This window comes from Carassius auratus, chromosome 27 (assembly GCF_003368295.1).
Source record: "Carassius auratus strain Wakin chromosome 27, ASM336829v1, whole genome shotgun sequence".
NCBI classification, from domain to species: Eukaryota; Metazoa; Chordata; class Actinopteri; order Cypriniformes; family Cyprinidae; genus Carassius; species Carassius auratus.
In genome coordinates, this window is record NC_039269.1 from 16,454,717 (window position 1) to 16,526,805 (window position 72,089).

The window sequence follows — 72,089 nt, forward strand, 5'->3', positions numbered from 1 at the left end:
CAGTAAACTAAAACAAAAATAATAATAATAAAAAAAGAGGAAAACTGAATACAGCTCGTTATCAGACTGTAAAAAAATACGATGAAGAAGTCATGACAACACATTTTTAAGGTTGGCTACTTTAACTTATAGAAATAATTTAAGCAATTGAATGCGTTTTTATACTAGTTTAAATCGGAATTTTTAATACTATTAAACTTTTTTTAAATTAACAAATCATGTATAAAATGGGACAGCAACCTTGATATCAAACACTTTTACGTCATCCACAATTGAGCAACACAAGAGGAAGGTATTGTGCAAGAGCGCACAAGTGAATTTGAAGAGAATATTTAGGGGGTAGGAGGATTTTATTATTCTTAAATTTTCATATGCAATGAAAAAAATGGGATAAACACGAAATAAGAAAATAAAATACATTGATATACAGTATATCCACTTAGCTTACTTGTTGGGTTTACCTCTCTTATTCTGGACACATCCAAATGTTTCCATATTCGTGATGTTGCGTATTTGCAGCTAAACTATTATTTATTAGGTAAAATAGGCTTTGTGGTTCACGTGTGTTTCAGTATCAAAATATTATAATGAGCAAAAATATGCCACAGTAGACCGCTGCTCATGCTGAACTGCGCTGTTTACAATGAATATGTGCGCGTGAGGTACCATATATATATATATATATATATATATATATATATATATATGAACACACACACTGATTAGAACATTTTATATTTTTATTCTGGTTTATATATATATTAGTAATGACTGCTTAATGACAATAGCATGCAGTAAGACTTTGTGCAAAGGTCTTTTTTTTTTAATTTTTACTGTAGCCTAAGACTATGCCACGTTTTTAAATTAACTCTTACTTTAAATTTTATAATAGTTTTTAAGGATGTTAAAATTTTATAATATAATGCTATTGATGTTTTACTTGTCCTTTCATCTTAGTTTATAAACCATCATTTTATTATTACAGTCAGTTCAAAAAACGTCCCTTTGCGCCACCTGGAGGTAGTTAAGTGAATTATTTTAACACGCGACTGAATTCAGTTAATGCCGCGGCGGTATGCGCGGCGGTAAAGCCCATTTAGCTTGTCCTCCTACTGTACATATACATAAGACTTATATTTACTGTTTAATAAAAATAGCATGCATATGATCCTTTGTGCGAAGGTCTTCTTTTAATTTTTGTTGAGTAGACTGTAGCCTAAGACTATCCTACATTTTGAAATTAACTAATTGTACATTTTTTATGTTTTTTTTTTAAATGTTACAATGTTATATCAATGTTATTGTTGTTTTACTTCTTTTATCTCATTTTACATTTACATTCATTTAGCAATCCGTACCTTTGCGCCACCTGGTGGTACTTTCGCGATTTTAACACACGACTGAATTACAGTTACCGCTGTGGCAGTAATGCCCATTTAGGTTGTACACCTACTGTAAAATATGGTTTATTACCTCTATTACCAAAATACAACAAACCCAGAGATACAGCATTACCACAAATAGTGTGGGTTTTATTTTATTAATCTCACTCAAATTTTGCGATTATGTTCAAAAGACTCCTTTAGATTCATTCAGTTCGGATAAATAAACTAGCTTACATACAGTATTTAAAATGACTGGACGATTGATTTATAACTGATAAATTGAATTCCTCCTGCATGGCATTAAGGTACACTGCTTGTTAGCTGTTGAAACAAAAACAGAACTCTTATTTGACAAATGACATGTATTCAATCTGCGGAGATGCTCAAATTCTCCGGCATAAACGTTGCATACACTGCTCTTGAAGGTGCCATTTTACACATCTGTCAATTGATGTTGTCTTCTATCCCGCAATTTTTAGTAAACCTCGACGGCTGCCATACAGACTTGCTGGGATTGACTATAACAACTTGTCTGCGCCCACACAAAAAGAGCTTCCTCTGGACACTGAGTCCCCGTGCCTGTTGAAATCAGCATTTTTTTTTAATGCTTGCTCTGTCAACAACAAAACAGTGTCTTTATCAGACATCATCGTGGAAAAAAAACTTGACATTTTATGTCTGGTTGAAACATGGCATAAGCAGTCGGATGGTCTTCTTTTTAATGAACTTACTCCTGCTGGCTACAGGTTATTTGATCTTCCGTGATCCTCTGGTAGAGGTGGGGGTATCAATGTGTTGTATAATCAACAATACAGTTTAAGTCCCGTAGTTGCTCCTTTATTTAATTCATTCGAATGTCTTGTTCTGACTACTTCTGAGTCCCTCTCTACTGCTATAGTTACAGTATACCGGCCTCCTAAGGCAAATAAAGACTTTTTACCAGAATTTGCAAAGCTGTTGCCATACCTGTGCCTCAAATTTAAGATAACTCTTATTTTGGGAGATTTTAACATCCACGTGGACAAATATTATACTGCGTTAACAAAATACTTTTTGTCTTTACTGGAGTGCTTTGACTTGAATCAGTTTGTTGACCGTTCTACACATAACAAAGGACATATTTTAGACCTGGTGATTTCAAGTGGATCCCTTGTGTCTCAGTTGTTGACTATTAACTCGGGATTGTTGATCACCCAGCACTCACTAATAAACTGTCAAATGAACTCCAACTCCAGGAACCACACTCGTGTCTGTGCAACAGCAACCACTAGAGCACAGAAGGTCAGAAATCTGCTATAGCCAGAGAGCTAGACAAGAAGAATGTAACATAGGAGACAAAGGTTTGCAACCCAGCTTGCAACAGCCATGCCAAACTGCCTCTGACTGTCTGCTAAATAACTTCCTGCCTTGCTGGACTGACCCCAATTAGACCATAGACATGCCCTCATCCAAGCCAAGGATTAAGGTGACCACCTGTTAATAAGCCCAAGGGGGGACAAGGGGTATGTTTCTGAGAGACAATGTGTGACACCCCATGTGCAGACTCACTGATAGTGGTTTACCCATTTCTAGCACATACCACCTTACATGGTATGTTAATAATGCCCTAAAATTATAGGATTAAAATGAATTGTAGTTGCTCAACACCACAGGAACAGTTAAAAAAAAGTCTAACATCACAACTCAAGGGAAGGGAATTCACTCATTCACTAATCCGTATATAGTGTATGGCAGTTGAGTTCACTATATCAGGAAGGACTGAACAAATAAATAAGTGAACGGATTCGGACAGTGACGTATTGTATAGCCTACACTGCGTGTGAGACTTGGAGCTGTTGCAAAAACATTTCCATGTGTACTTTTATATTACATGTACCTAATTTTAGAAAATAATACTAATAGCAATAATACTCAAAACTACTTTATATTGCAGTTATACATACCTCCTGCGTCAGCTTTGTGGTTTCATCGATAGTATATAGTAATAATAAAATATATATATTTTTGTAATGCTTTTATGTTCATAATCATTATTAAAATAACGTACTGAGAACAAAAATAAACACACATAAACGTTCATGATTATGTATTTATTACTTTTAGTATCTTGACACTTGCTCATGCAGCGTTTTGAGCTCAGATAAGATGGTTGTTGATCGTCCTCAGGCGACTGTTAATTTTACATCGGAATACACTACCTGTTATTAACGGAAAAATTTTAAGTATCCACCAAATTATCATCATTTTTGTATGTTAACAACGATTCCACCTCAGTAAATTAGTCAAATAGTAAACTGAGTTATTGCCTACATAACATATTTTAATATAAATAATGTAGGGAAAACGTTAAAACAGAAATAATAAAGATGTAAACTTAATCTCTCACTCAAACTCGCTCGCTCCCGCTCTCGCAGTAGCATGCTGAACTGTCAAGTAATGTTTGGTTGCCTAGGGCTCGAGGATATAGAGTGATCAACTTTTTTTGAGCAATCATTGATTATGCGTGACACAGTCTCAATTTGCGGGACGCATGAATTGGGCTTCAAAAGCTGTGCGCGCACGCACTGCGCGGGACGGGTGGTCACCCTACCAAGGATGCAGAGAGCCAGTCTTCAGTGACATACAAGAAAAGGGGGGAGACAACAGACTGAAACAGATCTAACCACACATACACTACACCATCAACACACACAACATTAACTACACCCAGAGGTGACCACATCTACTGATGACACATTCAACAAACATACTCTTCCCACAGGTAGAATATCCAAATATTAGTGTAACAAAGCTACATATACCCACCATGAAGAAACGTGCAGTCATCCTCACAATAGGGACATCCTAGCTCAACAGTAGTTGTAAGCCATGCTAGGAAAATCCACAGCAGCTCTGTTTTGTTTTGTTCTTCTTTTACCTATCCTTCTACTTCCTCTCTTTCCTGAGTAGGTGAAACACTTCAAACTCTGCAAGGGTTGAAGGTCTGATATTAGGATTGACTCGCCATACCTAATATCAGTGAGCCACTCTTTACTGAAAGGAAGCCAGAGAGCTCCATGCATCATAGGTCAATTTATTTAATTGCAAATGATGTTACTAGAAAACTAACGGTAAACATTTCAATTGCAACAAACTAGAAGAACCTAGCAAAGTTAACCACCAATTTGACTGGCGAATCAAAACAATGATTTCCAAAATGATCTAAACTATCCTCAATGTACTAAACTACATTAACTAATTGATCTTAACCACGTGTACCTAAATAACCTGATGCCTGCACCAGTACAGTAACTGTCATGGAGGTGTTGTGTTGTTGTTTGCTGTGTTTGTCTGTTTTTTTCTGGGGGGATGTAGCGTATCAGACCCGAACCAGACAAATTAAAGAGTCAATCAGTACTGTGATTGAAACACGAGCTGAATTCCTCAGAAAGGCAACAGGATGTTGTAAATCATTCCTAGTGCCACAAGTCAGAAGCAAGATAACTAGAGAGATGACACCTAGCAGAACAAGACTGAAATTCCTAAGGGAACCTTTTGACCTCTGGTCCCCACAGAACATCTTTGTGTCAGAGAATGGCACAAGAACTGTCTCAAAGGGTCTTCTAAATGAATATCAGTCCATTGCTTAACTCTATATTCATTTATATCTAACCCACACATTTGACTATCATGTTTATAATCACCAGTGTTGGGAAGGTTACTTTGTAAATGTAATAGGTTACAGATTACAAGTTGCCATGTTTAAATGTAATAGTAGTGTAACTTTTTCAATTACTTTATTAAAGTAATGTAACTAATTACTTTTGAGTACTTTTTATTACCTTTCTAAATGTGTGAAAATTAAAGAATAATAAGTAAAAGCATATACATCAACTTAAATACAGTTATCTAATAAGCATGTGATGTATTCTTTGTACTAAACTCCTGAAACATTGGTGTTTTTTTTTAAACTGCTGTCTCTATGCATATGATGATAGTTTTCTCAAAATAAGTAAAATGCACATGAAGTGACAGAGCAGTTCTAGAAATTATGTTTATGTGCTCGTGTACTCCTATATTGAGGCGGCAGAGGTTGAAAACACTGCGAGCTTCAGTTGGCCTATGTATAGTAAATACAACCATGTCTTTGCCTTTAATTTACAGGAGTTGCGGACTGGGAAAAAAATTCAGACTCGAAAATTCAAACTCATACAAACAAATTCATGGACAAAACTATTTTTTGTGTGGACCTGACATAAAAAAAGGTTTGAATTTGGGGACATGCAAAATAATTAAAAGTTCTCTCCTGAACTGCACCTTCACTTCCATTTTTCTCTTCAGTCTCTTTATTTTTGCCCTTTTATCCATCTCTCTCATGACTTTAATACTCAAGACTGAACAAAAATATACTTTACAATGCAATACTCTACAATATCTTTATAGAAAAATCCTAATACTGTACACGAGTCATGATTTTCCCTTACAAAAATTAACCATGCTTTTATTAGCCTATTTGTGTTTTTTTTGCAAATGGATTTGTATTTATTTTTAAATAAATACATTTGTAAAATAATTTTACATTTTTTAGTTACCACAGTTAAACAATAGTAACCATTTTCTCTGGATTTATAGTTAAATATTAAAATTTTTATATCGTAAGGGTTGTGTTGTTGTCTGTCGTAGCTACCCCTAAACCTATAAAAAAAAAATCTTAATTTTTTTCAGCTATGTTACTACTGTAACATTACAACAGATAATAATGATGTCCTTTTATATAGTATTTTGAGTGATGACTGATGAGCAACGTGCTGCTGCTTGATTAAATAAATAAAAAAAACAAAGACAAAAAAGCATCTTTACAGATGAAACTGACCTGAAACCCTGAATATGAAGTTCTGCTTCTCTGCTCCAGCTGTGCGCTTCCACAGTCCAATCTATTCTCTCCCTCTCTCTCTCGCATTGATTACTCGGAGTCTGATCCAAACCGTTTGGCGGAGGCGCGGAGACTAACTAACTAATGGACTAACACTTCATGACTTATTAGAAATTTACAATAACAATATTAAAATAGAGGAATTGGGAACTGTCCCGGTTCTCCCGGTGTCCAGTCCGCGCATGATTTCCAACACTCAGTATGTGCAAGTCATATATTGCATTTTTGGGGCTTAATATTCACAGACACTAGTCCATGTCATGTTTTTATTCAAGTGTACTGACCTACTTTTGATTTAGTCATCCAAAATGTGGCATATTCCGTCCGCGTTAGGCATTCCGTTTTTATGACTGGATTCTACGAAACAGACTGTGTTTCCGCGTCCCGGAAATTAGTAGGGCGGTATGTCTCAGAATAGTCAGTGCAATTTGGGAAAGAAATCAGTTAAATCTGTATGTGGATGTGTGTAAATATTCAAATGTAATCCCCTTTGTAATCGTTAAAAATTTCATAAGTAACTGCAATTTAATTACTAATTTTTTCGTAGTAACTGTAACTAATTACAGTTACAATAATTTTGTAATTAAATTGCATAACGCCGTTACATGTAACTAGTTACTCGCCAACACTGATAATCACTTATTGTGTATCTCTTTTAATAACTATTGGATAGCTTAAGGATTCATATTAATGTTTAGTATGTATGTGTTTCAATCTCCTTGCTTGAAATGTTTCTGACCATCAGTTATTTATCAAATGTATCATATTCTTCTTATAGGAATCATGTCCAAAACTATACCCTGGAAGAGTGGGAAAATTTGGACCACCTGCTTGATAAGATAACATGTGATTTATGATACCCCGAGCAAAGACAATATCTAATTGGTCAAGACAACATTTGAGGTGTGGCCAAAAGACCAGTTTAACCCTTGTGGATTGTTCAAATTCACTACCCTTTCGAGTTGTTCGTGGATGAAAACATCCCCTCAATTAAACTGCTGTAAAAAAAATATATATATATTTTTTTTGCATAAATCTGTTAATCAAATTCAAAACTAATCAAAACTACCAAATGTTTTTAAAAAGTCCAAGATTTTAACTCTTTAATTGGCAAGTTCATAAATGATGTCACTGATTTGTGGGGGTGGGGGGGACACACAAAATGACTTATTTTCAATATAAAAGTAATTGTGGCTGGATTTTTTTTTTTTTTTTTTTACTTTTTATAACAGTCTTGAGCATGTCAAAGATTAGTACCAACATTGGCTTTGATGCATTTTTAGTTTTTGTGCAGCATTAGATAAAATTTTTTCTCCCTAATTTGTTGTTGGTGGCTGTTTTTGCCCCTTTCACTTCCATTATAATGACTTTTTTTGATTGCAAAGCCATGACACCATGTAATCATCCATTCTTGATTGTTTGTGGTTTTCCCTTTTGGGAAGAGGTAAAATTTGTTATTTTTACAGTTGATCACTAGGTGGGACCATTAACCCTTTAGATTGGCCTGTGCAAAAAAAGCTTAGTTTCTGACTTGTATATTAAACTATATGGAGTATAACAGCATATTATATTGTGTGTGTATGTGTGTGTGTGTGAGAGAGAAAGAGAGAGACAGAGTGTGTGAGAGAGACCTTTGCGCACTGACCTTGATGTATTTCAGAAAATCAAATGTACACCTCAGCTCTCAGAACTACATGGAGTAAACAAAAGTGTATTTATGCACCTGCTGCCTTTTAATGGTGGTGAAAGTATTCGGTTGTTAAGTGATGACGTAAGAAGCACTGTTTCCAGGTCCAGGCCTCAACTCGCTTCACTTGAGAATATGACCTCAGCAGCCGTTTATGAGAAATGTTTATTCATATTGATAATTTAAGCTAAACGCTTTCAAACTTACGTTATACACTACAGTCTCCATGCTCAAAGCGTCCCAAACACAAATAATTTTTATATATTTTTTTTATATTTGCATTTTCATTGTCTGGCTATCTGGGACTTCGGTATGGAGTTAAAGGTTAAGATTATAACTCTCTCTCTCTCTCTCTCTCTCTCACACACACACACACTATAATTTGCTATTATACTCTATATAACTCCATATACAAGCCAGGAACTAAGCCTTTTTTTGCACAGGCCTATCTAAAGGGTTAATGGTCCCACCTAGTGATAAATTGTAAAAAATAGCAAATGTTACCTCTTCCCAACAGGGAAAACCACCAACAATCAAGAATCTTACACACACACAAACACTATAATTTGCTGTTATACTCCATATAACTCCATGTACAAGCCAGAAACTAAGCCTTTTTTTGCACAGGCCTATCTAAAGGGTTAATGGTCTGACCTAGTGATCAACTGTAAAAATATTTTTTTACCTCTTCCCAAAAGGAAAAAACCACAAACAATCAAGAATGCATGATTATATGGTGTCATGGCTTTGCAATCAAAAAATGTTGTTATAATGGAAGTCAATGGGACAAAAAACAGCCACCAACAACAAATGAGGGAGAAAAAATTTAAATCTAATGCTGCACAAAAACTAACAATGCATCAAAGCCAATCTTGTTACTAATTTTTGACATGCCCAAGACTGTGATAAAAGGTAAAAAAATATCCAGTCCTCAATCACTTTTTATATTGAAAATATGTAATTTTGTGTGTGTTTTTTCCCAAATCAGTAACATCATTTATGAACTTGGTAATTAAAGAGTTAAAATCTTTTTTAAAACATTTGGTAGATTTGATCAGGACTTAGGTTGGTTAATAGAGTTATGCAAAAATAATTGAAAAAAATATTTATCTGTATACATTTTTACAGCAGTTTAATTAAGTGGATGTTTTCATTTCAATTTCAATTTGCCCACAGTGTACCGTTGAGTTTTTGAAAAATTTCATCACCAAAAATCATTTCATTAGCTCAAACACAGAAAAAGTTGTTGCCAAAATAAGACTCAACTTTACCCCCTAGTGGACGAAAACGTCCCCAACAACGCATAATGGTTAAATACTCAGGACACTATCAAGTTCTGCTTTTAGCTTTGTTTCAAAGCTTTTGCTATTAGTCATGCTTTAAGTCATCACTTTTAGCATTCTTTGAGTGCGGTTCCAGCGTGCTTCGGCCTGCACGCCTGCTGCTACTTAGCCACTATGAGAAGAAACACCACCTAGTCTCGTCAAACTTTACTTCTATTGTTTTACTTTAGTTTCTCTACTTTTCCGTTTGAGATTTGTGTGTTCCGAGTTAAGTTTTGTAATGCCGTTTCTCCGAGTCTGACCTCGAGTGCCCGTTCAACTACATCCAGTCCCAGGGGCGTAGCACCAAATTTTGGGCCCTGGGTACAAACAATCTTGCTGGGCCCCCGTACCAAATACCATAGTGATACCAATGGGTGGGATATTTTGAAGAAAGTCGGTAACAAAACGACTGATGGACCCCATTGACTTCCATAGTAGGAAAAAAAAATACTATGGAAGTCAACGGGGACCATCAACTGTTTAATTACCAACCTTTGTTAAATTAATAATTATTTTTCTTTACATTTATATAGCGCTTTTCTAGACACTCAAAGCGCTTACATAGTCAAGGGGTATCTCCTCATCCACCACCAGTGTGCAGCATCCATCTGGATGATGCGACGGCAGCCATAGTGCGCCAGAACGCCCACCACACACCAGCTTACTGGTGGAGAAGAGACAGAGTGATGAAGCCAATCAGCGGATATGGGGATTGTTAGGAGGCCATGATGGTCAGAGGCCAATGGGTGAATTTAGCCAGGATGCCGAGGTCACACCTCTACTCTTTACGAAAGACATCCTGGGATTTTTAATGACCACAGAGAGTCAGGACCTCGGTTTAACGTCTCATCCGAAGGACGGTGCTTGTTGACAGTATAGTGTCCCCATCACTACACTGGGGCGCTAGGACCCACACAGACTACAGGGTGAGCACCCCCTGCTGGCCTCACTAGCACCTCTTCTAAAATATCTTCTTTTGTGTTTAAGACAAGAAAGGAAATCATAGAGGTTTGGAACAACTTGAGGGAGAGTAAATGATGACAATTTTCATTTTTGGGTGAACTATCCCTTTAAAGTTTAAATATGTACAATAACAATGTACCCATTTTGCTTATTTCCTCTTAACACTTAATTACTAATTACTAAGTGAGTCTCACTGTCACATAAACCTCACTGTCACTGCTTTCATCTGTCCATGATGAGGGGCCTGTTGCTGCAGGGTCTGAAACTGAAATATATGGCTTCCAATGGTTGCTAAAATATCATTTATTGTCACAATACCTTTTTTCAAGTGTACGCCAAATACAAGTTAATTGCTGATTATTTGTCTGTTTAAAATAAATGCAGACTATGGAATCACAGGGTACACTAACCACCAAACTAGACATTCAGTCTTTGAATTACGTTTTAAAATAAGTCTTTTTCAATCATTAAGATGTGCATTAAACTGAGAACAATCCTGTACTTAATGTAAGAACGTGCGTGAGCTAATTTGCATAACAATTCGGTAAAATAGGCGCTAACGATCTGTGTTTTCGCAGGTGTTAAATTTTGACAATGGAGGGAAATATACAGTGTTTTCATGTAAACTTCTGACTCTGGGTAGAACTCCTCCAAGAGTAGATATTTATGATAAAACAATGACAGTGCTCGATGAAGCATTTGGAGCTCACCTTTCTTTTAAAAAAACTGAGTGAGCAACTGCTTGCCCCCATTTGCCTTTCTCTCTTTAATCTTCTTTACCTTTTTGAGCCCCTGATTTTCCTTTCTTAAGGATAGACATGACTCTTCCCCTGTCTTCCTAGCTCCTTCCTAACTCCAGCTCCTGTCTCATTAACTGGTCCGCAGCAGAAGCACCTGAACTGCGGGTCGTACCATTTACGTTGATTTGAGAGGGGTGGTGGGGCCCTGCACAGCATGAAAATGACTTTTTTTTAATATAACAAACCAGTGCCTAACTACAAGTTCAGTTTTGCACAGGAACTTTTTTTATTTGTAAATAAATGCTTTACAAATGATAGTGCATGTATATGTATGTATAGAAAACTGACTTCTAAGGGCCCCCCCCCTGGCTCGGGCCCTTTACCCCCCCCCAGTCCGACGCCCCTGTCCAGTCCACAGCTCCACGTCTTCAGCCAATGCCCAACCATGGGCTTCCCAAGATGTCACTTCAAAGGCTACTGAACTTCCAGCCAATCAGCAACCTCGGGAAACCCCCTTTCCAAGGACAACAAATGGAGCCCCTTTACACAGATGACGCAACCTCCAGACTCTGATCTGTACTGGTGTATATTATATTATATATAATAATATAATTTTAACCTCATTGAGGAACTCAATGCGAGGGTTAATTAAATGATTGATGGCTGTTCATGTCTATGCAATTTCATGTATTGCTGTAAACTTGGGATTCCACATTTTCATTCTCTTAAACTCATCCTTTCCTAACTATCTTCCTGCAAATTGTGTGAATGTGTGAGTGCGTACGCTTATGTGTTAGATTAGTTTATATGTCTTAGATTTATCTAATAAAGCCTTATTCATATTGAATAGAGAAATATCTTGTGTTTTGTGCTTACAAGTTAATGTCTTAAACTGCCAATCTTGTTACTGTGCTAATTAATAGTGTTTTCACTATAGTTTGGATATTAATATCCAGTGCAGATTTGATGTTAAGCAGCTCGTTCAGTGAATTCCAGGGCATCTCAGTGATCAGCTGTGAAACAGTGATTCTGTTCAAATTCCCTTTAAAAAATTTAAATGTTTCCCTTTGAGCTAAATCGACCTGTTTCCCTTAAACAAGTTTATACAATTCTTTCTCTCCTATAGTAGAGAATGAGTGAAATTGTTCCTCAGGGGATCTATACCGCACTGAAGTGATACTGTAGCTGACAGATGCATTACAATTTTACCTCTAAAAGTATAGATATTGGAAATAAAGTACGTCATAAGGTTATTAATGCTGTGCTGCTGGGAAATGTCTACACCTGTTGATGTTTTATTTTTCTATAATTTAGGCATTGTATTGAATAAATATCTGGGGTTATTTGTTTTCTTCTGAAAGAGATGAAAGGTAATTAGATTTTACAGTTTTTAATGCTTTTCTGTAGGATAGGGTACTTTCCCGCCAAGCAATAAAATACCTCTAGTTTTGTTTTCATCCAGCTTCGCTCCATTTTCCAGGCTGCTCTCTTTGGAGTGTGAGTGTTCTCATTGTATACCACAATGTCAGACTGTTTTCCTTAATCTTCCTTAAGCTTAAAGGAGCAAGGTCTCTAAAATGCTAGAAAACAGAGAGTCCATAGTTTATGTTACATCATCAAATTGTTCTGAGCTATAGGATATGCTCAGGAATTGAGGTGGCTGAGTAATTGAGATAAATCAGGAAGATTACTTACAAAGCAGTCTTTTGTAGTAGAAGTGATGGTTCTACCATACTTGTAACAATGATTAGAATTGATTAGATAATTGATTAGATTAGGAAGGATTAGTTTGCGCAAAGGGTGAATAGGCAATTGAGAGTTCCAGGGCACCCCATATGCCCGTAGGGCAGACCTAATGCGCAAATACATAAAAAAGGAAGTGCCTGGCAGATGATATTGAGTTTTGAGATTCTGGAAGGATTGTAAACCACTATCATCATAAATATCTCCCAGAGTATTTACTTTGTGATGAGTCCATTGCGGACAATGGAATGGAGTGTTGCCTGACAAAAGATTATTATTGTGAAAAATTGGAGTATGCTTATGCCAAATTTCAACTAATTGTAAACGTCTTTCAACGTCACTCCATGTAGAAAGGAGATGGGTTACAATGGGACCAAACCTAGATTTACACTGCCTAAGCGGAACCCCAGAAAAAACAAGATCCTTCAATTTATATGGATAGACAATAGATTCCTCAATTGCTCTCCAAGAAACAGAAGCATCAGGGTCAAACCAAACTGATAAAGGGCGGAGGGAAAAGGCTTGGGCATACAATCTAAAATTAGGGAAAGAAAGACCTCCATGTAATCTACTTTGTTGTAAAGTAGTCAGTTTAATACGAGGACGTTTCCCATCCCATATATACCGTGAAACACATGCATCAAGTTTGTTCCAGTAACCAACTGGTGGAGCAAGAGGAATCATAGAAGAGAAGAAATTAATACGTGGGAGAACATTCATTTTAATCACCGATATACGAGCCTGAAGAGAAGTAAGAAGACGAGACCAATTTTCTAAATCTAAGGATATTTTGCCTGGAATACTACTATAGTTTTTTTAAATAATTTCTTGCAGAGAAGGAAAAACATCTATCCCCAGGTACTTAAAGTTTTGAACAACTGGAATAGATACAGAAAGGGAAATGGGATCAAATTTAGAATTGAGGGGAAGTAGACATGACTTACTCCAATTAATTTTAAACCCAGAGAGAGATCCAAAGTGGTCAAATAAATTCAATACATGGGGAATAGAATGTGACGGCTTCTCCAGAAACAATAAGATATCATCTGCGAATAAAGAAATATGATGATGAGTATTCCTTATACTTATGGGAGAAATAGTTTCAGATAGTCGGACCACTTGTGCTAAGGGTTCCAAAGATAAGGCGAATAAAAGAGGAGAAAGCAGGCAACCCTGACGAGTACCTCGATGTATAAAGAATGGGTTAGAGCAGACAGAACCTGTGAGAACAGAGGCTGCTGGATTGGCGTACAGAACTTTAATCATGTTTATGAAACTTGATCCTAGACCCAGATGCTGTAGAACCGCCCATAAATAGTTCCATTCTAGCTGATCAAAAGCTTTCATTGCATCTAGAGATAATACTGCACAAGGGGAGGACGAACTATTAGTTGAATTAATAATATGATATAACCTGCGTAAATTATCTGATGCTGAGCGAGATTTAATGAACCCTGTTTGATCATGGTGAACTAGTCTGTTAATATATTTCTCTAAACGACGAGATAGTACCTTAGTATATAATTTAACTTCAGTCCCTATCAAAGAGAGAGGCCGGTAACTAGAACAGGAAGTCGGATCCTTATCTTTTTTTAACAAGAGAGAAATCACAGCTATATTAATAGATGGGTGAAATGAACCTTGAGTAACTGAAAAATGTATCATATCTAACATGAGGGGGCCTAAATCTGACCAAAAAGTAATATACAATTCGACAGGAATACCATCTAAACCTGGGGATTTCCCCTTGTTCATAGATCGAATTGCTGACTCCAGCTCTTGAAGGGTAATCAGTTCAGCCAGGTAATCAGAGTCCGAATCTGACAGCCTAGGTAAATCAAGGTTGGACAGAAAAGATGCAAAAGAGTCAGGGTCACCAACAGCAGAAGAAGTATAGAGGTTAGAGTAAAAAGAATGAAAATAAATATTAATGTCTTTTGGATCTGTCACAATGAGCCCGGATTGGGATTGCACTGCTGAAATATTAGCAAATTTTTCACTGTTACGTATTCTTAAAGCTAAAAGGTGGCTAGGTCTACTTCCTTGAAAATAATAATTCTGCCTGCATCTTTGAATCAGGAATTCTGCCCTGGATCGCAGTAATGAATTAAGCTCGGATCTAACCGCCATGATTTTGCTGAGTGTATTGTCTGAGAAACAACGCTGATTGTCTCTAGTCAGATTCTGGAGCTGTGATTCCAATTCAACTATCTTTTTATGTCTGTTTTTCTGAAGGAAAGAGGCATATGAAATTGAGTTATTCCTTATAAATCCTTTAACTGCATTCCAAAGTGTTCGTGGATCATCCACTGAGCCTTGATTAATTTCAATAAACTCAGCAAAATTATTTCTGAATTGACTACAGAAGTTTTCATCTTGTAACAATTTAGGGTTAAAACGCCATCTAGTCGCACAAGACGGTCGAGGGATCAAAGATAATCTGCACAAATTTCCATCATGATCAGACAAAGATAAGGAACAGATATCGGCATCACAAACAGCTGAAGATAAAGAAGTAGAAATGAAAATTTAGTCAATTCGTGAATAGGATTTATGAGTAGCAGAAAAGAAAGTGAAAGACTTAGCAGAAGGATTTAGTAAACGCCAAGTATCCACCAATGAAGACGAGGTTACACATTACACATTTGTCAGAACACAAGGCTTGAGAGTGTGATTCCTTTGGTCCAGATCTATCTAGGATATGCGACATTACAGAATTGGTGTCTGCACCTAATACAATTTCAAAATCTGAAAATTTTAAAAGATAGGAAGACAAAACAGAGAAAAAAGTAGGTTCAGGAGTACAAGGGGCATAAACTGAAATAAATACAATATTCCTATTCTCCACTATTGTTTTTATGTGTGTTATTCTACCGTCTGGATCACAACCTCTATCTAAAATAATAATATTTAACGTCCTCCGCACCAATATTAGAACACCCTTGGTTTTAGCATCCGAAGATGAATGAGATACTACTTCATAAAACTTATTATTACTCCTGTGTACATCCTCCTCTTTCAAATGGGATTCTTGAACTAACACTATATCAATCTTTCTCCTTCGCAAAAAATCCAGAAAACCTGTACGTTTGTGTGGGCCATTTAGGCCATTAATATTACAACTTAGAATATTAAGGTCAGTCATAGGTATCAAACAGCATTACTACAAAATAAGACAACATACAAATTTGAAAATAAAACCAGTTGAGTCTACCATCAAACCACCCCCCATCCCCACCCTTCCCATCAGTTTTAAAAAATATATTAACATATTTCCATGAACTATGGCAGACCAAACCAAGAACGAACCTTGATCTGCCAGCACCCCTTAATATGATCCGTGGCGTCAACAAAAACCTGCACATTACAGAAGCACCAACATTGGCCCCAAAGTCACATTTTGACTAGATAGTATCTTTAGTGAAAAAAAAAAAATAATAATAATAAAAATATAAGTAAATAAAAATAAATAAATACAATAATAATAATAATAATAATAAATAAAAATAAATAATAAGAAATAAATTAATTAATTGAAACAAGAGAGAAGAAATACAAAGAACATAAATATTATACCACCGTGATCAGTAAGCGATACTGTATGTTCAATGAAACTATATAGTAACTATATGTTCAAAAGTAAATATTAGAGTAAACAGTGAAAGACACGGTCGCCTGAGATCATCTCTTCTCCAATTAGATAGCAAGCGCCCAGCTGGAGTTCAGTGAGAGTTGATGGATGAATGGGACCTGAAAAACACTCTTGCCTTTTCTGGGGAATATAACAATTTAGGTTCACCCTGATTGAGAATGACCTTCAGCGTTGCAGGATAGAGAAGAAAATTCTGGATGCCTGCCTCTCTCATTTCCTTTCTTGCTGGCGCGAATGCACTTCTTCTTTTTGTGGTGGCCGGCGAAAAATCTGGAAAGAAAGACAGCGTTGCTCCGTCGGATGTTTTCACCGGGGCATGAAGTCTGGCGGCCCGCAAAATGAGCTCCCTATCCATATACCGCAACAATTTAAAGAGAAAAACCCGTGGTTTAGCGCGATCTGAGGAGAGCCTTGTGTACACGCGATGCGCTCGTTCCACTTCAATCTCTTTGCCTGTCAGAGACGGGAGGCACGCCGGCAGCGATCTCTTCAAAAAGCCCAAAGGGCCGTCCTTTTTGGACCCTTCAGGTAATCCAACCAGACGCAGATTGCAGCGCTGCTACTTGCCTATCGTGATCCGCGACAACTTTCTTTTGTTCTGTCATCTCCCCTGTAAGAAGATCCATTTTGGAGCATAGCGATTGAACAACTGACATGTGAGAAGCAAACTCGTTCCGCATCGCTGACAACTCAGATCTTAGAATCTCCTCAAAGTGCGCAACAGTATTCGCCATCTTATCCACCATATCATCCGTGGTCGGTGCCGGTGGTTTAGATTTCTTCTTAATCGGAGAAGCCGACGGAGACATCTCTTGCTGCTTCCGATTGCCAGACATTAAGAAAAGTGTTGTTAATGAAATAAAACGAAAAAATCAGCAAAAAGGGGCCAAACGTATGGGACTCTACTCAAGTGCGACTAGGTTCATGAGCACGTCACGTGACTCCGTCCCAAACGACAATATTAAATCTACAGTATGATTTCAACAGTAAGCAGGTCCTGACACATGTTGTCTAACCCCAATAGAGTTCAAAATGTCAATGAATGCTGATCCCAATGCATCCTTTTCATTATCAACATGGATATTAAAATCACCACCAATTAAAACTTTATCTGCAGCCAGCACTAACTCGAATAGAAAATCAGCAAATTCTTTAATAAATTCTGTATGGTGCCCTGGTGGCCTGTTTACAGTAGCCAATACAAACGTTACAGAGGATTTATCATTAACATTGTGTCTCTGGAGAATGTTATATGAAGCACCATTACTTAAAACGAGTTATACTTGAAGCCAGTCCTCAAAAAAATATACTGAAAATATTGTTATAAATTGTAACACCTTCCCCTTTACCTTTTGGATGTGGGTCATGTTTATAACAGAAATCTTGTGGGGTAGACTCGTTTAAAATAATGCAATCATCATGTTTTAGCCAGGTATGTCAAACAGCACATTTAGGTTATGATCAGTGAGCATATTATTTACAAAAAGTGCTTCGTAGAAAGGGATCTGATGTTCAATAAGCCAAGCTTTATCATTGGTTTATCTATATTACATCTGTTTTTGTATTTTTGAACATCAATTCAATTGTTACTCTTAAATTGGTTTGGGTGTTCTTTATTATTTTTTTTACAGTTTGGGGGAAAAGACACAGTCTCTATAGTGTGATATCTAGGTGAAAGAGTCTCTATGTGTTTAGAATTAACATATTTTTTTGACGTGAGGTGGCAAGCAGACGGTCGGTTTAGCCAGTGCGTCTGCTTTCCGACCTGGGCCCCAGTTAGTCAAGTGCAAACTATGTGCCATATTTCTAGAGAGAAGAGCGGCACCACCTCAGGAGGGAAGAAGACCATCTCTCTTCAACAGGTCAGGTCTGCCCCCAAAAACTCATCCAATTGTCTATAAAACCTATGTTATTCTGCAGGCACCAATTAGACATGCAGCCATTGAGTGATGACAGTCTGCCATGTGTCACGGTTCCCCCAGGGAATTCCCAGGACCACTTCTTTCCCTGCGGCTCTTCGGAATCAACAACTGGGTTGTATTCACATTTGTCCGAGCGTCTAGGGTCACTCGATACAACCGATCTCTTAAAATGGCAAAATACGTATAGGTGAGCGGGTGGGCAGGTTGGAGAGGCTGGCCATCAATGGAGCGGACCTGTTGAAACGCGTGTTTTAATGTCTCATCCTGAGACTGCTCCAGAGAAAAGTCATCACGCTCCGAGAGAATAAGTCTCCCGATTTCACTCGGTTCCTCTGAAGCAGAACCCAGCGGTCCTGGCTCAGTTTTTCCCACCTACACCCACGCGGCCTCCTTCCGTGCCTTATTTCCCCAAGAGGCATCCGCACATAACGACCCCAATAAAACCATAAACGCAGGCCAATTCGTTCCCAAAATTATTGGATGCCGGAGGTGGGGACTAACCGCCACCTCTACACTATGCTTTTGTCCCCGGAATTGAAAAACAAATGGGACCACCGGATACTCCACCACATCCCCGTGTACGTACCGCACCTTAACCAAGCGGCTTGCATCCAATGCCTCCGGTTGAATCAGGCTTTGAAGGATTGAGGTTTGGTTACATCCTGAATCCACCAAGGCCGGATATGTACCCCCCTTCATACTCACAGGTATTTGGTACTCGCCAGCCTGACCGGGGGTGGCCTGTGGGACATCCGGGACCCGGATCATCGTCCCCACCTCAATCACTGGACACCTGTCCACGAAATGCTCTGGGTCCTCGCAACGCCAACAGGCCAGCCCAGACCTCCCCGCCGTCCCAGTGGCAGGGAGTAGATTGGAGAATTGGTGCAAAGAGAGCGGAGAAACAGAAGCACTGTCCCCTCCGGCAGCCATAAGCCCCGCCCCCAGGGCGGGACACGAGGAGGGCCGGTTGGACGGGACCTAGGGAGAGGGACAGGTCGAGGGAGAGAGAGAAAGAGTGAGATGTGAAGGGTTCGCCAACCCCTGGGCACGCCACCATGTGGTCCTCTGCTAGATGGATGGCCGAGTCCAGTGACGTGGGACGCTGGCACTGGACCCACTCAGCTGTTTTCTTCGGTAGCTGAGCAATGAATGCCTCCAGCACCACGAGGTCGATGATGTGTTCCATGTCACTCCCCTCGGCCAGTGGCCACTTGCGGCAGGAGTCCCGGAGCTGCTGGGCCATCACGAAGGGCCAACCGGATTCCCCCAGGTCCAAGAAACGGAAGCGCTGCCGGTGCTGCTCTGGGGTCCGGCCGACCCGCTGAATGATGGCCCTCTTTATGTCGTCGAAGACTAGGAGGTTCACCACCTGTAGCTGTTGTGCGGCCACCTGGGACTCGCCCGAAAGCAGGGGGATCAGACGGACTGGCCATTGGTCGCGGGGCCAGCCGCACACTTCCGCTGATTTTTCAAACAGTTCTAGGAATATATTTTTGGGTCGTCTTGTGGTCCCATCTTGTGGAGGGGTAAGTGAGTGGGAACCGCGGGCGGTCCCGTGGCCTCGGCGCGAACCTCCCGGTCGATCCATCTCCGGAACCTCTCGCGGTCCTTCTGCTGGGTTTTAAAGATGCCATGGAATCGCCGCTCCTGATCCGTTCTCAAGTCCAGCAGGGCCTGGCGTTGCTCCTAATGTAGGGCCGTGAGGGATGAAATAACATCCGCAAATGGCGTAGAGGAGGGACTCTACATAGTGGCGGCACTCCTGCTTCCTTTCCCGGGTTTCGGCACCAGTGTAGTAAGTTTGTGAGAGGAAAGGAAGAGGACAAAGGGGTCGGCTGGACTGCTGATGAATTTATTAACTCAAAATCAAAACTTAAACTTTATAAACACCAATGGTGACTTTTACTCGGACATCAACACAGACACGATCGCACAACACTTCCGGGTTACTCGTTCCGGATCCCGTTTCTGGTTCGTGTCAGCAGTCCATCTCTCTCTCGACTGCTTCTGTCTCTCCTGGCGTTTTATACTCTCTCCGCACCAATTACTGAAACAAGAGACAGGTGTTGATAGTTTTTGCCCAAACCACTCACTTACCGCTCGTCTCCTGATTCTCTCTCCTGCTGCAGACTTCGCTAAACCACCTCCCCCTGCCACAATTATATTATATTATATTATATTTAAATTCATTAAAGTTTTTACACTTAGTTAGACTATTTAAAACTATGTCATCCTGAAGAACCCTTTCATGTTGAAATTGTTCTTAATGTTACAATTTAGTGTTATTTATTCAATTCAGAGACAAATTTTACCTCTAACCTGCTTCTACTCACATTATATAACCTCATCAGCAGAATGAAAATGGATTGCAGCAAAATACACATAATGATAGACAGAGAGGCATCATAGATGATTGTGGGGATATTTTACTGGAATTTGTAACTATTTTTTTTAAACAACATGCTGTCAAGTATTTTCATGTAAAGGCTATAATATATTATAAGTCAAAGCAAATAGAAGTGTAATAATATTAATAAATAATATATTTTAATTATATATTTGTTTAGAACCATTAGGAAATTAAATTATCAGTGCTTGGCTAACATGGATCTTATTACATAACACTATAAAATAAAATATAGTCTATAGTCTAAAGTCTATAGTATCATAAATAACAATTGTCATCCAATATGTAATTCTCAAAAGACATCCAATATATTGTTAATGATCTGGAAAATGACTGCACAAATACATTTCACCATGGCATATTTTAATAATACAAAATAAGTATAAATATGAATAGTTGGAATATTTTGACAGGAATAGAAAGCAGATTGTCAAGTTTGGGGGGGGGGGGGTTGGTTCCCTTTAGACCTATACATTTATAAAATAAAGAATTGACAATTGTCAGAAACACAGCATTATTCATCATATAAAAACTAAAAATGACCAATATGGTAATTAAAAAACACAAATCAACATTCACCTCAGGTTTGCTGGTGTTTTCTCCTGTTAAAAAAAACAAAAAACAGATGTAGAATGTAAAGGGGAATATTTTCATAAAAAAATATATAACAATACTGTAGGTTAAACTATACTTACTGATGACGGTGACTCCAGTCACCCCAAACATTTTTAGTTAGTGGGTCCTGTGCCCGAACGCAGAAAGTATATGCTTTTTTTAATTTCACTTTGTAATGTGTCTCGCTGGTTTCATTTTTCTATTTTGAGGAATTTACATATATTTTGATGTTAATAAACAACAACAACAACAACAAAACATTAAAAAAAAAAGGTCTTACTTCAACACGCCTTCCTGTGTAGTCACAGCTATGATTGTTAGGAACTACTTTCACTTCATAGGAGAGGGGAAAGAAACTACAGGGGAAACTCCATGTTTCAGGGGGCTGCCACTCAAATACATCATCTTGGATCTTGGTGATACTAACTTTATCTGGCTTGACTGAGGGTTTGAAATAACAGTTTAATCAGCAGTCTAGTGGGGCTGGGACCCACTATTGACAAGTCAAATATTTATTTTTATTCATAAACGACTTGTGAAAAAGAAGTGTGATTAATTGTACTGTATGTAGTTCTACTTGCAAATAACAATATTACTTCAATAAATGTCCACATAAGTGTACTTAAGGAGAATACAATTTCATAATTTTAACATACTTATGTGCACTTTGCAATGATGTCGAATTAAACTTGTAATTTTTTTTCTTTTTTTTCAAATTTTAAACTTTTACATGTAAAGTACTAATTTAACTTTAGTGTGTTAGTTCATTTTAAATTTTCATTTATAATTGAGGTATATTTAAAATGTACTAAATTGGAACTAATACAGGGATGTGCACTGCATGTAGCGACCACCCGGGAGAACACAAAGCTCTTACCAATGTCTTGGATGAGGAAAGTCCTGTGGTGCTCCTCCAGCCTATAAAGATTTCTGACAAACAGTGTGAGGTTCATGCTCCTAGACTCTTCAGAGTACTGACAATAATCCTTTTCAATACAAGTCAGCCCAGATATATCCAAGTCCAGAGTGCAGTTGATGGGACTAGAGTTTCTGTACAAATACAAGGTCAGTTTAGCATTGATTTGCTGTTTTAAGATAAGCCTAAATAAACTGAATGCTTAGGCCAATATTTCAATGATTAATCCATCCCAACTCAAAATAAAATAAAGTTTAATTAACACAGAATAACCATTATTCACCGGATAGCTGTGAAATATACCACAGCTCTTTGGATCCGCTCCTGATGCCATTTCCAAGAGCAATGCAATTGTCCATTATAGTTTCTTGCGGTGCAAGAAATAAATTCTAGGCAAATAAAAAGTTAAGCAGTTTTATTTAAGAGCAGTGGCCACAATGAGAAATACTAATAATTCACATTGTATTCATGTTCATGTTACATAAACATAATATAAATTTAAAGATTTACAGGAGCAATAAGAAAAACAGTAGACCTAGGTGGCAAGTTATTATTGGTTAATTCACAGTTCCATTAATAATTAAGTCATCAAGATAACACTGATAAAAACTGGAGAAATAAACATTTTAACTCCACCATTAAGAAATAAAAAAATAAAACATGACTTTTTTGGGAACAATATTCGTTGATAGAACCAACTCCCTGAGATCACTTGCTAGTGACCAATGTCACATGACACTGCTACCAATAAGTCACTGTGAAGAAGTAAATCTAACTAGGGTAAATTTGATCATGCCATAGTAAGCTTTAAACATTTATAATGCAATTGCCCTACAATAAAATTGTGGCCAATGAAAATGCTTAGTGGCTAGTGACTTCAAAAAGCCACAATCCTTGCTGGAAAAAACAAAAAACAAACACACACACACACACACACATATATATATATACACATACTAACATACATATATATATATATATATATATATATATATATATATATATATATATATATATATATATATACATTTATTTGGTTTTAGCTTGTCTCCCACCCAGCCTGCTAAGCAGGTCAAGCTGGTATTAGCTGATCAGCTAGTCTCCCCTGACCATATATATATATATATATATATACATATATATACATATATATATATATATATATATATATATATATATATATATATATATATATGGCCTGGGAGACAAGCTAAAACCAAACTTAAACCAGCTTAGACTGGGTTTAGCTGAATTTCTTTTTTTTCTTTTTTTTTTTTCAGCAGGGGCTGCTGATGAGCAACTAAGTTAATGTCAAGCTCTGGACATAAGAATGACCCTGTTAAAAGTAATATATTTAAATATATTATATTCCAATGTAGGTGTTAACCTTCATACTTACCTCTGTCACTAGATTGTGTAAGAACTCCTTTAGGAAACTCAACTGGATGGACCAGTAGTAGTGTGTAATTCAAAAGGTCTCTGTTTGGTCTGTGACATGTGAAGTTTCCCCCATGCAGCCCATCTATTATAACAGTGATGAAGTTCCCTGTTTGAGAGATGCTTTCCCCATTCCTCTCCCAGTAAATTTCCTCTCCTTTATATTGCTCTTTACAATGCAGGAATACCTCAAAGCTGGACAGATTTGATACCTCCAAAGCCAGAACTATAACAGTAAAGATTATTTATCAGACTCATCATATGATTTGATAGCACTAATAAAATATGTTCTTTTAAACTTTGTTCAAAAAATAAGAATAAAATAAAATAAACAAATCCTCTGAGATAAAGATTCATATATAAATATATATTAATTTTAATGATATTTGTTGTTCGCGGTTTTATATACTGGTTTAGCTAAGTTGGCATGGCCTTCAAAAGAAGCACAAACCTGAAGGAGTATGTTAATTTTAGCGAGTTATGGAAATGCTAGTGCAAATGTCTTCATTTTATCCACACTTTTTATTGTATTTTTTTTAACTCGTTCTTAATCATCTTTTTATGTATTTATTGATGTAGTGAGGCAAGAGTTATCTATGGTAACACAGGGAAACTAAATGTTTTACTGTCACTTTTAAGCAATGTGTCCTTGCTGAGTGCAATACTAATAAATGGGATTTAAGCAATAGTCACCATTTGGCTTGATGAACCTCAGTGAAGTGCTGCCTGCCATCTGAAGAGCAGCTTGAAGAATAACAAAAATAATCTTGTTCATCTAAAGAAAAAGTAAAAATAGTAAGTATATTAACAATTATATTATAAAATAAAGTAAACAGATTATAGTATTACTATGCATACATATTTAATAAACATTCATATTAAAATAAATATTATATATAAAATTACATTGAGACAGACACCTTCTTTTGAATCTTACCTTGAAAATTTAATGAGTTGTGGTGACTCTCTCCTCTTGCCTTTCACTGAAGTAGTATTGAACCTGAGCAACATTTATATATGTAATACAGAAGTGTGAATTTACAGCAAGCAGAATTATCAAGTTCTAAATAAAGCCAGTTTTCATTTGGGGTTTCCATGAGCTATGCAACAGTGTTTTTTATGTGCTAGGGGTTTTAACAGGAGCAACTGTGTATGGTAATGTACAGGTCAACTCTCACAATGAAATAATTTTTTTTTTGGTGATTCATATTTTGAATACACTGCTGTTAGAAGGTTTGGCATCAGTAAGATTTTTAATGTTTTTTAATTAGTTGCTTATGCTCATCAAGGTTAAATTTATATTATCAAAAATGAACAACAACAATGTATTGTGATATATTTTCTATTTTAATATCCTTTCAAACATAGTTTATTCCTGTGATAAAAATGTAATTTTCAACAGCCCTTATGCCAGTATTTAGTGTCCCATGGTCCTTCAGAAATTACTGTAATATGTTATTATTATTATTATTATTATTATTAATGTAAATCAGCATATTACATTTCTGAAGGATCAAGTGATACTGAAGATTGGAGTAATGGCTGATAAAAATTTAGCTTTAATTATGGAATGAATTTTATGAAGTATATTTAATTAGAAAACTGTCATTTTAAATTGCAATAATATTTCACAGTTACTGTTTATTTTCTGATCATATAAATGCAGCCTTTAAAATGATTAAAACATAAAAAATTGATGATCCAACACACATATCTATATAGGTATATAAGTCATCAATAAGGGCCTCACATGCTCTTTCCGGTGAAGCTAACTTTAAACATTAATTAGGTCACATTAATTAGGTCAAATGAAAATGTAGAGCGTGCTAATTTGGACATGATTGCAACATCCAGATATTTCGATGGTAGTGACACTTGTGCATTATACCACAGTCACTGTCCTGGTATGAGTTACACATTCTAGGGAAAAATCACTAAACACAAGAAAGTGCACACCTTTATCATCATAGTGTTGAACCACAAACCAAAACTTAGTTACAGAATTAATGGGAATTCCAAGATACTTAATACCATGACTATATGACAATGAAGATGCATTACGTGATAAAGCCACTGTTAAACTAAAGCCACAAAGACTGTATGTATTTTTATGACATGATTTAATAGGACTTACTAACTTTAAAATATATATGGTGGGTTAAACATGGTGGTGAATAAACATAAAGGGCAAACTGCTCAGTGTCAGCATGAAGATTTTCACAAATTCTCAAATTATGCAGAGTGGTCACAATTACTCTAACAATCCATTCAGATCCTTTAAGTCTGTCAAATCAAGTGTAAGTCAGTCACTGCGTCTGGAAGGAAACAAGATGGATTAAGAGCTGGGGGAGGGGGCAAAGATGGCCAAATTTGTCTCATTTTGTTGAAATATCATTTTGTTCCATTTAGTTCTGCCCTTCGTAAGCAACAGAAAATACTTGTATGTTTCCCGGTACACAAATTAAGTACAATTTACCTTGATCTTCAAATTCCAAAAGTTTTCACTCCCAGCTCTTATTGCATCTTGTTTCCTTCTGGAACATCAGTGAATGTTTGAATCTTTTTTAATAATTGTGTTGGAGTGCCTCAAATGTCCTCAGTCTGAAAATATGCATCTCAAAATCATAAAGTCACTGCTGGAAAGGGTTCAAATATGCAAAGATGCTAGAAAACTGAAGAATCTGCAGGGCCTTAAAGATTTTTCTGAAGAACGATGCTCAGTTTAACTGTTCAGAACAAACAAGGGACTCATGCACAACCATCACAAAACAGAAAGACAGTCGAGGATCATCAGGTAAGAGAACACCAGTATTAAGAACCAAGGGTTCCCAAACTTTTGAGGGGTTATTTTAATAATTTCAGGCATTTTTTTGTCTTGTGGACTAAAAGTTAATATATTTTATGTACAATATCTTACTCAGGACAGTACTAAATAAAAAATAACATGCATTTAGTATGATCTCTCTTATTTTTTTGAAAATTACTCATATTTTCACAGATTATGCAAGGGGTGCCCAAACTTTCGAGCCCCACTGTATGTATATATATATATATATATATATATATATATATATATATATATATATATATATATATATATACGGGCCTATCGGGCACTGGACCAGTGGGGGGCCCAGCCGAAAGACCGCTACTCCCGGAACACAATTTCAGCCATGCCCCATCAGGTTTTTAAGGCAAGTGGATTTTGAATGCAACTTCCAAAAGACAAAAAATAGGAAAAAAAATAAAAATAAATTTTTTTTTTATATTTGATAAACCATAACACTGGTGTAATTAGGTCATTCAGTGCGGCAAATCATTAGCTGCTAAATTCAAATCTGGGTTTGCAGAACTGGCACGCGTTTTTAGCTACAACACTGCAGATTTTAACCAATCACACATGATTCTGTTGAGCTTATGAGTACAATGGCCAATAAGAGGCGTTCAGATGAGTCAAACCGCTGTTTTGTTCAATGTTCTTTGATAATGCAAATTATATTTTACTCTACAAATACAAATTATATTTTACTCTACTTCTTACTCTTGTACAGTTTCTGTACAATTTAAGTGTTCTAATTAGTAAATTACAATGTTTTAATTAAATTCACGTTAATTGCAAAGTCAGTTGTATTTAAAATATTTCATGACATGACGCCCTATCTGTTACCAGTGGCAGCTTGTCGGGGGAGGCACACCTTTCTTACATTTTTGAGGTGAAAATGGGAGGAGGATGATTTAATGTTAATAAAATTCATAATTATTTTTTTAGTTCATATCTCAAAATGTGTATTTTTTGCTTGTAATTTCACAGCTGTAATACCATAAAAGGTTACTGAAGTTGGGCACCTTTTTCCTATCCCGAATGTGTCAGATCTGCCAACGTTATTACAACCGCTAATAATAGAGAAAGAGGCCAGGGGAGAGCTGAGCTCTCGTGCCTATGTTGGTAAAAAAAAATAATAGCCAATCACCATTAAGTGTTCACTTTCAGCATTGAGGAGTGATGAGAAAATAAATCTTGCAAGCTCATCATAGAGATTGTAAATTACCTGATATTTGTTTGAACGTCTCCAGCAGTGCTGATAATGTACTTACTGAGTAGCGATATTGAATATTTGATAGCCAACAGATTTACCAAGCTGTCATCCAGACAGTATATATACAACATTTTTAATGAAGGGAGAACATAAGCTGGACATAGGCTACAACAGTCGACTTAATTAAATGGCACAACAGACTTTTAAGTAGGATGGAAGTTTGCTTAAATTTATAGGCCCGTAAGTGAAATTATATTATCTTGCTCTAATATAGTATATCAAGCCAAATGACATATACATAACATAAATACTTTTAATTATTAATAAATGTATAATATAAAATGATTTTTGCTTAAAATATTTGTTGCATTTCATAAAAAATAAAAAAATTAACAAAAGATTCCACACACACACAATGGGTGCTTCTCAATGCTTATTTTCACATCCTCATTTCCTTTCCTGATGTTAGCTCCACCCCTTCAGGATGCGAGGGAAGGACACAAGGATATGACATGAGGATGGAGGACTTGAATCAAGTGAAATTATTGATCCTCACTCCCTTCAGTGTTACTCCAAAGTGTCATCAGTTGTGATTAAAGGGATCTGCCCTTAAACTTTGTTAAAGTTTGTTAATTAAGATATTCATCATAAATATTAATAAAGCAAGATACCCTGTTTGAAATATATGACATGCATGGTTTATTTGAAGTGAAAAGGTAAAATATAAATACAAATTATTACAACAGATGTGAAGGGGGAGGATAATTTATTTGTGTGTCAGGTTTTTCAATGAAAAACACTTCCGCAAAGGATACACCTGTTTATCCTCGCTCATAGCTCCTCAGGAAGCCTCCTCGCTCCTCGATCCTCAACTCCTATTAGAGAATTGAGATGTCCTTCAAAGATGGCTGAGCTTGATCAGTTTCCAGGTCGTAGGATGGAGGACGGAGGATCGAGGAAAGGAGGAGGGATATTGAAAAGCACCCCAATATTTGAAATTATATACACTACTGGTCAAAAGTTTGGGATCAGTTAGAATTGTATTTTTTTTTTAACAAAGTCTCTTATGCTCATCAAGGCTCAAATTTTTTTGATTTGATCAAAAAAAAAAAATCATTTTTGCAAAATGTTATTACAATATAAAATAATGGTTTCTATCTTAATATCCTTTAAAATATAATTATGTATGTGATGCAATGCAGAATTTTCATCAGCCATTACTCCAGTATAAAGTGTCACATGGTCCTTTTATTCTAATATGCTGATTTATTATTAGTTATCAATGCTGGCAACAGGTGTGCTGCCTAATATATATCTGAAATTATATTAAGATAGAAAAAAACATTATTTTACATAATAATAATATTTCATAATAATATATGTTTTTCCTGTATTTTTTGATCAAATAAATGCAGACTTGATGTGCACAAGAAACTCATGTAAATAAAACAAAAACCATTCTGATCCCAAACTTTAGTAGTGTGTGTGTGTGTGTATATATAAGGAAATATAGGAAAAAAATATGATATTTTGTTAATAAACAATACTGTAACAAAATCAAACAGAAATACTTAAGTTTACAAATGTTTCATCAACTTTTAATTAAAAACACATTCTCTATTATTAAAATATGCAGCTGTTTTTTTTCTTCTTCTTAACTCTCAATTCTTTTCAGTAGGACAAAGCCCTGAATCAATTTAAATAGGATAGCACTTAGCGCTCATACTATGGCATTGATGGGGTTTTGAGTCTGGTTCCTTTCATATAATTATAGATTACTGCTCCTCGTCATTTCCTCCCCTACTATGCCTCTCAACATCCAAAGACATCATCTTGTCTTACAGTACAGTAGCTTCCCCTTTCACATGTACTGTATACACACAATTATTACATGATGACCCCCTTAACACCCTTATATATCCTTAGGATGAGTGGAATGATGCGTAGCAACATGGCAACCTTTCAGAGCTTAATAAATCTGTCTAGACTGAAATCTATCTGCAAAATGTGACACCTACCACCTCCACTAAAAGCACGTTTAATAAAGAGGCAAAAGTCAAACAGCTGATCTACTTGTCTACATGACTAATAAACTTACCCTCTTTTGAAATGAGAGTTGAATGAATGCGGTTTAGAGAATTTATGTAATTGAAAATGTATCTGAAAAAAACAAAAAAACATTAAAGCTAATGGACAATCAGAAAACCCAAACCTGACATTGGTTTTGTGAAATGTAACATATAATAAAACAGTCCAACAAGTAATTTTCCTGTACCTGAAAGCCAGTAGCACTTTAAAATGTCCTTTTGACCCCAATTGTCTCTGTTTTATAATTCAAGTTCTAGCAGAAATGGGTAGGTCCATACTTCCGGTCTGCTTTGCAGACATATGATCTCATCACAAGAAAAATGGAGAAAAGAATATGAAGCTTACAACTCCATATTCTTAAAAATAACATAGCATTATTAAGTTTCCTTTGCCAAAACCATACTTTTTGGACCTCTTTTGATTAATTCAGGACTCTGGTTTTCTAGACCTGATGCTTTTAAACAGAATATCTGAGTCTCAACTCCCTTAAAAAAGCTAGAAGTCAAAGGCAGTGAGTGTTTGAAGGGAAAAGCCTCTAGAGGTTGACTCTAGACTCAAATGGCAAATCCAAAAATAGAGAAATCTTCTGAAAAATCTTGTGGCCCATGCACATTTATGTTCTCTCACATACACACTTGGTGTGCTGTTTAATATCCCCAATGAGTCATTAGTTTTCCACAGGAGTGGGGTTCTGCTGCAGTGGTTGGGTTGTGGGAGGCTGACTGATGATCACCTGGACGACATACTCTCTGGAGATCTTCAGTTCTTCCAGCTTCATCTTGTCAGTGAGTGGTCGGCCTGAGAAGAACCAGCGCTGACTGGTGGCCACTACACCCTCCTGGGTCTGTAGACGGTGCTTCATCTGCTGGACATTGTCATTCGTGCAGACGGCCAGGCGTAGATCTCGTCCCGTGGAGAGACGCAGACGCAACTGACACTCCTGACCTTCGCTAGCTGGAGCTTCTGGGATCTCAATGGTCTCCAACTCACTTTTTTCCTCAATCATGTTGACAGGAGACGAGAGGCAGTAGACAGGCAGCTGGTAGCGGTTCCCCAGCTCATCATAGCATTCAGTCAGAGCACCTGGAGATGACACAAAATAAGCATTTAAGCCACATTTTAGTCACTTTTTGTTGACTTATCTAATTTTCTGATACAGTGTACAATGATATTGTAATATAGCATTTATATATGTCTAATATATAGTGTAATCAAACATTATGATGCAAAATTCTGGGAAAGTCTGCAATACCATGAAAAAAAATGACAGGTTTATCCTCTTCAAACAAATGTATTGTAGCAGACAACAACATCAGCTTTGCTAATGAACATTTTTTTTTTTACAAGATTTGAACCCACAAGCAAAAATGATCTAGTTAACATTGTATTGTCTTCCTCCCAAAAGATAGTGATCGGTGTTGTGGAAGTTAGGAATACATTTCGGTCTGTTAATACTACAAAAGCTGTTGGTCCAGGTGGGTGTGCTCCTAGCCTCATTAAGAGCTTTGCTTGTCAACTAGCTACAGTGTGGCAACCAATATTTCAGGCTTCCATTGACTTACATATGGTTCTGACAATATGGAAAACCTCAATCATAAAACCGATACCAAAAACACTCTGTCCAAAGCAATGTAAAGATTATAGACCCATAGCCCTCACTTCAGTAATAGGCAAATGTTTAGAAAGAATACTACTTAAATATTTGTCTAATAATGTCAAAGTGAACAATACAATACAATCAGTGTCAGTTTGCACATAAACAAGATAGCAGCACTGAGGATGCAGTGGCTGCCTTAGTGCAGATTATTACTAAACATCTAGACAAAGGCAACTCAACTTATGTTAGATAATTATTTCTGGACTTTTTCTGCATTTGATACTATTCAAGTTAACACTCTTGTGTCTAAACTAATACAGTTAGACGTGAACCCATACTTAATTAAATGGCACTCTCTTTTCTCATCAATTATTGTGAAAGCTCTGTGTTATGTTATTTACACTGTATACAGATGACTGTCGATTAAACAGGAATGATCAGTATATTTTAAAGTACCCTGATAATAATGTGTTAATATCATTATTGAATAACCAAGAGTGCTTAGAACAGCATCAACAGGGTAAACAAACTGGTCGAATGGTGTGACTATAATGCCCCCAGTATTAACTAAAAAAAAAAAAAAAAAAAAAAAAAAAAAAAAACCTAAGGAGATAGTATTAGGACCTGTTGCTGACATTCATTCAACACCTGCTGTTATACATGAAGAGAACATCAAACAAGTAGAAGCATATAGGTACTTAGGAGTATGGATAGACAAAACATTATCATGGAGAGATCATATAGATGATATCTGTAAAAAAATCAATTTAAAGAATCTACTTTCTCCATAGATTGAGGTCATTTGGAGCAAGAAAGCATATTCTGTAATCATGAGTGTCTTGTAGTACTATAATTCGGTTTGGCATATGAGTTTATCTGTTAGTCTAAAAACAAAGCTAATGAACTTGTAATGTGCTCTAAAATAGTGGGTCAGCCATTTAAAAAAAAGCATACGATTTTTATTTTATTTTTTATGTGGGTGTGTGTTAAAAAGCTATGTAGACTGTGTTGTCTATGTGATAAAGTATTGTCATTCTGAGTGAACCTGATGTAACAGATTTATTTGTTTATATTGTAGCACAAGATGTTCTTATTAGAGGTCGACGGATTTATTGGTTTTACCGATTAATCGGCACCGATAGTTGATTGCTGGAAAAATCTGTTATCGGCAGAAAACGTCGATAGTTTTCTGCGTTTCGTCCTGTGCTGGAGCGGCTGAGAAGGCTCCGTTTTAATTATACAGTGCGAGAGCGGCCTTTAGTGGCTGAAATCAGTGACAGCATGTGCTGTTTGTTTAGACACGTGACACTGCAAGCTGAACAGAGTGAGAAACTTTAGGGACTAGGAACTAGGGACTTTGTGCCAGTACTCGGTGTGTTTCCATAGCAGGAACCAGGAACTAAATAAAGTTCTGGGTAAAAAAATGCCCCCCAGAAAGTCCCTGCTGGCGAGGTAGTACTTTTTCAAAGTTTCAGAACTTTCGGGGGCGGGACTTGGTTGCTAAACATGCTGACTAGATGAGATCACGCAGCATTATGATTTCAGTCATCATTTATTTGGATCATTTTCAAAATATTACTGTTATTATGTCATGAAATGTCATTTTAAAAGTATTTCAGGCGAGATTGTAGTTGGTTTAAACTCAAAAATGTGGTTTATTTATAAAGACATCGCCTATTTAAAAATGTGTTTCGCCGATTTCGGAGACGGTAAGCTCCACGCGATCAGCGGGAGCTCAGTAATCATGTATCCACCAAAAGCGGATACATTATAGCTCTAATGAAAATTAATTAAATAATTACATAATTTAGTAAATTCTGTGTTAAGGATTGGATTATACTTAACTCACATAACAAAAGCACTAATATTTAATAGTATTTAAGTGATTATTCATTTATTTATATGGTATTTCTAAAAAATTTATAAAAATAAAATAATTATGCTCACTTATACTCACCAACAAAAAATGTTTTGCTGTTGTGTTTCAGTGGGAAATATCAGTTTACATTTCCAAACATTATTCCATTACAACATCATTTCAAACATTTGCCACTAAATGTAATAATCTAGTGAGATTTTTGTTTGTACAGGGAGTCTGACAGCAGCCAGTGCAGATCAGAGACTTGATCCCATCATCATCCGGTCTGTCTGGAATGCCATGAAGAAACTGAACAAACTGAGACAGACTAAATCCAGAAGAACTGTGAAATGTCTCCAAAACAGTTCAAGAAACCTGCAAAAATACAGTACTGTGCAAAGTTTTAGGCACTTGTGTAAAAATGCTGTAAAGTGAGGATGCCGTCAAAATAGGGCTGGACGATTATGGCCTAAAATCAAAACCTCCATTAATTGAACATTTTACCTCGATTACGATTAATGAACGATTATTTTGTTTCTGTTTTGTTTTTTTGCCCTCATAGTTCACTGACAAGGTTTGTACTGTAAATATGATTGACTATCAGCAGTTATTTTATCTATGTTCGTAACATTTCTTACTAGGGTTGGGTATTGTTTGAATTTTATCGATTCCGATTCCGATTCTGCTTATCGATTCCGATTCTTATCAATTCCTAATTTCGATTCCAATGAGATAAAAAATGCAATATAAAATAAAAATTAAGTCAAACATTTAGATGTTAAACATTTTTACAAAGCATTCTGTTGCAGCTGAATAACATGAGCAAAAATCAGCAGCCTACAAAACACTGCAAGAGGAATTTTGCCTGTGATTAAAAAAATACCATAGCAAAAACAACAAGATTAATATAAATGTGTTAAAGACAAGTAAATAGTCAGTAATAAGATAGGAACAGACAAATCAATTAGCAATATCATAAATAAATACAACTAAACAAAATTCCAGGTACAGAAACTGTAATTAAAAGTTTAAAACACTGCGTAGTTTTCTTTTTATAAATAGATTAATCAAGTAAAGTTATTAAATATATTCAGTCAAGATCAGTGAATGATTTTCTTTTGTTCTTGGATTAACATTAATGACAGGTAGTGTTTATTAGGCTATTGTCTCTTTAAGCAAATATAATGCACATGTGTGTCATCTGTTTATGTTCACGTAAGATAAAAAATGGCTGCGCAAACATGGTAGATCGATAAAACAAATACAACTGACAAAGTTTAGTGAAGACGCAAGGCTCACCGCTCACGCGCCATCACTATTTGTTGAACCGGCGTTCACCTCCCTGTTTTGCTTTTATGCCATTGACTGGCAGAATCATGTGGCTACATACACGGTAGTATGCTTTTAAGGGGGAAGTATTAACAGGATTAAATAAACGAAATAACCGACATGGGAAAATTACGCCGGTTAGAGGACATGAATTTCGGTTTTGATTACTTTTCGATTAATCGTCCAGCCCTACGTCAAAAATAATGCCATAAATAAATTTATTAACTTCTATTAACTAAACTAAATTAAATCAACATTTGGTGGACCACACTATGCATTAAAAAAAAAGCTTTTGTCCTAGGTGCACTTGTGCATTGTTTTTCGTTTAGCTTTGCAGATAGGTTTCTTGATTTGTCTTGGAGACATTTCCACAGTTCTTCTGGATTTAGTCTGTCTCAGTTTTTCTGTTTCTTCATGTTATTCCAGACAGACAGGATGATGGTGAGATCAGATCTCTGTGTGGAGCATTGACTGTAGTCAGACTCCTTGTAATTAATGGCAAAAACAATGTTTGGAAATGTAAATTGATATTTACTACTGACACACTACAGCAAAATATATAAATAGCTGACTTAAAACCATTTTTGTTGGTGAAAATACTAGTGGCCTTAGACTTTTGCACAGTACTGTTTTTTTTTGTGTCAAAATTAAAATAACTTTTAATTTTTAATTAAAATAACTTTTAATTTTACTTATATTTACATAAATATACAAAGCTGCACTTGATCCTCCAAGTATAAATGTGGGTTATATAGATTTTTATGTATGCTATCTCAGATGAGCAGTAAAGAGGCCCAACGGTGCTGCAAGACTAACATCTAATTTAGAAACATTCAAGGATCTCTAGAATATCAAAAATCAAAGTGTTCAGTCTGTATGGTAGGGAACAATGTTATTAAGTTCCATTAAGGTGATACAAAAAAAAAAAAAAAAAAAAAAAAAAAAGTACAAAAGTGGTACTGCTCTTCACATAAATTTGACCACAAATACTCAAAGACAGTAAAATAACTGTAAACTCATCTCTGTAAACAACTGTGCAAGTCAAACAACCACAGACCTTATGTATGGCATGCAGAGCAGCTCAAGCCCCTAAAACCACTGTGGATGGAATTTCTCCTGCTGCTGAAACAACTTGCTGATGCTCACTATGACTACATTGCTGAAAAAAAAAAAAAATCATTTGTGACGCTCTCTGCCCTATTAACATATACACAGCCCCACAATTTAAACTATTGTATCAATGCATTCTATGGCACCTTTTAATATTACATAAATAAAAAATATGGTAATCATAGAAGAGTATTAAATTATCGGATGCGTGCATTTTATTTTATGTATTTTTGAATAAATAATTACAGATTACCAAAAAATATATATATTTTGTGAAATCCAGAAAAACATGAGCAACATATTATTACCATAATATATTGTATTATACTGTTCCTGTAGCTTAACTTGGAAAATATTAGCTTAGTTTGCTTCCCAGAAAAAAATCTGTTATCATGTACCTTAAAAGCAATCTGCTAAATTAACAAATTGTAAATCTATGTATTTATAAATTGCTGCTCCACCTAATCATAGCAGCTATTTAAACTCCAGTACAAAAATCAAATCAATATCCTACGAATCAACAGCAGGCAGTCTAGCTCTCAGGAGATGTTGACAACAGCCTCCAATAATCTCCAACTACGAGGAAGCTAGGAGTTGTACAGGTTCAGGTGTCCTGATGTATATGTCTTTTCAAGTAAAGAGTGTGTTTGCCTGATGAAATAAGTTCTGGACCATTTTGTATTTGTCTGATTGTGCCCCTTTAAGGTTGTTTGGTACGAATTACTATTCACTGTTCTCCTTATTTTTTTGTATTTATTTTTAAGGTTTTTTCATCCTTTGTTAGGCAGCTGAGGTAACTTCCCACATTAATGTATGTATGTATTATTATTTTGTAATTAAACAGACCTACCAGTAATAATAATAATAATAATTCCTTACATTTATATAGCGCTTTTTTAAGCACTCAAAGCACTTTACATTATCAGGGGGTATCTCCTCATCCACCACCAGTGTTTGTGGGTTGCTTGGTGTGATTGTGAACTGTGAACTGGTATCACCTAATCCTTTATTTATTGGGGGCTTATGGGGCTGTGTGCTCTCTCTTTTCTTTTCTTTTTTTCTTCTGGACATACAGTGAAATTGAATTGCTTGGCTAACTAGACACAGGGTTTAGGTTCTGAATAATTTTATTTTTGTTTAGGCAAATAAAGAATGATGTATTTCTCTACTATCTGTTTTAGGTGGTAGATAAAAAAAAAAAAAAAAAAAAAAAACGATCATTATCTAGTTTTGTGTACAACCAATTTAGCTAAAGCTGCAAACTCCTTGATACAAATATGGCTGAACTATCACTTCTACCACTGAAGACTACCACTAAACTATCTTCCTGACACATACCTACTCCTCCGTACACCAGACAGCTCAAAACAATTTGATGTTGCAACAGAAACTATTGACTCTTCTCTAGCACTTCAAACACAATCACACATTTGTACTTAAAGAAAGTTAAAGGGATAGTTCTCCCCAAAATGAAAATTTGCTGTTAATTTATTCAAACTCATACCATTTAAGATGCTGGTGACGAACTGAACAGTAAAAACAGTTCTTGAACTGAACAGTAAAAACAATTATTAGCTGAAACTGTGCTCCTTGGTAACTAATAAAATGCAAGTCAGCGGCTGCACGATATACTGAGGTCTTATGAAGTGAAACAATCAATTTTGCAAGAAACAACATTATTTTTAACATTACTATCTGTAATTCACAGCCTCAGGCAAACAATCCAGAGTGATATCTGTTTTGGGAATTTTTTGTGAACTATTTATACCAGTTCACTAAATTGGACTTAACCATCTGAAACAGTTTGGAGCTGAGCAGCACTAGAGATTGCCTTAATATAGGGAGATGAGAGGGTCTGTATAACTTACTATTGGAGAAAGCATAGTGGCCATTTTAGATCACGTGTGCCTTAATAACCAATTAAATTATAACCTTGACGTCACTGAATTTCAGTTAGAGTTGTGTGACACTAAGTTGTTGTTTACCATAGGAATGAATGAGAAGTGCCACAAGCTAAATTACCCCTGTCGCAAAAAGACAGGGGTCCCTATTTTAATGATCTAAGGCGAACTGTGCAGGTGCATTCACTTTTGCTAGTTTTAATGACAGGAAAATGGTCAGTGTGCCCGGGAGCATGGTCTTAGCAGGTTGTCCCTATTCTCTTAAAGGGATACTCCACCCAAAATGTATCACTTTGCATTAAAGGGTTAGTTCGCCCAAATATTAAAATTATGTCATTAATAACTCACCCTCATGTCGTTCCAAACCCGTAAGACTTCATCTTCGGAACACAGTTTAAGATATTTTAGATTTAGTCCGAGAGCTTCCTGTCCCTCCATTGAAAGTGTATGCATGGTATACTGTCCATGTCCAGAAAAGTAACAAAAACATCATCAAAGTACTCCATGTGACATTAGAGGGTCAGTTAGAATTTTTTGAAGCATTGGAAATAAACTTTGGTCCAAAAATAGCAAAAACTATGAATTTACTCAGCACTGTCTTCTCTTCCGGGTCTGTTGCGAGCGCCTTCACTGCAGTGTAGTGATATCCGGTTCGCGAACGAATCACTCAATGTAACCGGATCTTCTTGAACCAGTTCACCAAATCAAACTGAATCATTTGAAACAGTTTGCATCTCCAATAAGCATTAATCCACAAATGACTTAAGCTGTTAACTTTTTTAAAAAAAGTTCCTGTTGGCCTTCTGTAGCTAATCATAGCTCCATGTAGCTGTTTTTATTTTATATTTTTTCTCTATAATCTTTCTTACTATCACTGTCTGTTTGTTTGTTTTTTAAATTGTAAAATATAACTTAATTCACACCATATTTCTGATATTACCGATCAATCTTATCAGATTAGCTTTGATCGTTCACTCTTCCGTGACTGCAGCACACCTGCAAAGCGTTAGCACTCGTTAGCTTGTCATTAGCGTTTTCTTTTCTCCTCTCCTCTCCTCTCTCACGCTGCAGTTTTCCACAAGTTCATCAAACAACCGCAGTAAGAATATTTCATCAAGCACGGTGAGTAATGGCTTCTCCTACAATTGTTATTTGCACCTCTTGCCACATGTACAGTTTATCTATCTCTGTCGCTGATGAGGGATTCAGATGTGATAAATGCAGCGAAACAGTTAGGCTGACAGAGAAGATTTCAGAATTAGAGACACGCATCCAAACTTTAATTGAGGACAGTAAGAATGTTAGGGCTCTAGATATGGCTTTGGATGCGTCTAGCTCAGGGATTCCTGTACATTGTCCGGTTCCAGCAGAGCCCCTGCAGCAGGGCAACTGGGTGACGGTGAGGCAGCGTAGTCATGGGTCAAAACACCGCTCTTCTGTTCCGATCAAAACATTAAACAGGTTCTCCCCACTCAGTGATGCACCCACTGAGAAACCTGATGAAAGTGCTCTAGTTATTGGCGATTCTATTGTACGGAACGTGAATATAGAGACACCAGCCACCATAGTCAAATGTTTACCGGGAGCCAGAGCGCCTGACATCTTGGCAAATTTAAAAGTGCTGGCTAATGCTAAACGTAAATACAGTAAGATTGTTATTCATGCCGTCGCTAATGATCACTAAAAATAACTTTAAAGAGGTGTGTGAACTTGCAAGCACGATGTCAGACACTGTAATATGCTCTGGTCCCCTCCCTGCTTACCGTGGTGACGAGATGCATAGCAGATTGTCATCACTCAATGGCTGGATGTCTAAGTGGTGCCCACAGAATAACATAGGTTATATAGACAATTGGACGAGCTTTTGGGGCAGACCTGACCTGTTTAAAAGAGATGGTCTTCATCCCTCCTGGGGTGGCGCCACTCTTCTGTCTAGAAATATGGCAAATAGTCTTAGTGTTTATACTTGACTAACTGGGGCCCAGGTCAGGAAGCAGACAGACTGGCTAAACCGACCGTCTGCTAGCTGCCTCCCGTCACAGAGGTCAGTTAATTCTCAGCACATAGAGACTCTTTCACCTAGATATCACACTATAGAGACTGTGTCTGTTCCCCGAACTAGAAAATACAAAAAACGTCCAAACCAAGTTAAGGTTAACAATTTAATTGAGGTTCAACAAATAAAAAACAAATGCAATATGGATAAACAAATGATAAAGATTGGCTTATTGAATATCAGATCCATTTCTACGAAAACACTTTTTGTAAATAATATGATAACTGATCATAATATAGATGTGCTCTGCTTGACAGAAACCTGGCTAAAACCTGATGATTACATTATTTTAAATGAGTCCACCCCCCAAGATTATTGTTATAAACACGAGCCGCGTCTAAAAGGCAAAGGGGGAGGAGTTGCTTCAATTTATAATAACGTTTTCAGGATTTCTCAGAGGGCAGGCTTCAAGTATAACTCGTTTGAAGTAATGGTGCTTCATATAACATTATCCAGAGAAACCAATGTTAATGATAAATCCCCTGTTATGTTTGTACTGGCTACTGTATACAGGCCACCAGGGCACCATACAGACTTTATTAAAGAGTTTGGTGATTTTACATCCGAGTTAGTTCTGGCTGCAGATAAAGTCTTAATAGTTGGTGATTTTAATATCCATGTCGATAATGAAAAAGATGCATTGGGATCAGCATTTATAGACATTCTGAACTCTATTGGTGTTAGACAACATGTTTCAGGACCTACTCATTGTCGAAATCATACTCTAGATTTAATACTGTCACATGGAATTGATGTTGATAGTGTTGAAATTATTCAGCCAAGTGATGATATCTCAGATCATTATTTAGTTCTGTGTAAACTTCATATAGCCAAAATTGTACATTCTACTTCTTGTTACAAGTATCGAAGAACCATCACTTCTACCACAAAAGACTGCTTTTTAAGTTATCTTCCTGATGTATCCGAATTCCTTAGCATATCCAAAACCTCAGAACAACTTGATGATGTAACAGAAACTATGGACTCTCTCTTTTCTAGCACTTTAAATACAGTTGCTCCTTTACGCTTAAGAAAGGTTAAGGAAAACAGTTTGACACCATGGTATAATGAGCATACTCGCACCCTAAAGAGAGCAGCCCGAAAAATGGAGCGCAGCTGGAGGAAAACAAAACTAGAGGTATTTCGTTTTGCTTGGCGGGAAAGTAGCATATCCTACAGAAAAGCATTAAAAACTGCTAGATCTGATTACTTTTCTTCTCTTTTAGAAGAAAACAAACATAACCCCAGGTATTTATTCAATACAGTGGCTAAATTAACGAAAAATAAAGCCTCAACAAGTGTTGACATTTCCCAACACCACAGCAGTAATGACTTTATGAACTACTTTACTTCTAAAATCGATGCTATTAGAGATAAAATTGCAACCATTCAGCCGTCAGCTACAGTTTCGCATCAGACAGTGCACTATAGACCCCCTGAGGAACAGTTCCACTCATTCTCTACTATAGGAGAGGAAGAATTGTATAAACTTGTTAAATCATCTAAACTTACAACATGTATGTTAGACCCTATACCATCTAAGCTCTTAAAAGAGGTGCTTCCAGAAGTCATAGGTCCTCTTCTGACTATTATTAATTCCTCATTGTCATTAGGATATGTCCCCAAAACCTTCAAACTGGCTGTTATTAAGCCTCTCATAAAAAAGCCACAACTTGACCCCAGAGAACTAGTTAATTATAGACCAATCTCGAATCTCCCTTTTCTGTCCAAGATACTAGAAAAGGTGGTATCCTCACAATTATATTCCTTCTTAGAGAAAAATGGTATATGTGAGGATTTCCAGTCAGGATTTAGACCGTATCATAGTACTGAAACTGCTCTCCTTAGAGTTACAAATGATCTGCTCTTATCATCTGATCGTGGGTGTATCTCTCTATTAGTTTTATTGGATCTTAGTGCTGCGTTTGACACAATTGACCACAACATTCTTTTGCATAGACTTGAACACTTTGTTGGCATCAGTGGAAGTGCATTAGCATGGTTTAAATCGTACTTATATGACCACCATCAGTTCGTAGCAGTGAATGAAGATGTATCATATCGATCACAAGTGCAGTATGGAGTACCTCAAGGCTCAGTTCTAGGGCCGCTACTCTTCACGCTTTATATGTTACCCTTGGGAGATATCATCAGGAAACATGGTGTTAGCTTTCACTGTTATGCTGATGATACGCAGCTCTATATTTCCTCGCAGCCCGGTGAAACACACCAATTTGAAAAACTAATGGAATGCATAGTCGATATAAAAAATTGGATGACGAGTAATTTCTTACTGTTAAATTCAGAAAAAACAGAGGTGTTAATCATAGGGCCTAAAAACTCTACTTGTAATAACCTAGAACACTGTCTAAGACTTGATGGTTGCTCTGTCAATTCTTCGTCATCAGTTAGGAACCTAGGTGTGCTACTTGATCGCAATCTTTCCTTAGAAAGCCACGTTTCTAGCATTTGTAAAACTGCATTTTTCCATCTCAAAAATATATCTAAATTACGGCCTATGCTCTCAATGTCAAATGCAGAAATGTTAATCCATGCATTTATGACTTCAAGGTTAGACTATTGTAATGCTTTATTGGGTGGTTGTTCTGCACGCTTGGTAAACAAACTACAGCTAGTCCAAAATGCAGCAGCAAGAGTTCTTACTAGAACCAGGAAGTATGACCATATTAGCCCGGTCCTGTCCACACTGCACTGGCTCCCTATCAAACATCGTATAGATTTTAAAATATTGCTTATTACTTATAAAGCCCTGAATGGTTTAGCACCTCAGTATTTGAATGAGCTCCTTTTACATTATACTCCTCTACGTCCGCTACGTTCTCAAAACTCAGGCAATTTGATAATACCTAGAATATCAAAATCAACTGCAGGCGGCAGATCCTTTTCCTATTTGGCACCTAAACTCTGGAATAACCTACCTAACATTGTTCGGGAGGCAGACACACTCTTGCAGTTTAAATCTAGATTAAAGACCCATCTCTTTAACCTGGCATACACATAACATACTAATATGCTTTTAATATCCAAATCCGTTAAAGGATTTTTAGGCTGCATTAATTAGGTAAACTGGAACCGGAACACTTCACATAACACCGTACTTTCTACATCATTAGAAGAATGGCATCTACGCTAATATTTTTCTGTTTCTCTCTTGTTCTGAGGTCACCGTGGCCACCAGATCCAGTCTGTGTCCAGATCAGAGGGTCACTGCAGTCACCCGGATCCAGTACGTATCCAGACCAGATGGTGGATCAGCACCTAGAAAGGACCTCTACTGCCCTGAAAGACAGCGGAGACCAGGACAACTAGAGCCCCAGATACAGATCCCCTGTAAAGACCTTGTCTCAGAGGAGCACCAGGACAAGACCACAGGAAACAGATGATTCTTCTGCACAATCTGACTTTGCTGCAGCCTGGAATTGAACTACTGGTTTCGTCTGGTCAGAGGAGAACTGGCCCCCCAACTGAGCCTGGTTTTTTTTTCTCCATTCTGTCACCGATGGAGTTTCGGTTCCTTGCCGCTGTCGCCTCTGGCTTGCTTAGTTGGGGTCACTTCATCTACAGCGATATCATTGACTTGATTGCAAATTAAAACAGACACTATTTCAACTGAACAGAGATGACATAACTGAATTCAATGATGAACTGCCTTTAACTATCATAACTATCATTTTGCATTATTGAGACACTGTTTTCCAAATGAATGTTGTTCAGTGCTTTGGCGCAATGTATTTTGTTTAAAGCACTATATAAATAAAGGTGATTGATTGATTGATTTAATGTTGCTGACACTCCCTTGGAGTTAAAACAAACCAATATCCCGGAGTAATTAATTTACTCAAACAGTACACTGACTGAAATGCTGTGAAGAGAGAACTGAAGATGAACACTGAGCCAGGTAATGAACAAAGATTGAAACGACTGAAAAAACAATTGACCACAAATGGGCACAAATGCATTTGCTATTTAAACCACGTGGTGCAGGATGGAAAAAGAAGACCTGCGTCAGGCTGAAACTAGCAAAGCACCACATTGTGCTGGGAGTATTATAGGGGCCAGTGACTTTTCTTGTAAAACAGATTTTTTTTTTTTTTTTGTAAACTCTAAAAATAATTAAATCCAAAACTATTGTTAAGTATAAACATGTGAATATTAGCAGATAGACTGTCATTCAATGGGATTCATTAAATGATGAGCCGTTTCCTCTAAAAAGCATTTTTTTCACCGTAGTGAAGCCACTGACATGCATATATATATATATATATATTGTGACATGCGTCCCGAGCGCTCGTCAGCGTCGCCCTGGCAACACACGGGAATCACCGGCACGAGCTCATCACGGGCTGAGCGGCCGCACCTGCAGCTCATCAAGCGGAGCCTTCTTAAGCAGAGGAGGAAGACAGAGTGGGGAGGAATGTCTCCCAACAAGGACGCTAACCCTTTCCTCCTCTGTTACAGAGAGCAGCGTGTGACCGTCAGCCCCACTAAGGAGAGCACAGCACGGGATCCACCACTCAGGACACAGCGAGCACGAAGGACTTGAAGCGCCACAGGAGAGCACCGCCTTCACCAAGAGCACTATTTTACTTAATAAATCCACCCTTCGGGGACTTTCTCTGTCCATCGGTTGTCGTGTAGTTCCTCACCCCGCCACACTGGTGGAGAATGCGGGCAAGAGTGTGAGCTGGACACCGACAACCGACCCCTGAGGAGACCGTTAAGGCCACCCGTTTTTTTTTTTTCCTTTTTCCCCTGTCATTTGTATCTGCTCTGTTTTCACAGGTGGCCGCTCCTCCCCCGGCATGGAAGAACTGCTCAAACACCTCACCGAGGTGAGCATCCGCCAGCAACAAATAGTGGAGCACATGGCCTCACGTCAAGGAGACGCCGAACGTGAGCTCGCCGCCCTCCGCGCCGCCGCCCACCGCACGCCGCTGCCTGACCCCCGTGTCCAAGCCGTCCAGCTGATGCCACGAATGACGTCGCATGACGACGTGGAGATGTACCCCGCCTTTTCCCCGAAGGGTGGTCCAGGAGCGACGCTCGCCGGAGGGCACCCAGCGACCCGTGAGCAGGCCTGCGGTTCCCGGCCCCCAGGACGAGCCAATGCCCACCGAGCCGCCGCGTTCCCCAGGACGGACATGGCTAGCAGGCTGTTCAGTCCACGGTCCAGCGCCGAAAGCACCACGGGCCAAGGTGCGCATCAACGGCCGGCCATTCGTCGCCGTCCTCGACTCGGGCAGCGGGGTAAGCCTGATACAACCGACTGTCCTTCCACCCCGAACAGGCTCCAGAGCCCGGCTGGCGATAACGTGCGTGCACGGGGACACCAGGCATGTGCCGGCCCGGCGAGTGACCATCACCGCTAGCCCGGCTGGGAACCGCCGACGCCGGAGTCCAGCAAGGCGCCCTCGACGAGGCCCCGCGCTGCTGACGTCGGACAGCCCTCGAGGAGGTGAGTCCCCCTCCCAAAACTCTAACCTGTTCTTCGATGTCTTCCAGCAGATAGCGGGAGGGGGGACGCTCGCCAAAGAGCAGCGTGGGGACGAGCGCCTCAAGCATTGCTGGACTCAAGTGCGGGTGGCGGAAGGAGAGGATCTACAACCAGCTCCCCACCCCACACCCCACTTCATCATCCAAAACGGCCTGCTCTATTATGTCGGCCAGCGGAGGGGGGAGGAAAAGACGCTGTTGGTGGTGCCGCGGAGCAAAGTCCCGGCGGTCTTGGAACTCGCCCACGCCCACCCGATGGCTGGCCACCTCGGCGCCCAAAACACTGTGCAACGGATCCGGGACCGCTTCCACTGGCCAGGACTGGAGGCGGATGTCAAGCGGTACTGCCAAGCGTGCCCGACGTGCCAACGGACCTCGCCACATACTCCTCCCCCCAGCCCGCTGATCCCGCTGCCGATCATTGAGGTGCCCTTCGAGCGCATCGGGATGGACCTGGTGGGGCCGCTGCCGAAGTCCGCCCGGGGGCATGAACATATCCTGGTTATCGTGGATTATGCCACCCGCTACCCAGAGGCCATTCCCCTCCGCAAGGCCACCGCCAAAAACATCGCCCAGGAGCTCTTTCTACTGAGTAGTCGGGTTGGCCTACCAGCGGAGATCCTGACCGACCAGGGCACCCCTTTCATATCCCGGATCATGGCTGACCTCTGCAAACTCCTCAAAGTCCGACAGATCCGGACCAGCGTATACCATCCGCAAACCGATGGGCTCGTGGAACGCTTTAACCAGACCCTCAAACAGATGCTGCGGCGTGTCGTGGCCGAGGACCGACGCGACTGGGACCAGATGATACCGTATGTACTGTTCGGGGTCCGGGAGGTACCCCAGGCGTCCACCGGCTTCACGCCCTTCGAGCTCCTCTTCGGCCGCCAGCCCCGAGGGCTCCTAGATGTCGCCCGGGAAGCCTGGGAACAACAGCCTGTGGTATGTCGGACCACCGTCGAGCACGTCAAGGCCATGAGAGAGCGGATCGACAGGGTCATGCCATTGGTCCGGGAGCATCTGACCAAGGCCCAGCAAGACCAGCAGCGCCTCTTCAATCGGGCTGCCCAACCCCGGGAGTTCCAGCCGGGAGATCACGTCATGGTACTGGTCCCCACCTCAGCCTGTAAGTTCCTGGCCCGCTGGCAGGGCCCATATACGGTCACCGAACGGGTGGGACCCGTCACCTACAAAGTGCGCCAACCCGGTCGCCGAAGGGAAGAACAGCTCTATCATATAAACCTGTTGAAGCGCTGGGTGGGGACCGGACCCCAGCTCTCGGCCCTCGCCGCCACCTCTCCCGTGGTTGTGGACATGGATCCCCATCTCTCCGCAGCCCAGAAGACGGAACTGCAGCACCTGGTCGGTCAGTTCTCGGATGTGTTCTCCCCTCGGCCAGGGCGGACGACCGTCATCCAGCACGAAGTCCGAACACCACCAGGAGTCATCGTCCGGCAGCGGCCCTATCGTGTCCCGGAGGCTCGGCGACACGCAATCGAGACAGAGGTGCAGGAGATGTTGAAGTTGGGGGTAATTGAGCCCTCGTGGAGTCCATGGTCCAGCCCCATCGTCATGGTCCCGAAGCCCGACGGCACCCTAAGGTTTTGCAACGACTTCCGCCGCCTAAATGAGGTCTCTGAATTCGATGGCTACCCCATGCCCCGTGTCGATGAGCTCCTGGATCGACTAGGAAGGGCCCGGTTCATCTCGACTCTCGACCTCACCAAAGGGTATTGGCAAGTCCCCCTGTCTAAGGATGCCAAGCCTAAGACAGCCTTCTCGACCCCCAGTGGCCACTGGCAGTACCGGGTCCTTCCCTTCGGCCTGCACGGGGCCCCCGCCACATTCCAGAGGCTCATGGATGTCCTGCTGAGGCCCCATATGGCCTACGCCGCGGCCTACATCGACGACGTGGTCATCCATTCAGAGACCTGGGGGGAACATTTAGAGCGGCTCCGGAGGGTGCTGCTGGACCTCCGCCGGGCGGGGCTCACCGCCAACCCCCGGAAATGTCACCTGGCTCTCTCCGAAGCCAAGTACCTGGGCTTCTGCGTGGGACGTGGCCTCATCCGCCCCCAGGAAAAGAAGGTGACAGCTATCCTCTCGGCACCGCGGCCCTCTACAAAGACCCAGGTACGAGCCTTTTTGGGGTTGGCAGGATACTACCGATGTTTTATCCCTAACTTCTCCTCCTTAGCCTCTCCCCTGACAGATCTGACCAGGAAGGGGCAACCGGAGAAGATAGCCTGGAGTCTAGAAGCGGAAGAGGCGTTCCAGCAGGTGAAGTCAGCCCTCACCACGGAGCCAGTCCTGCGAGCCCCCGACTTCAACTGCCCCTTCCTGGTGCAAACCGACGCCTCGGACACCGGGTTGGGAGCCGTTCTCTCCCAGGTCCAGGACGGCGAGGAACACCCGGTGATCTTTATTAGCCGGAAGCTGACCCCGACCGAACAACGGTATGCCGCCGTGGAGAAGGAAGCACTGGCCGTCAAGTGGGCAGTCCTGGAGCTCCGCTATTACCTCCTCGGACGCCGGTTCACCCTGCTGACAGATCATGCGCCACTGCAGTGGATGGCCCGAGCAAAGGACACCAACCCCAGGGTAACCCGCTGGTTCCTTGCGCTCCAGGACTTCCACTTCACCATACAACATCGGGCGGGGACGGCCAACGCCAACGCGGACGGTCTCTCCCGGATAGGGGCAGCTTTCGCAGGTCTGTCAGGCTCCACTCCCCACCCTCCCCATATCTCCCCATTGTACCGCAGGCGCAGGTCGACGCTTAGGGGGGGGAGTGTGACATGCGTCCCGAGCGCTCGTCAGCGTCGCCCTGGCAACACACGGGAATCACCGGCACGAGCTCATCACGGGCTGAGCAGCCGCACCTGCAGCTCATCAAGCGGAGCCTTCTTAAGCAGAGGAGGAAGACAGAGTGGGGAGGAATGTCTCCCAACAAGGACGCTAACCCTTTCCTCCTCTGTTACAGAGAGCAGCGTGTGACCGTCAGCCCCACTAAGGAGAGCACAGCACCGGATCCACCACTCAGGACACAGCGAGCACGAGGGACTTGAAGCGCCACAGGAGAGCACCGCCTTCACCAAGAGCACTATTTTACTTAATAAATCCACCCTTCGGGGACTTTCTCTGTCCATCGGTTGTCGTGTAGTTCCTCACCCCGCCACAATATATATATATATATATATATATATATATATATATATATATATATACACACATAAATACAATGCTTCTGGTCTCCTTTCCCATGTATTGCCAGACCGAAAGCATTAGCTTTAGATGTTAAGCCTTTTCAGCTAATGGTTGCAGGCTTGCCATCTAGTGGTTTTGGCAGCAGATATGCAAGTTACTTAATCAAAACACACTTTCAGATGTGCCAGACAGTCATTTATTACTTTGCTCATTCAGTGCTCTTGTTCTTCCAACACTACTTTGAACTAAGGAAATAGTTCTAACTCAGACCGAAGACAGGTGGTGATATGCGTATGCGTGAACTGAGCACTTTTAATGAAGAAGTGAAATTAATTTTTTTTCATGGTTTCTAATTATGTAAAAAAGTGAGCTGATGAAGACTAGTTTATTCACTTTAAATGGTTCAGATATCACAACAAAACAACCAAATTTCATCTCATTATTGGCTGCTTTTATAGTAACATTTTATATACATTACAAAATTGCATGATTCATAAAACTTCAATATATCATCTGGAGTCATGGCTATTCATTTCGTGTTCCTTGAAATGTTTTATATTTTTATACTCGTATTTTATTCTGCTGACTTGTATTTTATGAATAACTAAGGACAATGATTTTAGGTTAAAATCTTCTTTACTGTTTTAAATTTGGACGGTCTGAAGGTGGGTAAATTTACAACATATTTACATTTTTGGGAGAATTATCCATTTAAGGAAAACAATCTGATGCCATAATATAACAAGCTCATTAATGCAGTGAAGAGAATAGCCCAAAAAATGGAGTCCAGCTGGAATAAAAGAAAACCAGAGGTATATCTAATTGCATGGAATGACAGTGTTTCTTCCTACACAAATGCCTTAAAAATGTCTCAGGTTGCTTATGTAACCACGGTTCCCTGAGTAGGGACACAAGACACTGCATCCTCTAGGGGTCGCTGTGGGGAAAGCCTCGTTGTGACCCGTGTCTGAAGCATACACTGAAAAACACCAACAACACGTTGGCCGGTGACAGCCCATGACGTCACTACTGGTGCGACTATAGTATAAAAAGGCACCGGGAGAACACCTCATCCACTTTTTCATCTGAAGCTTGCGTCCAATGCATGGCAGGATGCTAGTGGACACAGTGTCTTGTTCCCTACTCAGGGAACCATCGTTACATAAGTAACCTGAGACAACTTTAAACTGCATCCTCTATGGGTCGCTATGGGGAACATTATACCCATGCCACAATCCTGAGTGGAGTGCAGGCCAGAACTATGGCGAGCACTAAGTACCAACTTTACCATTTCCATGGAAGTTGCCCCTGGGACATTAGATGGCTGTCCGTGACATTATCCCTTACTGTCATAGGCCTAGGCTATATAACCAAACTTACCTGTTTGGGCCAGATTCCTGGGCCCGGGGTAGAGCTTAAGGCTTGGAATCAAGAAGAGATTCCTTTAAAGGTATACGACCAAGAGCCTAGCATCATACTAAGTCTTGGCCTGTCACACAGGGGCTACCACTTGCTATTGCATAAGCTTGCTGAAGGAACTGTCTCAACATAACCCTAGTAGCAACACCCTGTTTAAACAGGTATCCTAAGGATACATGGATGGAGTGGCGCCAAAGATGAATGGGGCTTTACCAGCTCAAGAAAGGGCACGAAGCCGTATAGGATTTTAGAAAAGAATGCAGAGTTCTAGCGAACTTACATCGGTGTGGATTTTAGAAAGTGCATAAAGACTTGCCATAACATGGATTTCAGGATACCGTTCAAAGGGGCTCTCATGGCACTCTGAAACCAATTTGTTTGAGAGACATCAACTTGATCTATGGTATAGAGATCGCTAAAACATGTGACCAACTGGGCGGGAACGTCATCAGAACGCAAAGAATTATGGGTATGTTTGGCCAGTTACCATGGTCTGGCATAGGAGGCTTATGTTCTGTCATGAAAATAATGAAAAATTAACGTGAAAAACAAAATATAATCCTACAAAATGCAGCGGGCTAAAGAAAACATTGTCAGACCTTACTGCCTAAAACTAAATCCTAATGCAAAGATGAGATATGACGAGAAAATAAAGAGAATCAAAAGACTCGACCTTGCGAGCAGAGCGAATGGTCAAGGTAACACCCTCCAGCCCAAAACAAGGGCATGTGAAAAGGTTGTGTTGTGGTGCTTTTGCAGACAGCCTGAAGAGCTTGATGACATGTTTGCTTGCGATAATCAGAACTGTCCAGTACAGTGGTTCCATTTAGACTGCGTGGGACTAAGCAGCGCACCAGCCAGAGAAGAGTCATGAGTCTGTGACTTATCACCCACAACCTACCTCATACATTTTCAGTTTCTCATCATTTCTATGGACTCTTTATAAATGTAAATGTATTCATCTAAATGTATTTAAATTTTAATGTATTCATCTAAATGTATTTACAAACAGAAATCACGTTGGTTGTTAATACTATTTAAGTTATGTAATTGTGTTTGCAACCAAAGAACACTGATTTTGCACAATTCTTCCTTAATACTGATAAAGGAGGCAGAATTTCATTCAATCTTTGTGTATTTTATTTACAGACATGGCTAAAAAACATAACATGTGAGAAGAGACATTACAAAATCTTTTGGAAAACAAAAAAACATTTACATATTAGATGTGAGCATAGTGTATAATTCTAACTTGACACCTTCACAACAATACTTGGATACATATTGGTCAAAGCACAGCACACAACCACAATTGTATCCAGCAAAGTCTTCAGCTCAGTCTCATGACCGGTGTGGACAGTGCCCGGTGATGGAGATGGATTCACAGGACCTTCCATCTCAGGTGCAGGTGTAGTGTCTGACAGTAACAATATAAAGAAATCATGTCATATCACAACCTCTATTCCTAAGGAATCCAGATTAGCTATACACAGGGGGCAACATACACTACCATTAAAAAGTTTGGGGTCAGTAAGATTTTTAAATGTTTTTAAAAGAAGCATCTTCTGCTCACCAAGGCTGCATTTATTTGATAAAAAATAATAATAATAACAGTAATATTGTGAAATATTATGACAATTTAAAATGACTTTTTTACTATTTTACTATATTTTAAACTATTTTATTCCTGTAATCAAAGCAGGATCACACTCCAACATTTCATAGGCAGGTTTGCCTGCAAACACAGTCACCAAATAAATTGCAATGTAGCCTAGATGTACAACATTTAAAACTGATTAAGGTTATGCTTTAGTACATTGGTAACTTAAGCTCATTTTCTAGCCATGTCATGCTAGTTAACAGTTAACATTTACAGAGAGTAATTGTAACTTACCTTGGTGAAAATGCTTTGAACACACAATCATGTATGGTGGAGTGTTATCGAAGGTAATCTTGGCCTCCTTACCGCTGCTATCCATGCCATTCGTCGCCTTTTTGTCACCTCTGAAACATGGCTTGTACTATTATTTTTCCACGCTGGAAAACGATAAAAGTACGTTCTGTTCTTAAGCTTTATGCCACTTCTATCGTGAGAACGACTATTGCAGTTTATAACGCAGCAGATAGATGGCATCTTTAACACTACGTTCTTCCCTCCATGCAAAGAAGTCTGCCGCCTAATGTTTGTGCCGCGGATTCCCGAAATGCTTTGCGTTCACCACTGGGAATACGTCATGATGACAACACATTAGCGATCTCTATAATGCTGGAGTGGCTAGCAGTAAATATCTAGCTGAGGGGAGGGGCAAACACTCAGCTCCCAAATGAGAGGGGAGCTTGACCTACCACATTTTCCAATACTGGAACAGCTAGCAGTAATTTACTTAGCTGAGGGAACAACACACCCAGTTATCAGCGAGAGAGGGGGCTCAACCTACAGCATGTTCCAATGCAAACCTCTGATCAGCACCAAAAAAGAAAGGCAAGATTCTTCACAAATGTGAGCCAGTAGAGTTTTGGAACTTAGTTGATGGAACGATGAGACAAAGATTTACCTTTATCTAAGTGATTGGAAAGCAAAGTGTGGAGAAAAAAAGGGAACTGCAAATTATTCTAAGCATACAACCTCATCTGTAAAGCTTGGTGGAGGTGGTGTCATGAGCATGCATGGCTGTCTCTAGAACAGGACCTCTTTTAATTTTGACTTAATTTATGATGACAGTAGCAGAATGAATTTGGAAGGGTACAAAATCATCTTGTAGGGCTGGACGATTAATCGAAAAATAATCAAAACCGAAATTCATAACCTCTAACCGACGTAATTTTGCCATGTTTTTTAATCCTGTTAACAATTCCCCCTTAAAAGCATACTACCGCATATGTCATACTACATGACTCTGCCCCGTCCAGTCAGTGGCATAAAAGCAAAGCGGTGTGATCGTTGAGCCTTGCGTCTTCACTAAACTTTGTCAGTTGTATTTGTTTTATGGTTTGGACATTCAAGCGATTAGATGATCGGATGTGTATTCTTATATCGAGCTACCATGTTTGCGCAGCTGCATTGTGGAATGAACACTCATATACACAGCAGCTATGAAGATCGCGCGCACAAGGAAACACAGAAACTAGTGAAACATAGTGAAGTTTGGGTCAGATTGGGAATTGTATGCATGAGTTACAACAACTTCCTGTTTCATAGTATTAATAGCATCCTTTAGCACATAGTAAGTGTTGTTAGAATGTTTGAAAATATTTCTAGCATGATTAGCACACAATGGCAAATTTTATTGTGTTGCAAATAGTGCATACAATTGTTAAACATGGCACTTCCTTTTGCCAGCAGGTGGCGCTATGACTATAACCAAAACTGGACATGTTGATGTATTCAGGACAGGATCCTTGTCAAAAGTGTGAAATTTGGGGCAGATCGGACGTTGCTAGCCTGATTTACAGCAACTTCATTATTCACTACATTAGTAGCATGCTTTAGCACTTAGCTAAATGTTGCTAGCATGTTTTATTATGTTTCTAGCATGTTGCCAGCCTATTTAACACTTTTTGACACATTTTAATTTGTTCCTAGGAGTCCATAACAGTGTTAACCTTGTCACTTCCTGTTACCAGCAGGTGGCGCTATGACTATAACTGACTTTGGTCATGGGTGTTTGTTCAGAACAGAACACCTATCACACCTGTGAAGTTTGGGGAAGATCGGACATTGCTTGGCTGAGTTACAGCAACTTCCTGTTTCACGGCGAAACATCAAATTTGTCAGGCCGCCAGGGACACAGCCCTTGATGAAAACCCTTTGCAATTTAACGTCACAAAGGTCTTATGATGACCCTCACCAAATTTTAAGATAATCCGATTAAAACTGTAGGAGGAGTTCGTCAAAGTACTAGGCATGAAAATGTCATAAATGGCACAAAAATCATACAGGAAATTCAAAATAACTTACTTCCTGTTGGGTTTTGGATTTTGTACCAAGATACTTTTTTGTAGGTAATGGTGAGTTACATGTGTGTACCGATTTTCATGAATGTACATGAAACACAGCTCGAGGCGCACTCCGTTGAAATTTAACAGGTGGCGCTATCGAGCCATTTTGCCACACCCACTTCTGAAACCTATATCAGATGTAAATTTTCTCCAGTCCTGATGTGTGTGCAAAGTTTCGTGAGTTTTGGAGAATCTTTAGGCCCTCAAAAATGTGATTCATTATGGAGAAGAAAAAGAAGAAGAATAGATATTGATATCCCCCCAGCAGATTTATATCGGCTGTGTTTTAACATTATTCTGATGAAGTTTGAAGCAAATCGAGTAAAAATAAGATGCTAAATTCAAAGCATTTTGAAAATGACACACTTCCTGCTGCCAGTTGGTGGCGCTATAACTTTGACTCCTAATAGTCACATATATGCGATCAACATCATACAACGAATAATCTGATGAAGTTTGATTAAAATCAGGAAATGTATCTGGATGGTATTAGACACTTCCTGTTTCTCATTTCTCGCCATAATTTCATCGCCTGCCACGAGCAAACCATTCGACATATCAAAAATCCCCTGGCAATTTTTCATCCCCAATGTCTTGAGATCATGTTGACAGAGTTTGGTGGCAATCGGGTAAAAATCCTATGACAAGTATATCAAATTCCAGAGCATGCACTTTTTACATAACTCTAAATAGCTGACTTCCTTTTGGGCGGAGCCTATGACATGCAATACGAAAGTTGTTCGGCACAATGAGATCTATAAGTGTCCGGAGTTTCACTATAGAGACTGTGTCTGTTCCCCGAACTAGAAAATACAAAAAACGTCCAAACCAAGTTAAGGTTAACAATTTAATTGAGGTTCAACAAATAAAAAACAAATGCAATATGGATAAACAAATGATAAAGCTTGGCTTATTGAATATCAGATCTATTTCTACGAAAACACTTTTTGTAAATAATATGTTAACTGATCATAATATAGATGTGCTCTGTTTGACACGAACCTGGCTAAAACCTGATGATTACATTATTTTAAATGAGTCCACCCCCCAAGATCACTGTTATAAACACGAGCCACGTCTAAAAGGCAAAGGGGGAGGAGTTGCTTCAATTTATAACAACGTTTTCAGGATACCTCAGAGGGCAGGCTTCAAGTATAACTCGTTTGAAGTAATGGTGCTACATATAACATTATCCAGAGAAACAAATGTTAATGATAAATCCCGTTATGTTTGTACTGGCTACTGTATACAGGCCACCATACAGACTTTATTAAAGAGTTTGGTGATTTTACATCCGAGTTAGTTCTGGTTGCAGATAAAGTTTTAATAGTTGGTGATTTTAATATCAATGTCGATAATGAAAAAGATTCATTGGGATCAGCATTTATAGACATTCTGAACTCTATTGGTGTTAGACAATATGTTTCAGGACCTACTCATTGTCGAAATCATACTCTAGATTTAATACTGTAACATGGAATTGATGTTGATAGTGTTGAAATTATTCAGCCAAGTGATGATAAGAGAGCAGCCCGAAAAATGGAGCGCAGCTGGAGGAAAACAAAACTAGAGGTATTTTGTATTGCTTGGCGGGAAAGTAACATATCCTACAGAAAAGCATTAAAAACTGCTAGATCTAATTACTTTTCTTCTTTTTTAGAAGAAAACAAACATAACCCCAGGTATTTATTCAATACAGTGGCTAAATTAACGAAAAATAAAGCCTCAACAAGTGTTGACATTTGCCAACACCACAGCAGTAATGACTTTATGAACTACTTTATTTCTAAAATCGATACTATTAGAGATAAAATTGCAACCATTCAGCCGTCAGCTACAATATCACATCAGACAGTGCACTATAGTCCACTCATTCTCTACTATAGGAGAGGAAGAATTGTATAAACTTGTTAAATCATCTAAACCAACAACATGTATGTTAGACCCTATCCCATCTAAGCTCCTAAAATAGGTGCTTCCAGAAGTCATAGGTCCTCTTTTGACTATTACTAATTCCTCATTGTCATTAGGATATGTCCCCAAAACCTTCAAACTGGCTGTTATTAAGCCACTCATAAAAAAAAACACACAACTTGACCCCAAATAACTAGTTAATTATAGACCAATCTCGAATCTCCCTTGTCTGTCCAAGATACTAGAAAAGGTGGTATCCTCACAATTATATTCCTTCTTAGAGAAAAATGGTATATGTGAGGATTTCCAGTCAGGATTTAGACCGTATCATAGTACTGAGACTGCTCTCCTTAGAGTTACAAATGATCTGCTCTTATCATCTGATCGTGGGTGTATCTCTCTATTAGTTTTATTGGATCTTAGTGCTGCGTTTGACACAATTGACCACAGCATTCTTTTGCATAGATTAGAACACTTTGTTGGCATCAGTGGAAGTGCATTAGCATGGTTTAAATCATACTTATATGATTGCCATCAGTTCGTAGCAGTGAATGAAGATGTATCATATCGATCACAAGTGCAGTATGGAAGTACCTCAAGGCTCAGTACTAGGGCCGCTACTCTTCACGCTTTATATGTTACCCTTGGGAGATATCACCAGGAAACATGGTGTTAGCTTTCACTGTTATACTGATGATACTCAGCTCTATATTTCTTCGCGGCCCGGTGAAACACACCAATTTGAAAAACTAATGGAATGCATAGTCGATATAAAAAAATTGGATGACGAGTAATTTCTTACTGCTAAATTCAGAAAAAACAGAGGTGTTAATTATAGGACCTAAAAACTCTGCTTGTAATAACCTAGAACACTGTCTAACACTTGATGGTTGCTCTGTCAATTCTTCGTCATCAGTTAGTAACCTAGGTGTGCTATTTGATCGCAATCTTTCCTTAGAAAGCCAAGTTTCTAGCATTTGTAAAACTGCATTTTTCCATCTCAAAAATATATCTAAATTATGGCCTATGCTCTCAATGTCAAATGCAGAAATGTTAATCCATGCATTTATGACTTCAAGGTTAGATTATTGTAATGCTTTATTGGGTGGTTGTTCTGCACGCTTAGTAAACATACTACAGCTAGTCCAAAATGCAGCAGCAAGAGTTCTTACTAGAACCAGGAAGTATGACCATATTAGCCCGGTCCTGTCATCGCTGCACTGGCTCCCTATCAAACATCGTATAGATTTTAAAATATTGCTTATTACTTATAAAGTCCTGAATGGTTTAGCACCTCAGTATTTGAATGAGCTCCTTTTACATTATACTCCTCTACGTCCGCTACGTTCTCAAAACTCAGGCAATTTGATAATACCTAGAATATCAAAATCAACTGCGGGCGGCAGATCCTTTTCCTATCTGGCGCCTAAACTCTGGAATAACCTACCTAACATTGTTCGGGAGGCAGACACACTCTTGCAGTTTAAATCTAGATTAAAGACCCATCTCTTTAACCTGGCATACACATAACATACTAATATGCTTTTAATATCCAAATCCGTTAAAGGATTTTTAGGCTACATTAATTAGGTAAACCGGAACCGGAAACACTTCACATAACACCCTATGTACTAGCTACATCATTAGAAGAATGGCATCTACGCTAATATTTGTCTGTTTCTCTCTTGTTCCGAGGTCACCGTGGCCACCAGATCCAGTCTGTATCCAGATCAGAGGGTCACTGCAGTCACCCGGATCCAGTACGTATCCAGACATGATGGTGGATCAGCACCTAGAAAGGACCTCTACTGCCCTGAAAGACAGCGGAGACCAGGACAACTAGAGCCCCAGATACAGATCCCCTATATAGACCTTGTCTCAGAGGAGCACCAGGACAAGACCACAGGAAACAGATGATTCTTCTGCACAATCTGACTTTGCTGCAGCCTGGAATTGAACTACTGGTTTCGTCTGGTCAGAGGAGAACTGGCCCCCCAACTGAGCCTGGTTTCTCCCAAGGTTTTTTTCTCCATTCTGTCACCGATGGAGTTTCGGTTCCTTGCCGCTGTCACCTCTGGCTTGCTTAGTTGGGGTCACTTCATCTACAGCGATATCATTGACTTGATTGCAAATAAATGCACAGACACTATTTAAAATGAACAGGGATGACATAACTGAATTCAATGATGAACTGCCTTTAACTATCATTTTGCATTATTTAGACACTGTTTTCCAAATGAATGTTTTTCAGTGCTTTGACGCAATGTATTTTGTTTAAAGCGCTATATAAAGAAAGGTGATTGATTGATTGATATTAATATGTGCAAGTATGTGTGAGCTATACATCAACATTTCTGACTTTGTTCCAGGGGGCGCTGTAGAGCCCCTGGGCCACGCCCGGGTTTCAGCCTCTGCGGGCTCCTAAAGGCCACATATTCCAAGGTGTTTGCAAATTTTCAAGAGTTTTTGAGTATTCTGAGGGCCCCAAAAGCCCCCAAAACTTTGACGGAAAATATGAATAATATACCCTAAATAGCCAACTTCCTGTTGGGCAGAGCCTATGATATGCAATAGGAAAGTTGTTTGTATTGATGAGATCTATGTGTGTACCGAGTTTCGTACGTCTACGTGCAATTATGTATGATATATGGCCCTCCATATTCCAGGGGGCGCTGCAGAGCCCATGTGCCATGACCGTGTATCAGTCTCTGCCTGGTCCTAATGGCCACAGATTCCAAGGTGTGTGCCAATTTTCAAGTAGCGTGTATCTGAGCATGCGTGTCTGGTTTTGTGACAAAGCAAGGAAATATGCATGTGATCGGAGATTTTTTTTTGTTTTTTTGACCATTCAGAAATTAAATTATTCAGTTACATTTGAATTTTACTGTAGGCCTATATGATCTACAATGACATGAAATGTGCAGATTTTTAGCCTACTGATTTTATTCTATGCCTATTTAAGAAAAATCTCAGGTAGTCTAACATGTTTTCATTTGCTATTACAAACAACAGCAACTGAAGCTTTATCTTGTAGAGTGTAGTCTGCTGCACTTCTCTGATCGGCGGATCCCGATCCACAGCTTCCATCCCGATAACAAGAGGAAAGAGCTTCAGCTCTGTCAGTTTGGGTCATAAGACACCCTAAATAACATGAAAACCTTACAAAACTCAACAGGATGTGCTTTCTGCCATCTCGGTCTACATGAACTTCTTTCTGAAACGTCAGAAATGAACCAGGCTCATGCATCAGACGAACCATGTCTAGCTGGACATATCTACTTTTAAAATAATCAATTTAAATAGAAAAAAAAAATAATAATTTTATATTTAGGCCTATGTAATTCAAATGAAACCAACGAGAGGTGCAGTGTTTCCCGTCTGAACTCATTATCTGTAATGATGTCACACCATCACTATATTCATACAGTCATCTACAGAATTCGTGAATTCAGTTCATAATTCTAAGTAGCCTATAGCCTATAATTAAAACATTTAAAGTAGACTAATTATGGGGAAAACTTACATTATTTTGATATAAATTTTATTATAAATGTGGGGTTGGGTTTTTCCCATTTTATTTTTTTTATGAATGGCCTAGAATAAAATAAGTAGGCAAAAAATTTGAAGTAGGCCTATATTTTATTCCATGTCGTTGTAGATCACGGCACATCCTGATATTGCTGAGTTAGATGTGTTCCTAGGTCAACATATTTTGTTGACCCTGGAACAACATTTTACTCAAATAAATGTAGTAGTAGTCTTTACCATGTCCCTACACCTAAACCTAACCTTAACCAGGAGTGATCCTTAAAATCAGAGGAAATGATAGATTAATGACACTGATGTACAACAGTGATTGTAAGCGTAAACTTCACAAAATCTATAAACTTGTTCTTCAAATCTGATTGGTTAATCACAATGTTTTTCCAGGGTCAACAAAGATGTTGTCCCAGGAACATGTCTCACTTGGTAAAATCAGGTTCTGCGTAGATCACAGGCTAAAGTAAAATTCAAATGGCGTTTTATGAATAAAGTTGTCAAGCATGCTTTGTCAATAACATGCAGCAGCCGTAAAAATATAATATTATTTTTGTATTTTATTATTAATTTAATTACTTATTATTATTATTATTATTTTATCTTGCAAGCACCACTAGCAAAGAATCCGCAGGATTAATAAACTCTGCTGTCTGCCGCTTCTCTCCTTGTGAAAATGAACTGAGCTTGCGGTTGCTGCTTGTCGGTGCAGTACAGAAGGGATGAAAGGGGTGTTTCAGCGCCGCCCACACATTCAAACAAATATTAAAGCATAATCTAATTTTTTACCCACAAACAAAAATACGAAAAATCCAGCCACATCTTCGTTTTCCGTTTCTTAAAAAAAAAAAAAAAAAAAAAAAAAAAAAAACGAAAATCAAAGCATTTCTCATTTATCTTTATTTTATTTTAAATAGAAAATCAAATGACCAAAAGATACACGGACCCTGCACCATATAATCGTATATGCATGGCAAACAGAGTACACGTGAACCTGTATATTGTATAACAAATATATTTCAACACCTGAGGCACCACTGAAGTGAGCTCTATGACCAATGCATTGCAAAAAAGAAAAAAAAAATCCCCTGGACACGGGATTTATTTATTTTTATTACATTTCTTTGCCATATGTTTGACATTTTGTCAAAACTTTCACCTTTCTGATTATTTTGACTTACGCCTGTTCTAGAGATTTAACAACTTTTTGATGCTCTAATTGTTTTTTTGTTTTTAAAAACAAAATATGTTTCAAATTCATACTAGATGCATTTATTACTGTAAAGCATGTCTGTGCGTGTCAAAATCGTAATCGAAATCAATTCAATTTATTAGTTTCTTTCCATATCACACAGTCCTAGTTCCTTTATTAATAACAATTACATCGGCTGAAAGCTGCGTGGAAAAAGCCAAAGTAGCGAAATGTTTCATACTGGCTCTTGGCACAAAGTATATGTTTTCAGTCCTGTCACATTTTCTTTTATATATATAATACTTAAACAAAATTTCTGCTGTTCAAAAATCTTTTTTTCCCGCTATTGCCACAAACTAATAAGCTACGTAGCAGATTCAGTTTATCTGCTCTATATTACCATAGACAAGTCAGTGGTCTGGTTTCGTGACTCTCTCAGTGCAAACAGCACTGAATGTGCACTGAAAACACATTGCCGGGTAAAAAAAAAAGTTTAAAATAATATTTTATCAGCTTATGTAGACTCTGCAACAAATCGCTGATCTATAGAGATGTATTATTTTTTGTAACGGATCATTTGCTGGTAAAGGGTGAGAGATCTGGCGAGCCACATGACTTATGTCAAAGAGCCAGGTGCAGCTTGCTTCTACAATAATTATTTAAAAGTAATCCTATATGCCATCTGGTGGCCATTATTGGTATAAAAAATTGCAAGGTTGATTTATAAGTTATGATATTTTTAATTTTAATGCTGGCTCCTGAACATGATAAAGCTATGAAACTTACTGTGCTTCCTTAAAATGATGACTTCTACATAAATAAATTATGAAGAGATAGAATTAAAGATTGTAAAGATATAGTAAAATAACTATTGTATTTTTTAATCTTAATAAATCGCTATGGCCACACCATTCAAGGTATCCTAAACCAATTTGCAATTTAACATCTTCAGTATATTGGCATCATGTTGAAAAGGTTTGGTGTGAACTACTTGTGTCTTCTTGGAGTATGAATTAATTTACATGCTGATTTAATATAAATCCACAATAAAAATAAAAATAGCTGATCTCCTGTTGGTCGTAGCTAATGACTGTAAATTAGAAAGTTGTCCGGCTTGACAATAATAATATATGTACCGAGTTTGGGGTCTGTAGCTAAAACTAACCCCCACACTTTTGACAAAAGGTGCCGCTATAGAGTGCCTCCTCCATGCCCTTTTATAAGCTTTTGCCAGTATCTAGCTAGCAGTAATAATGATATGTGTTTTAAGTTTTAAGAAATTGTCACACACACAAAAAGTTATAAAAAATTATATATTAATCATGTTATCTGCTTTAAAATCACCAGGAAAGAATGATCAAGTTTGACACATTGGCATGGCAACAATATTAAAGATATTAATAGTCTTTCTTTATTACTTGAGCTCCATTAAACTCAAACTTCTTGTGGCCTTTTCTTGTTCACATGTACACACAAAGCCATACATTATGAACCGCATACAACTAGAATCCTCTTTGTGAGATACTCTGCAGTGCGCTCAAAACTGTGCTTCCCAATTACCAACACACAGTGAAATGCTCAGGTTCTCTAAATAAACATAACCACAGCACCACCCAAAAAAAAAAAAAAAAAAAAAAAAAAAATATATATATATATATATATATATATATATATATATATATATATATATATATATATATATATATATATATATATATATATATATATATATATATAAATTAAAGTGTACCGTTTTCTTTTATTGCATCTTAAAATAAATATTTCTGAGTTCTGTATCGAACAGTGTTGTGTTTGTTTATTTTTATTTATTTGTTTATACATTTTTTTAGGAAAATTACAGCCTTTAATCTCCTCAAAATAAATGTGCATATAAACCATGAACAATTTAATTATAGCTGTATTTATAATATGCTTACTAATGACTATTAATTTTGGCAGAAGGCTATATAAAGCATGAACTGACTATTTACTAATGCTTAGCTAATAAGTGGAGCTATTATGAAGTGTTACCAATGCATTTACTAATGTTAACAAATGAGACATTATTTTACAGTGTTATCAAATCCTTAAATGATTTATAAGTGTTTTGTAATGATTTTATTGACCTACAATACGTGAAAGTTCTGCTTGCATTACAGCTTAGTCTTCATCTGTGAGCTGAACAGATTTACTGTAACATCCATGAGATCATGTAAATTCAAATAAATATCATGTCACAGGGTGTCAGAGGTCAGTATCAAATGAGTTTGAAATTATTATTTTCAGCACAAATAATGTTTTTTAGGATTTTTAAAAATCCCTAAAACTGTCAGAAAGGATAAGGCCTAAGATATTTATATGTGAGTGGCTAAATTTATTTTATAATTTTATAATTATAATACATAAACTATGGAATTACATATTACACTCATTATAACACAACAAAAGCTAAATGCAGGTGTTTGTGACCCGTTTAAGTGTGCAAGACTATTTGAAAGCGCGACTGGCACAATAACATATATATCTCGAGCTGCAGGATTCTGCCTTTCGTCGTACGAACGAACACATCACGGACAAGATTATTTCAAAATACATAATTGCTTGCTTTTACCGGTTTAAAAGGGAAACTAAAAGTCCGGGAATTGCACCTGTAGGGGCGCTATTTCTCTCAGACAATGGAAGTCTAAGCACATATACTCAAACAGAGGGACAGAGTGAGATGTCTGACAGTTTTTAAATTTTCTGTTATTCATACAGTGTTGTAAAGTCATGAAACTATGCATATTTCCTCAAAATGACTTTTTCATTTGTATGAAAAAAAATTATTTGATGTGTTTGGAAGCTGCAATTTAAAAATACAATACAATTAATGATTCCCTTTTTACGGTCAATTAAAAAAATCACCACTGCAAAACCATTCATGCTATCCAAAATCCATTTGCAATTTAAGTTCCTCAATAATTTTTCAAAATGTAGACAAAGTTTGGTGTGTCAAGTGTACTACTCCTCTGAGCAGTATGCATTAATTCACTGCTCAATTTTCCCAAAAATCCATATTCAAGTCAAAATAGCCAACTTCCTTTTGGTTGTAGCTGATGACTGTAAATTAGAAAGTTGTCCGTCTTGATAAGACCAATATATGTACTGGGTTTGGTGTCTCTTGCTAAAACTATCCCCCCCACTTTTTACAAAAGGTGGCGCTATAGAGTGCTTCCTTCACGCCCTTTTAAAAGCTTTTGCCATTGTCTAGCTGTCACTAATACTGATGTGTGTTCCGAGTTTCGTGGAATTCTAAGTATGTTATATGCCTCAAAATCACCTGAGAAGTATTCCAGTTTGACATGTTGCCACGGCAACAATATTTTTAGATATCGATATCCGCCCAGCAGATTTATATAGGCTTTGTTTTAACATTATTCTGATGAAGTTTGAAGCAAATCAAGTAAAAATAAGATGCTGAATTCAAAGCATTTTGAAAATGACACACTTCCTGCTGCCAGTTGGTGGCGCTATAACTTTGACCCCTAATAGTCACATATATGTGATCAACATCATACAACGAATAATCTGATGAAGTTTGATTAAAATCAGGTAGTGTATGTGGATGCTATTAGACACGTCCTGTTTCTAATTTCTCGACATAATTTCAACACCTCGCCACAAGCAAACCGTTCGAGATATCAAAAATCCCCTGGCAATTTTTCATCCCCAATGTCTTGAGATGATGTTGACCGAGTTTGGTGGCAATCGGCTAAAAAACCTATGACAAGTATTTCAAATTCCAGAGCATGCGATTTTACATAACTCTAAATAGCCGAATTCCTGTTGGGGCGGAGCCTATGACATGCAATACCAAAGTTGTTTGGCACGATGAGATCTATATGTGTACTGACTTTCATATGAATATGTGCAAGTATGTGTGAGCTATACATCAACATTTCTGACTGTGTTCCAGGGGGCGCCGTAGAGCCCCTGTGCCACGCGCGGGTCCCAGCCTCTGCAGGCTCCTAAAGGCCAGAGATTCCAAAGTGTGCGCAAATTTTCAAGAGTTTTTGAGTATGTTAAGGACCCCAAAAGCCCCCACAACTTTGACGAAAAATATGAATACTAAACTTTAAATAGCCAACTTCCTGTTGGAAGGAGACTATGACATGCAGTATGAAAGTTGTTTGGTTTGATGAGATCTATATTTGTACCGAGTTTCATGTGTCTACGTGCAAGTATGTATGATATATGGCCCTCCATATTCCAGGGGGCGCTGTAGAGCCCCTGTGCCACGCCTGTGTTTCAGTCTCTGCCCGGCCCTAATGGCCGCAGGTTCCAAGGTGTGTGCCAATTTTCAAGAGTTTTCGAGCATGTTAAGTGCCCCAAAAGCTCCCGAGACATTGGAAAATAATAATAAATATAGCTGCAAGCAGCGGTGGCGGGCTCAAGCCACCAATGCCATCGCCACCCCGGTGGCATCAGGTAAAGTGTGCCCAGCGGGCACATGCATTCATAATATCCCTCTGGCAGTGAGGTTTTAAAGGATATGGCAGTTAAAGGGTTAATCCGAATCATCTAGACTTTAAAATTACATTCACAGAACAATATATATATATATATATATATATATATATATATATATATAACTTTAGTAACACTTTACAATAAGATTCCATTTATAAACATTATGTTAACATGAACAATATTTATATAGCATTCATTCATGTCAGTTAATATTCCAAACTTAAACATTAAAACATTGTTTTATTGTGATTTTTTTCCAAGAACATTTTACCAATTCCAAACCATATCAATCTTAATAACTACCATTATTTTTATTTAATCATTTATGAGTGCTATACAATAGTCCAGGAAAGCTGGAAGAGAAAAACACTTTATATTCATGTGTGTAGAATTATTAGGCATGTTTTCTTTTGCAGATGGAATGCGCTAAAAAAGAGTTTTAACTCAAACTGTAAAGTCGAAAATTATGAAATACCCATGAGAAATATCAAACACAAATGCAATACAGAAATGGATAAGTTAAGACTTGACCATTGTACAAAAATGCTGACTGGGTCATGAGGTCAGAAAAGAAGAAGAAAAAAACAGGTCAAGAAGAACTGACAAAAAGAATTGCAAAATAATTAGGAATTAATGTGAAGATAAATTTTTAGTCAATTCTGCAAGACAGACTTTCAGGAAAGGAGGTGGAATAAAAATGAGCTCCTAAATCTTAATCCCGGATTCTGGAAGATATATTCCTCAAACCATCGGACAAGAGGAGGTGGTGCTGGTCCTTCACGAGTCACTCTAATCTGTTCATAAAGCCTATATATAAAGTCTTAATATATAGTATTTCACAATACTTCATGGTATTCTAATTAAATCATTTTTTGGAATCTTAGATCTCTCAGAACCTGACACATTGTAATTCTGAGACTCCAGGAAAGTGGCAGTTCTGTAAAATGTTGGCACTGGAGACTAAATGCTCCCTGATAGTTTCACACCTAATTCACTTAACACACACACACACACACACACACACACACACATTACCCACAGTGACAGTGGGACTGAGTGACATCAGATGTATGATAGTTTTTTAATTTTCTATCATCCATATAGTGTTGTATAGTCATGAAACTATGCATATTTCCTCAGAATGACTTGTCTTCTATGTGTAAATTTTTTTGAAGTGTTTAGAAGCTGCACTTTAAAAAAATAAAAGACATTTACTGGTTACTTTTTTACTGTTATTTCAAAAAATCACCACGACAAAACCATTCAAGCTATCCAAAATTCATTCGCATCTGTTCTGTAAGATAAATTCTTTAAACAGTGGTAAAAGAGGATGTTGTGCTGAACCTTCAAGAGTCACTCAAAACGTATCTGTCCATAAAGCCTATAAAGAATTATTCTTAATATACAGTTCACAATACTTCAGCTTTATTCTAATTAAGTGAGGGTCATTTTATCAGTAAAATACATAAAATTCATATTATTTTTCTTTGAAAGATTTCTATAAATGATTTAAATCATACTTGTTTCTACAATAATTATTTAAAAGTAATCCTATAGCTCCATCTGGTGGCCATTATTGGTACTAAGAATTGCAAGCTTCATTTATAAGTTATGATAGTTTTAATTTTATGCTGGCTCTTGAAAATGATAAAGCTTTGAAACTTACTGTGGTTCCTTCAAATGATGACTTCTACGTATATAAAAAATTATGAAGAGTTTGGAATGAAAAAATTTAAAGATATAGTAAAATAACTATTGTATTTTTTATGTTACTTTAATAAATCGCTATGGCCACACCATTTAAGGTATCCTAAACCCATTCGCAATTTAACATCTTCAGTATATTGGCTTCATGTTAAAAAAAAAGTTTGGTGTGAACTACTTATGTCTTCTTGGAGGAGAATGAATTCATTTACAGGCTGATTTTATCATAAATCCACAATAGAATTTCTGAGTTCTGTATCAATCTGTGTTGTTGTTTGTTTATTTTTATTTTTTTATTTTTCATAGGAAGATAACTGATCCTTTACTCTCCTTTTTAATAAATGTGCTTATAAACCAAAAACAAGCTATTTATAGCTGTATTTATAAACTGCTTACTACTGACTATTAATATTGGGACAAGGCTTTATAAAGCATGAACTGACTATTTACTTTTTGAGTTTGAAATTATTTATTATTAAAAGGTTTTTTACGATTTTTAAAAATTCCTAAAACTGTAAGAAAAGGATAAGGCTTAAGATTTCTATGTGAGTGGCTAAATTTATTTGTTTTTATAACTATAATGCATAAACTATGAAATTATACAAAATATATAAAAAAGTACAACAGTTATTGTTTTCCAATGTTTTTTAGCCTACTGCAATCATTCTAAACAGCTTGAATAAAACCTGTTAATATTTATTATAGACCACTGTAACTGTGTATAATCTAACAAACAAGTTTATTATGAAAATAAAAGTGTGTACACCAGATAAATTGGACGATAAAGAAATTGCTAACAATAGTATAATAGAGCATGTTTTATGTTTTTAGGCGTTTAGATGCAGAAATGGACAAATCAAATGTAAAATAAAATGTAATTGATTTAATTAAATATAGATTAATTCTTGTTAGAGCAAAATAATAAATAAATAAATACGTACACACATTAAAAACGCAGCCAAAATGAATGAATTACATTTTTTATATAGATTAAAATTGAAGACAGAAGCAGCTGGTATATGCGGTCACTAATATTCAAATCCAGTAGATCCACTTCAGATATATTTCTCAACGGTTTATGTTCACGTGGCTGTTTTCGTTTATATTCGGCAAGCTATTTTGAAATAATCTTGTCCGTTATGTGTTCGTTCGTACGACGAAAGGCAGAATCCTGCAGCTCGAGAGATATATGTTATTGTGCCAGTCGCGCTTTCAAATAGTCTTGCACACTTAAACGGGTCACAAACACCTGCATTTAGCTCTTGTAGTGTTACAATGGGTTTATTGTGTGCATTTGTGGTAATATTTTATTTAAAAAAGCTCTTAAACAAGAATAAATTCGTTTGTTTTGAGCTCGACACTGTACGCGCTGATCGGAGGCGTGATTTCAGATAGGCAGCTGCAAATATTTCATTTTCACACAAACAGTTCAAAAACATCTGAATTTAGCTCTTGGTGTGTTCTAATTGGTGAATTGTGTGATATCGCTGCAATACTTTATTTTTAATAGCTATAAAACAAGAATAAACTCGTTTTTTCTGAGCTCATCATTCCAGATGCTCCTGCTCAGAGCGGTGATTCATCTCTCGTGTTTCTCACGTATCACTGACCACACATCAATTATTAATGAGCCCTGACCCGGTAATAATCATATATGTTGGTTTAGCTTGTCAGTGTGAATTAAATCCAAGTATTTATTTGTATTTTAACCGATTTAAAAGAGAAACTAAATCTCCGGTAATTGCACCTGTAGGGGCGCAATTTCTCTCAGACAATGGAAGTCTGAAGCACATATACTCAAACAGAGGGACAGAGTGATATGAGATGTCTGACAGTTTTTTAATTTTCTATTATCCATACAGTGTTGTAAAGTCGTGAAACTATCCATATTTACTCAGAATGACTTTTTGTCTGTATGAAAAAAGGTTTTGAAGTGTTTGGAATTTAAAAATGCAGGAAAATTAATAATTCCAGTTTTACTGTCATTAAAAAAAATCACCACGACAAAACCGTTCAAGCTATCCAAAATCCATTGGCAATTTAAGTTGTTTAAAATGTTTTGGCATCATGTAGACAAAGTTTGGTGTGTATAGTGTTACTCTCCTCTGAGCAGTATGCATTAATTCACAACTAAATGTAAAAAAAAATCCACAATCAAATCAAAATAGCTGACTTCCTGTTGATCGTAGCTGATGACTGTGAATTAGAAAGTTGTCCGTCTTGATAAGAACAATTTTTTTACCGAGTTTGGTGTCTGTAGCTAAAACTAACCCCCCACTTTTGACAAAAGGTGGCGCTATAGAGTGCCTCTTCCACGCCCTCTTATGAACTTTTGCCAGTGTCTAGTTATCATAAATACTGATATGTGTTCTGAGTTTGATGAAATTCTAAGCATGTTATATGCCTCAAAATCACCTGAGAAGTATTCCAGTTTGACATGTTGCCACGCCAACAATTTTTTAGATATCAATATCCCCCTTGCAGATTTATATCGGCTGTGTTTTAACATTATTCTGATGAAGTTTGAAGCAAATCGAGTAATAATAAGATGCTGAATTCAAAGCATTTTGAAAATGACACACTTCCTTCTGCCAGTTGGTGGCGCTATAACTTTGACTCCAAATAGTCACATATATGCGATCGACATCATACAACGAATAATCTGATGAAGTTTGATTAAAATCAGGAAATGTATGTGGACGGTATTAGACACTTCCTGTTTCTCATTTCTCGCCATAATTTCAACGCCTCGCCACGAGCAAACCGTTCGAGATATCAAAAATCCCCTGGCAATTTTTCATCCCCAGTGTCTTGAGATCATGTTGACCGAGTTTGGCGGCAATCGAGAAAAAAACCTATGACAAGTATTTCAAATTCCAGAGCATGCGCTTTTTACATAACTCTAAATAGCTGACTTCCTGATGGGCGGAGCCTATGACATGCAATACGAAAGTTGTTTGGCACGTTGAGATCTATATGTGTACTGAGTTTCATATGAATATGTGCAAGTATGTGTGAGCTATACATCAACATTTCTGACTGTGTTCCAGGGGGCGCCGTAGAGCCCCTGTGCCACGCCCGGGTCCCAGCTTCTGCAGGCTCCTACAGGCCACAGATTCCAAAGTGTGTGCAAATTTTCAAGAGTTTTTGAGTATGTTAAGGACCCCAAAAGCCCCCACATCTTTGACGAAAAATATGACTACTAAACCCAAAATAGCCAACTTCCTGTTGGGCGGAGCCTATGACATGCAGTACGAAAGTTGTTTGGTTTGATGAGATTTATATGTGTACCGAGTTTCATACGTCTACGAGCAAGAATGTATGATATATGGCCCTCCATATTCCAGGGGGCGCTGTAGAGCCCCTGTGCCACGCCCGTGTATCAGTCTCTGCCCGGCCCTAATGGCCGCAGGTTCCAATCTGTGTGCCAATTTTCAAGACTTTTTAAGCACGTTAAGGGCCCCAAAAGCCCCCGAGACGTTGGAAAAAAAAAAAATAATAATAATAATAATAAAAAATAATCCTAAGGAAAACAATAGGCCTCTCGCCCTTTGGGCTTGAGCCCTAAATATAGCTGCAAGCAGCGATGGCGGGCTCAAGCCACCAATCCCATCGCCACCCCGGTGGCATCAGGTAAACTGTGCCCAGCGGGCACATGCATTCACAATATCCCTCTGGCAGTGAGATTTGTATATGGCAGTTAAAGGGTTAATCCGAATCATCTAGACTTTAAAATCACATTCACAGAACAATATATATATATATATATATAACTTTAGTAACACTTTACAATAAGATTTCATTTATAAACATTATGTTAACATGAACAATATTTATATAGCATTCATTCATGTCAGTTAATATTCCAAATTAAACATTAAAACATTGTTTTATTGTGATTTTTTTCCAAGCACATTTTACCAATTCCAAACCATATCAATCTTAATAACTACCATTATTTTTTATTTAATCATTTATGAGTGCTATACAATAGTCCAGGAAAGCTGGAAGAGAAAAACAGGTCAAGAAGAACTGACAAAAGAATTGCAAAATAATTAGAAATTAATGTGAAGATTAATTTTTAGTCAATTCTGCAAGACAGACTTTCAGGAAAGGAGGTGGAATAAAAATGAGCTCCTAAATCTTAATCCCAGATTCTGGAAGATATATTCCTCAAACCATCGGACAAGAGAAGGTGGTGCTGGTCCTTCACGAGTCACTCTAATCTGTTCATGAAGCCTATATATAAAGTCTTAATATATAGTATTTCACAATACTTCATGGTATTCTAATTAAATCATTTTTTGGAATCTTAGATCTCTCAGAACCTGACACATTGTAATTCTGAGACTCCAGGAAAGTGGCAGTTCTGTAAAATGTTGGCGCTGGAGACTAAATGCTCACTGATAGTTTCACACCTAATTCACTTAAAACACACACAAACACACACACACAGTGACAGAGGGACAGAGTGACATCAGATGTATGTTTTTTAATTTTCTGTCATCCATATAATGTTGTATAGTCATGAAACTATGCATATTTCCTCAGAATGACTTGTCTTCTATGTGTACATTTTTTTGAAGTGTTTAGAAGCTGCACTTTTTTTTACTGGTTCCTTTTTTACTATTATTTCAAAAAATCACCACGACAAAACCATTCAAGCTATCCAAAATTCATTCACACCTGTTCTGTAAGATTAATTCTTTAAACAGTGGTAAAAGAGGATGTGGTGCTGAACCTTCAAGAGTCACTTAAAACGTATCTGTCCATAAAGCCTATTAAGAATTATTCTTAATATACAGTTCACAATACTTCAGCTTGTTATTCTAATTAAGTGAGGGTCATTTTATCAGTAAAATTCCTAAAATACATATTATTTTATTTGAAAGATTTCTATAAATTATTTAAATCATACTCGTTTCTCCAATAATTATTTAAAAGTAATCCTATAGCTCCCTCTGGTGGCCATTATAGGTACTAAGAATTGCAAGCTTGATTTATAAGTTATGATAGTTTTAATTTTATGCTGGCTCTTGAAAATGATAAAGCTATGAAACTTACTGTGCTTCCTTCAAATGAGGACTTCTACTTATATAAAAAATTATGAAGAGTTAGAATGAAAAATTTTAAAGATATAGTAAAATAACTATTGTATTTTTTATGTTACTTTAATAAATCTCTGTGGCAACACCATTTAAGCTATCCTAAACCCATTCACAATTTAACATCTCAGTATATTGGCATCATGTTGAAAAAGGAGTATGGAGTAGTATGAGGAGGAGTATGAATTCATTTACAGGCTGATTTTATCATAAATCCACAATAAAATTTCTGAGTTCTGTATCAATCTGTGTTGTTGTTTGTTTATTTTTATCTTTTATTTTTCATAGGAAGATAACTGACCC

At 38.0% G+C, this 72,089-nt stretch overlaps 2 protein-coding genes across 3 annotated transcripts; both read right to left on the reverse strand.

The window, feature by feature from the left end:
* Positions 1-19,801: 19,801 nt before the first annotated feature.
* il12bb (interleukin 12B, b) lies at positions 19,802-30,081 on the reverse strand. Of its 2 annotated transcripts, XM_026206206.1 has the most exons (11): positions 30,020-30,081; positions 29,843-29,904; positions 24,645-24,707; positions 24,401-24,482; positions 23,670-23,933; positions 22,554-22,659; positions 22,232-22,404; positions 21,635-21,795; positions 21,435-21,553; positions 21,319-21,341; positions 20,531-21,206 (listed from the first exon to the last, which is right to left on the reverse strand). In XM_026206206.1, the coding sequence occupies exons 4-10, from the start codon at positions 24,480-24,482 to the stop codon at positions 21,320-21,322; spliced, it is 927 nt and encodes a 308-aa protein (XP_026061991.1). In that variant the 5' UTR covers positions 24,645-24,707; positions 29,843-29,904; positions 30,020-30,081; the 3' UTR covers positions 20,531-21,206; position 21,319. The 2 variants fall into 2 exon arrangements, with proteins under 2 accessions (XP_026061990.1, XP_026061991.1); XM_026206205.1 differs by lacking the exons at positions 20,531-21,206; positions 30,020-30,081 and adding an exon at positions 19,802-20,379 and having other exon boundaries at positions 29,843-29,903.
* On the reverse strand, positions 28,899-51,805 carry LOC113046325 (ubiquitin domain-containing protein 2-like). The gene is made up of 3 exons (XM_026207216.1): positions 51,721-51,805; positions 51,175-51,243; positions 28,899-30,915 (listed from the first exon to the last, which is right to left on the reverse strand). The coding sequence occupies exons 1-3, from the start codon at positions 51,803-51,805 to the stop codon at positions 30,500-30,502; spliced, it is 570 nt and encodes a 189-aa protein (XP_026063001.1). The 3' UTR covers positions 28,899-30,499.
* Positions 51,806-72,089: the final 20,284 nt, after the last annotated feature.

Coding starts and splice junctions, on each gene's coding strand:
- il12bb (XM_026206205.1), bottom strand. CDS start 24,482: ATGAACAAGATTATTTTTGTTATTCTTCAAGCTGCTCTTCAGATGGCA. Junction 22,405..22,553: donor GTATATTTCACAGCTATCCG/GTGAATAATGGT, acceptor GTATTTGTACAG/AAACTCTAGTCCCATCAACT. Junction 21,342..21,434: donor GACTGGAGTCACCGTCATCA/GTAAGTATAGTT, acceptor TTTTTTTAACAG/GAGAAAACACCAGCAAACCT.
- LOC113046325 (XM_026207216.1), bottom strand. CDS start 51,805: ATGGATAGCAGCGGTAAGGAGGCCAAGATTACCTTCGATAACACTCCA. Junction 51,244..51,720: donor TTCAAAGCATTTTCACCAAG/GTAAGTTACAAT, acceptor TGTTACTGTCAG/ACACTACACCTGCACCTGAG. Junction 30,916..51,174: donor ACCGGGCACTGTCCACACCG/GTCATGAGACTG, acceptor TGTCATCTCCAG/GTGCTCTGACTGAATGCTAT.